At 44.2% G+C, this 71,096-nt stretch overlaps 4 protein-coding genes and 1 long non-coding RNA gene across 7 annotated transcripts; 3 read left to right on the forward strand and 2 right to left on the reverse strand.

The window, feature by feature from the left end:
* Window positions 1–15,056: 15,056 nt before the first annotated feature.
* On the reverse strand, window positions 15,057–20,301 carry LOC127301425 (uncharacterized). Of its 2 annotated transcripts, none has more exons than XR_007852057.1 (3): window positions 19,954–20,301; window positions 15,335–16,260; window positions 15,057–15,237 (listed from the first exon to the last, which is right to left on the reverse strand). It is a non-coding gene; the product is annotated as an uncharacterized lncRNA (long non-coding RNA). The 2 variants fall into 2 exon arrangements; XR_007852056.1 differs by having other exon boundaries at window positions 15,326–16,260.
* On the forward strand, window positions 15,888–18,634 carry LOC127301424 (protein DEEPER ROOTING 1). The gene is made up of 6 exons (XM_051331658.2): window positions 15,888–16,020; window positions 16,172–16,250; window positions 17,403–17,848; window positions 17,937–18,114; window positions 18,218–18,270; window positions 18,374–18,634. The coding sequence occupies exons 1-5, from the start codon at window positions 16,015–16,017 to the stop codon at window positions 18,235–18,237; spliced, it is 729 nt and encodes a 242-aa protein (XP_051187618.1). The 5' UTR covers window positions 15,888–16,014; the 3' UTR covers window positions 18,238–18,270; window positions 18,374–18,634.
* An 11,320-nt stretch (window positions 20,302–31,621) lies between the features above and the next one.
* Window positions 31,622–36,794, forward strand: LOC127301423 (uncharacterized). The gene is made up of 10 exons (XM_071820277.1): window positions 31,622–32,181; window positions 32,296–32,387; window positions 32,495–32,597; window positions 32,683–32,945; window positions 33,263–33,394; window positions 33,503–33,619; window positions 34,181–34,333; window positions 35,868–36,085; window positions 36,157–36,310; window positions 36,441–36,794. The coding sequence occupies exons 1-10, from the start codon at window positions 31,626–31,628 to the stop codon at window positions 36,657–36,659; spliced, it is 2,007 nt and encodes a 668-aa protein (XP_071676378.1). The 5' UTR covers window positions 31,622–31,625; the 3' UTR covers window positions 36,660–36,794.
* A 9,820-nt stretch (window positions 36,795–46,614) lies between these two features.
* On the forward strand, window positions 46,615–48,252 carry LOC127303966 (uncharacterized). The gene is made up of 2 exons (XM_051334681.1): window positions 46,615–47,767; window positions 48,224–48,252. The coding sequence occupies exons 1-2, from the start codon at window positions 46,615–46,617 to the stop codon at window positions 48,250–48,252; spliced, it is 1,182 nt and encodes a 393-aa protein (XP_051190641.1).
* Window positions 48,253–53,117: 4,865 nt separating this feature from the next.
* On the reverse strand, window positions 53,118–56,597 carry LOC127301422 (zinc finger BED domain-containing protein RICESLEEPER 2-like). Of its 2 annotated transcripts, none has more exons than XM_051331655.1 (5): window positions 56,130–56,597; window positions 55,132–55,860; window positions 53,769–55,033; window positions 53,619–53,683; window positions 53,118–53,532 (listed from the first exon to the last, which is right to left on the reverse strand). In XM_051331655.1, exons 2-5 carry the CDS (start codon window positions 55,854–55,856, stop codon window positions 53,500–53,502), a joined length of 2,088 nt encoding a protein of 695 aa, XP_051187615.1. In that variant the 5' UTR covers window positions 55,857–55,860; window positions 56,130–56,597; the 3' UTR covers window positions 53,118–53,499. The 2 variants fall into 2 exon arrangements, with proteins under 2 accessions (XP_051187615.1, XP_051187616.1); XM_051331656.1 differs by having other exon boundaries at window positions 56,116–56,597.
* Window positions 56,598–71,096: the final 14,499 nt, after the last annotated feature.

Raw genomic sequence — 71,096 nt, forward strand, 5'->3', positions numbered from 1 at the left:
TCTTTGAAGAATGGAATAACGACGAGTAAGATGTCCGAGCAGAGCAACCTAAACGTGTTATGATATGGCCTTGCAGTTACATGGGTTGTCTAGCAGGCTGGCCCAACTATAACTCTTTTGAAAATACCCATATATCTTTTACCATAGTTTATTTTTGCCAAAAAAAATACATGAGATATATTTATATAACTAGCGTTATTTTCATAGAATCCATGAACAAGATCACAGTGATCTAGTGTCAATTCGTAAACAATTAGTGAAAATACCCCCAATATCCTGCACCAGTCCCGGTCAGCGACTTCTTTGTTAGCCCCCAGTGCTAATGAGTCTCGACACTACAAGAACAATAGCAACACAACTACGCAAACGCCTCTTCTTTGAACACATGGCTTGGCATTTCGTTCCATTCATTGGTTTGCTGATTCAGGTTAGTGTTTTGTTGGAACTGGTGTGTTGTTTTAAAAGTTCGTGCACAATCATTGTACTGTGGGTTGATATAAAATGATAGTTTTTTTTCAGCGACTACGAAATTCCTTTGGGAGATTCAAATTAACAGGGTATTTCTAAAGAACGGGGCGAAGAATGCAATGTCTGATCCGAGCACTATTGAATCCTGAGTGACACTGTGGTAGCAAAGAAAAGAAATAAATCTAGATGGCAATATGGTTTTGCTAATTCTCACTCGACTAAGGATTAGTTTAATTCCTAGTGGACTCCCGGCGTTTCATGCTAGTGATGAGTTACAATATGATTTCAAATGATCATATATCATGCAAAATATCCATACAATTAGTAGTAAAAATTACTCACTGAATCCTGAACAATATTACGATTAAAAACACAAAAGATGTTCTAGATATGAAGATAGTTTGCATTGCTTTCAGATGTCCATGAAAAAGTCCATATAACATTTGTTCATGTATATTTTAAATGCCCTAACAAACATGAACACGTTTATAAATGCCACAGAGTTTTACCTTTTAATGAGACATGAGGAATACTATTATTTTATAAAATAACCACATAAAAGAATAAAAACATATACATAGAAAAGACGAAGAGACCAACTACAAAATCTCCGCTCCATGTCTTATTGGCTGGCCCAAACAACACTATACTCCATGAAATACAGTAGGAAACAAAAACACCACATTCTGATCCCAAAATGGGCCGGCCCATTTTGGTTTGTTTTAACTTATTTTCCATTTCTTTGTTGTTTCTCTCTTCCATGCATAATTACCCCTTTCACTTTTTTTTTCCATTTCCCCTTTTATTTGCTTATTTTCTCTTTCAGTGTTTTGATTAATTTTTTATATTGATTCATGTGTTTCACCGGCACATAATTTATTGATGTGATTATGCGGTAGTACATAACTTCTTGAACTGTCAGACCAATTACGTACCGAAAGCTTCGCGAACAATTTATCCGACATGCATCAACATTGTAGTTAGTGTTACTCCCGTCCCTCGTTTGTTTTCTAGTATCTTCATTTTATTCTCACAACAACCCATCAGGTATCCGCAATGTGGTATATAGGCAAGATGACCAATATACAAGTACACAAATACTTGTTTATATAAGCATCAGTCATTCTAAATGCTCTTGGTGGTGAACAATAATCCTTGAGGACCACCAACTAGGTCTCCACCCTAGCTCCTTTGAGAATTTGAGACACAAGTCAAGCTACTATACTTGCAAAGTTTTACTATGCTAGGCTAGCTCTCTATACGTTTAGCCACGGGACCATTAGTTTGTGAATGGCCGGCTTCCAGTACGTGTGCGACGTGCTCAGGTATAATATCAGACTTTCCCAAATCACGCATTCATGGTCCTCCTCCATGGATCGTTGACATCTTCACCTCCCTCGATCACAGATTCACAGGCTTCCCTTTCAGGGATAGGTCGAGGAGGAGCACGTGTGGGTTACTCGATCGAGAGTCTTCCTGTGAAAGTACAATCTAGCATTCCGTCTAGTATATGCATGCTAGCTTCTCGTGTTTGAGGCAGCGGGAAATAAGCCGGCGCTGCTCGATCGGCAAGACACACAATGTGCGCATCGATCCGGCCGGGAAGTTCCCTGTAGCCAAGGCCAGGCACATTTCATACATTATCGTATCGCCTCGCGCAACTAGCTGCACGGTCCTTTGGGATCGGAGCACACTACCGTTTGTGTGTACGAGGCTGTGAATTGATTGGCTCCTTTGCTTGCACTGGCAGTAGCATAGCGTTCCAGAGAGTACTGAACCGGTGCTTTTCTTTATTCTCGAGATTGCACCAGTAGAGCTCAGCGGAAAGATCGTGAAGGAGATACACACGTTCCTGGAAAGGAGGGAGATCTAAGTGCATGTGGTGCCGAAGCAGAGCGTGCAAAGCGAGCTAAATATACTCCCTCCGCTTTCATGAAAGATCTCTTAACTTTATCTATATTTGAATGTAGAATTATAGATACTAAATAATGTGTAGATAAAACCAAATTTAAAGAAAGTTAAACATGTTTCATGCGACGGAAGGGGTAGAAGGGCAGAAGTAGAGCCAAGGACGACTCTTTTTTTTTTTTTTGAAACGGAGGCAAAAGCTTTGCCTCGTTCATTCATTAAGAAGAAGGTGCCCGATTTTTAGGAGAAAATCGGGCCAAAACCAACAACAACAGTGCAAAGCACACCCAAGACCACACACCCCGCCACAAGGGCACACCCAGCCATCCTGGCTACCCACAAAAGCTAAGAAGCTCAAGCCGGCCTATGCCAAACAGATGACTCCTCGAAAAGAGACCCGCAGCTTCGCTTCTAGCAATGAGCCTCGGAGAGGAGATGCGCAGGACAAGCGTCGAATAGGACCTTCACCGGACCGCCCATCGAAGGTCATCGTACACCGCCCGAGGGTAGCTTCGACTTCACATCAAGAAGAGACCACCGTGAAGACATTCGAACACGCCGGAACGGAGCCAACTAACATGACCTTGCCGCAACCAGACCTTGGTCACCACCATCGTCGTTGCCTCTCAAGTCTCCACCCGGAAGACCCGCATCACCGGTTGACCTCCTGCCAACCCAGATGCCCAGTGTGTCGAGGCGCAGGAGGGCGCGAAGGAAATCATCAACTTCAAGACGACGCCCTCAAGAGGGGGCACGACGAAGGATCGACGCCGTCGTCCGATCCCGCGGGATCTAGGCTTTCGCCCGAAGATGTGAACCCGAGGCAGCGAAGGTCGTAGAGCTCCACGACCACCCTCCAAGAAGGACGGCGACATCCGCAGACGCCGCGCGGTCAGGCTTTCGCCCGGAGCAAACGAGCCACCACGGCCTCACGCGGCCGGACAGCGAGACGAAGACTGAAACCGCTGCCAGCCCGCACTCCGCAGACACACCTCATGCGCAGAAGCGGCGCCACTGCCGCACACAAGCCACCACCGCCACCACAACCAGACCAAGGAGCCCGCAAGCTCCGTTGCCACCACCCGCGCCACGCGGGGCTGAAGAGCCGAGCCGCACCATCGCTGCCTACCAAGCTCGCCGAGAAGAGCTCCGCAGGCGCCGCCAACCGCCACAGAGAGGGAGCTTCGACAGACGCCAACACAGGGGTCCAAGGCCCAGCCGTCGCCGCAGCAGCGCGAGCTCCCCGGTCCAGCCGCCATGCCGCCGTCGCGGCCACAGCGGACGCCAAACCAGCCGGAGCACACATCGGGCCGCCACTCCGCAGACCACCTCCGCAGCAACGTGCCGCGCCGCTGCCCACAGGGCAGCACACCGCGCACCCCGGCCACCCCCGTGCCGCACGCCGGCGCCCCAGCCAAGCCCGCACCGCACGCCGGCCGGGGGCCGCGCTCGTCGCCGCTCTACCGCCCACATGGCCCGAACGCCGCCGAATCCGCCGAGCCGCCGCCACAGCCCGCCTCACCACCAGATTGGGCGTGCTTGCCCCGGATCCGCCACCCCACGGCCCCGGAGCCGCCGCTCCGGCTGCCCTAACGCCGGCGAGCCGCCATTCCCGCCCCAGCCCGATCCGCGGCCGCTCGCGACGCGACGAAGAAGGAGCCACCCCCGGCACCATTTGGCAGCGGGGGGCCGCTGCCATCGCGGCGCGGAGGCCGGCAGCAGCGGCGGCGGAGGGTCGCCGGGGAAGAGAGGACGGGGGCGGCGCGGGATTTTCGCCCCCGGTGTCGCCTGGGGTGCGACACGTGGGGAAGTTATCTTTTCTCTCCGAGCCAAGGACGACTCTCATAACTATGAGAGGCGATGAGAAGAAAACTACCCTTACATTTTAGCGTTTTGGTATTCGGTTTTGTTATGTCTCAGTCAACTGAGATTTTCTTAAGTCTAAGTCACTTACAAAAAACTGTTTGGGTTGCACTTTTCTGTTAAAAAAGTGCAATTGCATTTTTCTGCCAGAAATGTGCAACTAGACCAAGTTGCACTTTTTTAAAACTGTAGTTGCACTTTTCTGAGTTGACTGAGACTTAAGAAAATCTCAGTCAACTGAGACATAGACACACCCTTTGGTATTTGTATGCCCAATTAATATTCGTTTAGTCATGTGCAATGACATAACGTACTTTGAAGATGACATGGAAACTTGAGAAAGAGAGATGGGATCCGCCCCCACCGGCTTTGCGATCACTCAGCTAGTTTTCTTTTAGATGATAACATACGGGGTGGTCTAAGATTGTGTGCATCGTTTCGATGGAAGGTCAGGAGACTATGCTCCCTTTCCGAAACATTGTAGGCGTGGTCTGTGTGGCCAACAGCGCGAACGAGTCCGTGTCAAGCAAACAGTGCAAGCTCTGATAGATCGATCTGTCGAGATATTCTTCCTCAGTCGCTACCTCACACCAGGAATCCTGTCCGTGATCCGCTGGACATACGCTAGCATAAGGCATCGACGGAAGCTTCTCCCGACAGACCGTCATCCGCAAACCGCGCACGCAATATTAGAGATATATTTGGTATATGTATGGTTAGGGATAGATTAGGTAGGGATAGATTTGTTTCTTGTCCTCTACTCCAAGTCGGTCCCTTGTATTCCTATATATACTCGACCATGAGGATCAATAATACATCCATCATATTTCGCATATCTCTCTCCCTCTCTATCCTTCTACATGGTATCAGAGCAGCACGCTCCTTGACCTAGCCGCCGCCTGCGCCGCCACCGGGGAGGTCAATCTCCATGGCCTACTCCGGGGGCCGCGCAACCCGTATGAGGGTTCGTCCGCCGATCAGTTGATTCGCTGCCCTCGAGCCCTTTTTTTTTACCAATCCGTAGATTGGTTTTCTTTTTACTCCGCCGGTCGCTCGACCGGCGTTTTCTTTTTGGTTTTACCGATCATAGATTGGGTTGAGTCGCCCATAGCCGTCGTCCTCTTGCGCCTCTACTCCGACAACGGCATCGACCTGCACCGGCCATCAACCGCACGGCACAGCCGCACGCGCCGCACACGGGGCGCCCCTAAGTGCGACGCCGCAGGCTGTCTCGCCCGCGCGGTCTCCATCGCTGGTCCATCTTTGCCTTCATCGCCCGGGACTACATCGACAACGCCGCCATCGACACCGATCTGCGCGTCGTCCACGCCATGGCACATGTAGCGCCGCCGTCGGTCTGATCAACCGACCCCGCGCACATCTACGCCAAGCAAGTCCCCGAGCACGCGCCTACCACCGATCGAGCAAAGGGTTGCCGCTGCGTCACCCCTTCGGGCCGCAGCGTCGCCGCCTTTGGTCCACGCCGCTAGCCGCTGCCGCGCCGGCCGCCTCGGTCACTAGGCCGGCTGCACCGCCTGCCGCGCCGGCTGCCCCGATCGCTCGGCCAGTGCACCGCTGCCGCGCCGGCTGCCCCGATCGCTAGGCCGGCTGCTCCGGCTGCCGCACCGGATGCACCTCCACGACCTCTTCCTCGACCCCTGCCGCACCCTCTGCTGCGGCCACAGCTACGCCGCCCCCTCGGGCCGTGCCGTTGCTGGACGCGGTCGCCTTCGTCGTCCCCCGCGCGTCGATGTCCGAGGCCACCACAGCGCCGCCCCTTCGGCGCGGGTCGCCTCCGTCCGCGCATGGTCTTCGTCACGCCGTTGGGTCTTCCTCGCCTACTTCGTGTACCGTCGCCGCGCCCCCACCCCAGGTCGTCGCTGGGCTCGCCAACCACTTCAGGTCGCGCTGGGCTCGCCGACCACCGCAACGCCCGTCTAGGCGTCCATCATGACCACCCCTGGTCACCGTTGGGTTAGCCGCCTTCTATGTCTCCAATCGTCTCGACTTCGTCGCCCGTGCCATCGCCTCGTCCCCGTCTACACCACCTGCTACTCTACTCTGAGAACCGCGGGCAGTGTCGGCATCTCTCCGTCGATCTGCGACCGCGACGCTTCCGGAGGCCTCCTCTGCTAGTCCCTCTGACACGGCGATAAGTTCATGATTGTCCCTGCCCCTCGCATGCCCGGTACTGGCAACACCGGAAGTGCCTTCGTCCCCGACACGTTCCCGAGTCTGGCAAACTCGCGCCGGACGTCTCGTCTTCATCGGCTTCGACAACGTCTTCTTCGGCATCGCCTCTACGACTGCCTCGACCGCGTCACCGACTTCTTCTATGTGTACTCGATTCTGGCAAAACCGAAGTATGCCTTCGTCCTCGACGTGCGCCTGGTTCTGGCAAAACTAGGGCAGCAACTCGTCCTCGACGGCTCGGACTGCATCGACTTCGGCATCGACAAACTCCATGACTGCATTGACGCGTCTCCGTCACTCTCCTCGCGCACTACGCGCTTGCGGCTACATCGACACCGGCACCCGCCCATGACATCGACCACGGCAATCCCTCGCGCGGCTCCCTCGACCAAGGTTGCAGCACCCACGCTCTCGGCTACCTCGACATCGGCATACAGGGCTACCACCTCGCCTGCGCCTCACCAGCTTCATCTACAGTCCAAGCATCCACGACGCAACTCCGTCCACGACGCTCCCGCTGTGACTGCGGGGGAGTGTCAGCCTTCTGGGGTCCACTTCGGTTTATCTCTAGTCTGACCGTCCGCGACGCTACTGTTGTTCACGTCACTACCGCTACGACTGCGGGGGAGTGTTAGAGATATATTTGGTATACGTACGGTTAGGGATAGATTAGGTAGGGATAGATTTGTTTCTTGTCCTCTATTTCAAGTCGGTCCCTTGTACTCCTATATATATACTCGCCTATGAAACTCAATAATACATCCATCATATTCAGCATATCTCTCTCCCTTTCTATCCTTCTACACGCAAGGCGGAACCGGAGAACGTCGAGCGGCCACGTCCAGAAGAGGTCTCTCCGACGAGCTGCCCATTGTCGAAGCTCACACGTACGCACGCAGATGAACAGGGGAGCGATAAGGGGGAGAACTGTACCGGATAAGGGTGGAGAACTGTATGGAACTGAACATAACCAGGACGATGATGCATGCGTCGCAGGTGAAGAGGGTCCGTCCGGCAGTTGCATGAGTGCTACTACTTCTGTACACGGCAGTGCTGAATCTTCCTGTTATACATACTGGTGGGCAAGTGAGCATCTGATCGGCGGACCAATAGCGCCCCAATAGATCTCAATAGATGCTATCGGCCATAATTTTGGTTTACACCGGCGCGTTTAATAATATGGCGGTATAATTTGAGTCTAATAAAACGCCGGCAACTTTATGTCTGCCTCTATGCACAAGGTGTTAGACGGACGCCCTATGCAGAAGGTGTTGGATGGGCACAATTTTCTTAAATGACCAGGAGGAGATTGGTCACCATCTTTAAAGAAAGCACCGGTTACCCGAGCTCATACGCATCAGACACCGTCGCTGTAAATGCACATCGGCCTCCTCCTATTTACTTACCTTCTCGACGGCATCCGTCTCCACGCTCGCCTCTGACGAATCGCCTCGTAGACACAATGTTGCGCCACCTCATCACCACCTACTCCATGCTGGGCCGCAACAGCTGCACGCGTCCAGCGCTGCATCCCGAGCCCGAGCAGGACAGCGACTCTGATGACTCTGAGTTCACCGAGTGGAACAACGCCATTCATGATGGACACGGAGCGCGAGGCAGCAAGGAAGATGCATAGTGGGCCACGAAGGAGGAGCCAACGGACTCGTAGCAGGCAGCGATTCAGGCCTCCTTCAGCACAACGGGACTAGAAGAACATCACCCTAGTCCTCGAGGTGACCAACGAGCTCCTCAAGCGCGTCGTCGAGATCTCCCGTGAACAGGCTCCGACGAAGGAGGCTGGTACCCTCCTCATGGCGTCGAGAGAAAGAGGATCCTCGAGCTTAACGCTCAAAGCCTCACCAAGGCTACTGCCTACTAAGCACCACGGGTCACCCGGAACAAGGACTGCTGCGAGTGACGGGCGGAGCTGAAGGGCCAGCATCAATGCGCCAAGCAAGATCGGAGAGGTGAGTGTGGGCGCAGCTCGCCAAGGGAAAGAACAACGACGAGGTTGGCCTATCGTGCCCCGACCGATGGCGAGTAGGCTAGGTTTTAGTTAAATTTTATCTGTTTTCATTCAACATTGTAATATATGTAAGTAAATTTGAATGAAAATCGCCATCTTCATTGTTTGAATTCTTCTAGGTCCCCCAAAATTATAGGGCGTGTAGTGTGGGAAGCCCGTCCCCGGATGGAGGGAGCAAGTGTCGATACATCCAATAGGTCTTCCGGTGATGCTACCAACACCTATTTAAGAGCGTCGGTGGAGATGCTCTTATGCCATATGCGCTTAGAGCAGATTTTCGAAACTTGGTCCAGCTTTGTTTTAAAGATCTCAGCCGTGAACAAGTTCACAATATACTGATATAGTCAGGGGAGTCTTGTGTACTGTATGTTAAGTTTAAATCAAACTGGCCTCTCAGCTCTCAGCAGGGTATATTCTCAAGTCTCAACCTTACCTACAAACATTGAAAATTAACTACTCCCTTGGATTAATAATGAGTGTCAGGGTTTTAGTTGAAATTTGGCAAATTCAAACTAAAATTCCAATAATTATTGTGGATAAGAGTAATAAGATTTTGGAATTTAAAATGTAGCATTCTTATTTTCTCGGTTTTAAAAGAACACATCAGACGATCATTATTTGAAGAAATTTTACATTAGTAGATTTCCACTTAACATTAATTATGTTTATGATTTATTTCAAGATTTTACAAAAAAAAATCTAGATGAAGATTTTACAAAAAATAATAATTAGATGAAGATTTTAGAAAACTTACGAACATGTCATTCGTTCGTCCCGTAATATTAAGATGTTATTACAATCAATATATTCCTAAATTCATTGCATTAACATCTTATGAAACAAGAGTGATATTTAATAAGATCTAAAAAAAAAAGTGCACCAAAACCTACCTTTATTTCGTTTTAATTTTTTAAGGTACGGATCCTAAAGGGAAGTCGTCGGTTGTCTAGACATTTCCAGGACGAGATTTGTGCTGCTCGCACGAGTTGTGTGAAAAGAACGCAGCAAGGAGTCCTCTTGGCCAGCTAGTGGAAGCGCGATTAAGGTCCCCAAACGTGATCATAAGCATCGGTGCTAGTGACCAGTGGCGGGATTGAACTAAGGATAAGCCCATGATCTGGGACAACACGGGTCGATTGGGCCGACGCTTAGTGCCTGCTGACGAGCTTTGAGCACGGCCACGATAGTCGAGTCTCCCTCAACACGATCCAACAGAGCTGTTCATTGTCGGATGTTTCTTGTACGCGTGCGTGCCTTTTGTCCAGTGCAAGGATGCAGATTATCCATCGAAGCGACGAACAGGAGAGCGATAAGGCCGGGAACTTCCCGTCCGTTTCATAATGCTCGTCATAAATTTATATGTATTTAGATATGTTTTGTGAGTAGGTACATCTAAATCTGCAATAGGAATTATGAAATGGAGGAATTATATCGAAGACGGTAGTGCGAGGCGGTGATGTGGACGCCGGCCGGTGAAGGTGCCCCATCGCGTTCCTGAGGCTGCTGCATGCCATCGGTTCTGCAGACATGTGTGCGGGCCGCCAGAAAATTCTCTCCGGCGAAGAATGTTCAAGCTGCCAGTTGCTTGAGCTATAGTACATTGTACGGATTGCCAGAAAACTCTCCTCCGGCCGGGGAAGAATCTTCAACGCTAGCTGCTATAACTAGTTTGTTGTACATACTTGCACCTTGGAACTTGAAATTTCTGAATCTTCTGCCCACATTTTTTTTTCTTCAAAACGATTCTGGCCACATTTAGCAACTGAGCGCATATGAATATGGATGATCCGTATCCAAATGTACCTATCGTACCAGCTGGGTAAAGAATGTATTGGGCCAAAAGAATGTAGTTTTCTAAGAGCAACTTTTGAATGGTTGACAAATCACATACGAGTGTAGACTTACAGACGAAGAAACACAGCAAGGGTCAGCATTGGTGAAAATAGACCAACTCTAATTTATACCCTCTACTTTCACATTTTTTTTACAAGAATTGCCTCACTTAGTAGAATCTAATCGAAATTACTCGACTTAGTGGAGGTTTTGTAAGTCGTTATCCCTTTTAAGATAAAAGGATAAATTCTTTTTCCTACGTCTGACCAAGGTTTTTTTTCTCGGTAGGCAAAAAATATCGGTGGGTACCGGTATTCCGGTATCTCGGAAATTTCGGAAATACCGGCTAAATACCGGCCGAGATTTGTCAAACCAACTCACTATTTTGTTCAAAATTTATTTAAAAAATTAAAATTTGACTAAATTATATAAATACCGGAATATTTCGTTCGGTATTTAATTTTCTCGATGGTAACCGGTAAAACCGGTTTTCGCCGAAATCTCGGAAATTCCGGCCGAGAAAAAAAAAACCCTGCGTCTGACCAGTCAGCGGAGGAGCCAACATCCAATCAGTGGCTGTACAGAGCACTCTAAAATTCATATTTACTTGAAAAAACGTGTTTATTTAATGTAAAATATGAGCCCTCCATAGATATTCAAAGCCTTTTGCCAAAATTAATAGGTGTACATTTGTATACCCATACACCGACATAGCTCCGCCCATGAGACCGGTTCACTTCCCCTAACCCAAACTAAGTGTTGCCAACTGGTTCAGGTCAGTGGAGGCGAAAGATAAGACAAGAGAGAAGCCCGCGGGGTGGCATTGCCACATCCACCTTGATGCCCCTGAAATGTACTAACAAAACTTTCAGTAAATGAGTAACCCAATTAAAAAGCTACTAAATAGGGTAACTCGTGTAAAAGAACTTGAAGTAGCAATAAGAATTGGAATTCACACAAACACACTTCTAAAACTTGGCAAAATAACTTAAAAATGAGAGTGATCGATACGGCGTAAGTTGTGAAACTTGAACCCCGTGACATTCTCATTGTCATGAAACTTTGCAAATTGTCACTTTATTTTATGAAAATTTGTCTTTGATAAGTTTCGAATATATGTGTGTGTGTGTTTTTAGAATTTTACTTAACTTACAGACGATGATTTTTGTTAGGTTTTAAAAAATGGGTGTGTCAGGAGATAGGCTCACTCACCTCTCACTAGTGGAAAAGAGGCCTTTCGTCCCAAGCAAATGTTCCCGTTTTGAACCAAACCGGAACCAATGGGGGGGATTGGTCCCGGTTCATCATGAAAACCCTTTAGTCCCGGTTCGTTTGGACCCTTTAGTCCCGGTTGGTAATCAATCCAGGACTAAAGGGTGGTCTATGGGGCAAAAGTCTTTAGTCCCCCTTCGTATTACGAACCGGGACTAAAGGTCGACCCTTTAGTCCCGGTTCGTAATACGAAGGGGGACTAGAGGGTTTTTTGCCTCCCCATGCACCTCCACCCCCCCCCCCCCCCCCGTGGATCGCCTTTTTTAACACTGTAAAATATAAAAGAAAATGATAGAAAATTCAAAAAATAAAATCTTTTCAGATTCTTGTATGTTATGCAACCTACTATTAGGAAAAATTAACAAATTTGAGTTTTCACTTTTTTTGCAAAAAAGGTTTAAAATACGACATCAAAAAAAAACGTGTAATATATCAAAATCATCGTGGGAAAAAGTTACATCCGAATTCACTTGGGTTTACCCGGTTAGCCAATTTTTAGATTCTCAAAATTCCAAATGAAAATATGAAAGCAGGAAGATTTTAGTTTTTTCCAGAAATTCGGAATTTTATATTTTTAATTTTTTAAAAATAATAATTACATCATGCATAAATATTACTATTACTTAACCATAAAGTTAGCCAATTTTTAGATTTTCAAATTTTCAAGTTTGGCAAAAAAATATTAAAAATAATAAATTTAAAAAACTATTATAATACAAATTAAAAATATTAAAATTAAAATACCATTACCACAACATGTTATTACGTCATTAGTTTTGTTTATTAAAATAATTATTTGGAATTCGAATAATAAATAAGTGTGACATCGACCAACATGTTAATAGGATTGATATGATACTAGTATCACAACATGCGCGCCAAGCACTTGGGAGCGGGATGGGAAAGGAAATTGGAAGTTAAGCGTGCTAGTGCTGGAGTAGTGGGAGGATGGGTGACCGAGCAGGAAGTTGGACCACGGGTAAGTAATTTGACTATTGATTAAGCGTAGTTAGAGATTAAGTGTAGTTAGAAACTAAACTAGTTAAATAACTGAAATACTAGAAATTCTGAAAAAATAGAAAAAAAAGAGGAGCGAAAAATAATTGGACATAACCAAATGGATTAAAAAAATAACGAAATAATCTTTAGTCCCGGATCGTGTTACAAACCGGGACTAAAAGTTATTTTTCCTCGACGTGCGCCAGCAGCCCACGTGACGGGACCATTAGTCCCGGTTTGTTTTACAACCGGGACTAAAAGGGGGAACCTTTAGTCCCGCCTAATTGGTCCCGGTTTGGAAACCGGGACTAAAGCCCCAGATGAACCGGGATTACAGGCCCGTTTTCCACTAGTGTCCGGTATGAACCCTCAAAGAGGATTTGATGTATTGGTCCAGAATTTTGCCACATGTGTGGGTAACATATTCTAATTAGGTTGGGATGGCTATGCTGGTGTCACATGAGAAGATTGGGGAGGGGGTAGGTGAAGTATGAACTTATACAATTTTCATGACCTCTCGGACCACCCCGGAGTAACCATCGATGTTGTAGCCACATAACCTCCATGGCATATCACAGAGTTGTCTTTACGGCCAAACAATGTCGTTGGAGGCAACCGCCACCCCAAATCACATTGCGGGAAAACACCTAAGTCATTAATGCTGACCCAAGCCGATTCTCAATCGCAATGTGAATGCTCTATATCCTAAAAAACGTAACATATAAGTCAACTTTCAACACAATGTAAGGGTTGATACGCCTCGCATCCACCAAGGCCCAAGGGTGACAGATCCCAAGACCGAGCTTATGTAGCTAGAGGGGGTAGTGCACCCCCTGTGTAAAATATGCCTAATAAAATCATTAATTGTGTGACTAAAATACCAATTAACCCTGAACATTTATAAGCACATATATATATAAGGATAAATCTAGAAAAAGTTTGAGGTGTGCCAAAAGGCTAAATTAAACATTGCCAGATTGCTGCCTTCGCCCCTGCTTTCACCGGCGGCGAGGAGAGATCTCAGGTTTAAAAAGAGCGAGTGCTTCGGGAGAAATGGTGGCGGGGGCAGAAACCGTGAAATGAGAGCCAGTATGTTGTAGAATAGAGTTGAGTGTTTCAGGGGAGGGACCTCCAATTTTTCCTTTTTGAGGATCACATCGTCATAACATAAACTAGCATACGTGCATAGCAGCCGAAATCAGTGAATGTATACAGTTAATTAGGATCTGGTATCCTCTTGAGCAGCATTTGGGGGTGTGATTAAGGCACTGAAACGTGATTAGCATTGGTGCTAGCGACCTCGTGCCTGAGCAAACCAAGAGGGCGCCTTTACTTAGCAGCACTGCGCTACACGCTAATTGCCTTGATTAAAGAATAAGTACGTTTGTTTCGGGCAAGTCGAAGACAACACGCGTCGGGTCCGACCAGGCGCGATGGGATGCGTTGCCGGCGGTCGTGACACTTGGTGCCCTTCATGGGTTGGGATTCGAACGGCTAAGGCGAATTTGGCTTAGTTTGCTCAACTTGGTGTAGTATATATCAGCTGCTTTTTAGTAGACGAACTGGTGTTCGGCTGTTCGCAAGGCATTTGGTTTCTTTTTCTTGCTGGCGCCAAACCTCCATGCTAAGGCTGCATTTGGTTTGTTGCAAAAATGCAAAAAGTCCATTTGGATCATGGGCACCAGTGCTCTCATTGTATTAAGAAATTTAAAAATTATATTTGTATATTTCAAAAAAATATGTAAAATTTTTTTAAAAGTAGCTAATGATGTATTCCACTAACGTATAAAATCTCAGTTACAAATATTTTATTTTCTGTGCTACACAAAAATGACAAAGTCTGAATTTTTGTGGAGATTTTAATCACTATACTCAGTTCCACATATTTGTTATTTTTGTGCAGCCCAAAATACACATTCTTTCCAGTTGAAAATTTACATGTTTGCGGGATACAATACTGACTACATCATGATTTATTTTTAGATTTTTCTAAGACTTAGAAATAAGATTCTTATTTACTTTTATGAAGAGGGATCACTGGTGCTCATGTGCATCAAATCTCTTCCCGCCAAAATGTACCTTTTCAATTTTTCGGCTATGACCAATACTTTCGGTTCTTGTTCGGATGATTCCAATTTTTGGCATATCAATGGCTTTCTTATCAGCTCTAGTTCATTTCTTTGGCTATAAACTTGGCAAACTCATGGGCACATAAAGTCTTGATCAAAATTTTGGCTAGTTAAATATTTGGCGGGGGCAAGCTTGGTCTTTAAATCAAACACAACCAAAGTGAGTGGAAACGCTATTACCTGTTTGCATTTTGCTTTTTTACTTGTTTTTTCAACTTTATTTTTTACTTGTTGAAGTTGGAGCTATACAGCTGCGCCCTCTGTTTCTAAAAAAATGCTGTTCCGAAGTCTCCTATGTCATCAATTGGTGTGCTTGGAATTTTCCGTACGTCTATGAGTGTGATCTTCTACTATACCAATTGGTGTACTTGCAAATTGCAGTCGTTGAAAAGTCTACACGGTGGGATCAAGCAAAATATTTGCTATTTTAGTTCATCACAGAGGTTACTATCTACGGCAAACTCGACTGTATATATGCTGAGGTTGAAAAACTTGGAATGCTCACGAGACGCTCAGGAAAACACCAGATTTGACAAAACACATGACCTGCAATGCAGAGTACTGGTACTAAGTACAAACAAATCAATTTATGATGTTTGAAAATGTATTTAACTGCACATAGTACACACAGTACCTTGATTACCTTCAATTCCAGCGGGGTCGCTCTGCAATTACGCATTTACGCTGGTTCGGTGACAGTTTTAGGATTTTAACTGCAGACACTTGAGTTACTTGCACTTTCTTCACGCGAGTACAAGTGACTTTACACTTGCCGCCCGGCAGATTGGACAGATCATTTCAATTGCCCCGGATGTAGACTGTAGATTTCTCTCGAGAAACACTATCTCATACTAAATCATATTGCAAACAGGGGAGATTCTTTGAGTTGGTAAACCCAAGTCAGGCTTGGCTGGCGCCATCTCATAATGCTCCTCCTAAAGGGGAATGTCGCCATCTCAAGAAAAAAAGGATTTGGAAGTGACATGCCAGATGAAGTATGTATAGGTAGCAGCACCTCATCTCAGCCACGCTCCAGAGCATTGGAACTTGAGCCGCCCCCTTCAAATCAGTCCAATGAGCAACTAGCTGCTACTAGTAGTGCCTCACTGCCACTCACTATGCGCCAGCAGTTCTTCCATCGACAGTAGCAGCCACCACCAACACCACGCTTCTACAAAGTCTCTCGCTCGCCTCGCTGCATCTCTCTCAGTCACCCGCTCATACCTCTTGCCATCTTTCTTTAGTATCTCTCTCAGTCTTGGTGCCTGCAGCAGGCTCACCCCGCTCACTACTCCAAACCCCCAGAGAATTCAGAACGGGAATATGAAGGTAATCTCATGCCCAACAGTATTATGATCTTTATGTTGGCCTTGAATTAAGGCGTTGGATCGATGGCGAGATTGATGATCATCTATGGAACCTCTGTTTGCGCTTGCGTGGTGCCGTACCTTATGGGATGGAACCTCTGTTTTTCTTGCAGATTTTCAGCTGGGTGGCGAACAAGATCGGCGGGAAGCAAGAAGCGAGCCGGTTCCCGGCCAGTTCATCCGGGCCTTCTCGTGAGTGTACCTGCGAACTTTCCATCATCAAGTTGTAGTTGTTGACCAGACAGTGTCTGTTCTAGATTCTAGAGGAAGATCGAAGACGATAACATTTGGTTTTCAAGTTGTTTGCATTTGTGCAGTAAAGTTCAAGTTATGAAGCCATCTTTGATTTCTCACCAAAATTAAGAAGTTATTCTGTTCACAACAAATCCATTTGCATCTTGAATAGGCGATCATCTCACTTGTTTTGTGATATACTACATGAAAATCGGTTTCAGGTTTCTTTTCTGATGATGCCAGTACGGTGTATGTTCGTCATGCATGCGAATCACTGATAATTTCCTGCATTCCATTCGTCTTTAGATCTAGTGATATGCCGAGGAAGCTACCTTTTCTGGGTAATCCCACAAACTGAGGAAAAAATGCAGTGCCATGACATTCTCACTGTTTTCAGTTTGCACTGTAGTGACATTCCGTGACTTGTCCCTTGCAAAAAAATTCTGCACAAACTCTACTGTTTGTTTAGTTTATCTTTCTCTATCTGGACAAAAATGAAGAGATTTGTGCAGCTGAGTCATACTCAAAGTCCAACTATTCGGCATGGATCAAACCCTTTGCTAACGCCAAGCAACTACTTTTTTTGTTTCTACATACTTTGATTTATTACGTTTTTTATTATACTTAAAGATGGCTTGCTTAATGTATATACCCAATTCTCCACCTCTGATCAAATATAGTGTCATTATTCTGGGACGGAACCCTGATTTCAGATTTTTTTTCAAAAGGGGGCAAACAACCCCAGCCCTCAGATGGTTTCCTCTAATGATCTTAAGTCAACTAATTCTATAAGAAATAGTACACCGTTATTCTGTCAAGAACACATAAAAAACGCTACTAATACTGAAGAATGGATGCATTCTTTAACTTTTATATATGTGATGAAGCGATCGCCGACATACGAAAACGGAAAGAGAACATCAGGATGTGGAGTAAGCATGGGCAAGCATATATCTAACTAGTGATAAGTTCATGAGAACCACAGGAGTTTAAGGATTTAAAATATAGTGGTCCATGCTCCATACACTCAGCTTATGCTAATATGATCTTAGGACCATACCTTTATGTCTGTTTGTGGAATCAGCACTTAATTTAGTTTATAATGTGCAGGTGCTAATGTGTCGGATTGTCGAAACGACGAGTTCAGCGATTGGCCCGAGTCATTGCTTGCTATTGGGACATTTGGAAATAAGCAGATAGAAGAAGTAGCACAAGAGCAGAACTCTTCCGAGGATGGGCAGTCCATGCAAGAAGCCGCCAAGTTTACAGAGGAGGAAGTAGACAAGATACAGAAAGAATTTGCAATGATACTAGCAAGCAAAGACCAAACAAAAACTTATGATTCCCAAGATGAGAACGTCAATGAAAAGCAGATGGACCGGTTGATGAACAAGAAAATAATCAGAAGCAAGTCAAACGAGTCACTGACGAAGAAAGGAAAAACACTTAAGCCAAGATCAGTTGCTGCACTCCTCAAACTACTCGTGTGTAAGGGTGGCTTTGCAACTGCGGTTCCAGACCCAAGGAACTCTTTCCCCCAATCAAGAATGGAGAAGGTACTCCTCTTACAACCTTATGTAATTTTTTATCTAACTACACATACTTTAGTTGCATTTTTTTATGTGATTTTGTTTTCCATTTCAGCTTCTCAAGGCAATACTGCAGACGAAAATACACCCACAAAATCCAGCACCACTCGTGCCTAGGAAGCACCTGGATTGGAAGCCAGATCAGAATGAAATCGACGAGCTCCTCGAGGATGCACTCAGTGATGTAGATGATGATGATGATGGCGCAAAATGGGTCAAAACTGATTCAGACTGTAAGTTCATACTTCAATACCAAACAGGCGATGTTATTGTGCACTGAGCATCTTGTCATGCACCTGTTCCTTGAATTAACTGAGTTATTTTCCTTCTTTTCAGTTATTGTGCTTGAAATGTAAAGATGGGTGAATACAATTGTTCTTTGAGGCCAGGTGTGCACTTTCCTTCTCAACTTCAGCAGAACTCGATAATAGTACTGATCCATCGCTTTGAGGGTTGTGCTGACAAATTTGATTGATTCTATTCAATGTGCAGGTTCCAAAGGTTTTGGCAAGCTAGGGGTCCACGGTGTTATGATATATATAGAAGTGTGGGATAAAGTCAGCAATGAAGCTACAGATTACGATGTAATGCCCCTCTGTTTCTGACAAATCATTTGTAATGTGGGTTACTTGGATTATGACAAGAAACTCCCAGGACAAGCCATACCTCATGTCTGTTTTTTCTCTAATTCTTGAGGCTGTATATTGCAACGTTTTTTACCATCCATATATGAAGAATGATGGGTGTTTTTAATTTCTAGTCCCAAAAGATCTCCATTATGATGCAGTTGTCGTTTATTACATACATCTCTATTTTTTGCGGATCGGCTTGCAAGTTGTGCTTCACATATCTGTATCGCGCAGCCTGGTAGCCTACTAGAGTCGCTAGAAGAAATCTGCTAACTTGCGACCCTCCACATTGGTCACTAGTTAAGGGCTATACTTTGATTTTGTAGGATTTTAAAAAATGCAATAATAATACAGACAAATATAGAACTGCGACCCTATAGGATCACCAAACAAAGAATTTGACACTGGTGTTTGAGCATAACAAAGAAAACCTAGGAAAAGGACCATCTTGGTATGACTTGAACCCTGATTTGGTAGTATTAAACACCAAAAGCTTTCGAAAGTGGTTTCGTATTTATAGCCTTCCACAAAAATGTAAAGAGAAATTTGTGGATGTACGGTATGCTTTCTAAATGATAGAATTTCCAACAGAAATGTAAATCTCCGGCTGCTACCTTTCACTACATTGCCGAGCTTGCATCAGAATGGGCAATGGCTGGCCGTTCCCTTTGCCAAGGTTTGACCAACAGACCAAGAGAACCAGATTGAAGGATCCTTGTTTCCTTGCAAATCCTGGCCAAAACCCAGACCCGCTGCTGTAATAGCTAGCTTTTCTTAGTTCTTCAACCCAGACCCACTACACAACGATGAGGTGTAGAATTGGCATATAGCTCGCATCAGGAGTGTCGGATTGAACAATTAAGGCCAAATTCTAGGTTTTCATTCGGCAACATGTATCAGCGGCCCACAACAATGCGCTCAGGCAAAAGCTCGCCGACGTCGGGTGCAGATAGCTAGATATAGGTTTTCACCATGGATAACAAGTACAATAGCTGCTGACTGATCCATTTGCCACCACCGTGAGATCGCTCCATGCTCCATGTACAGTTCCATTGCTTAAGGTTCAAATCGGACCTAACCTACCTTCCAAGGCCGTTTAAAATGATTTATTTGAAAAACCGAGGATGCCATCTTGATCTACTGAATTTTTATGAGGTTGTATACTCAACGAACTTCTTTGTTGGAATTTATGATCATATAGAACTCAAACAATCTCTACGGGAAAAAGCTCCAAGAATGAAATCATACGAATTGCTTGAAAATTCCTTGAACCAAAACGGCCTAATCCTTGGGCGTGATTTTCTCCTATGTATTCACTTCAACAATTAAGATTGAATCGCCACTCATGCGGCGTATAAAAACTCGATCTATACAGAAAAAATAAATAGGGTTTATGTAGGCGGCGTAGCAGTTGCTCTCGGTTGGGTGTGACAGGAAGCTCACCTGCCTGTGTAGCCGCGTTGCGTCCCAGATCTTCCAATCCCCCGATCGAGTCTCTTCCCTGGCGATCGAGATATCCCGGTTGGAGCTTCTGTACGGACGCACCTGCCGTCGGCAAGATTCTCCCCCAAGCTGTTGCCCGGCCATGTCGGGCGGTCGGGCAAGGAGAAATCCCGGTCAATGTCTGTCATGTCTGCCACAGGAGCTCCGATCGATGGCTATGGATGGACATGGCGGTGTGTTGCCCATGGTCAAATCCTGCACGGGCACACGGCGGGTAGCTGCACATGCGGCGGCCGCTATCACGTCTCTGCTGGGCATCGCTGGATTGGTGTTGCCCAGGCCACTACTGATAGGACTGACGAGTTGCCAAGGTCGGCACGACAGGGACTAGACTACCCGAATATGAGTTTATCCTTCTGAAGAGAGCAGACTATGAACATTTATTCCGTCATTTCAGAAAGCAGCCCGCAGGAGATTATTTCTACCGAATTTCTGCTATTGTACTACTGCGTTGTGTGATTTGATAGCAGTTTCCCCTTCTCAAAAAGATTTGTGAAAAGCCAGTTTTGAACCCGAGCTCATATGTTCCTGGTGAGGAAATAGCAGATCACACAAATTGTTGGTAGCTCGTTTGTTTGTTGTTGCAAGGAACACCACATTTTGCTTTACTTTTTTGCATAGAACACATAAAAGTAATTAAGCAGCTTGATGGTTAATCTGTTAGTCAGGCTTACTGTTACGCGGGCAATTTCTCTCGGTCTACCGCATCGTCAGTTTGGATCGGCCCAACTGCCATTTTTTCATTTTAGATTTCCCTTTTTATGTTTATTTTTTCTAATTCTTAAAATCAGAATATTTTTAAAAATTACATATTTTTAAAATCCAAACAGCTTTTGAACATAAATTTTGTAATAGTCAACTATTTTATAAAACACTATGAACTACACATGCATTTTATCAACACATACTACCTCCATCCCAAGGCTTATGTCACCCTTTCTCATTAGATGCATGGTGACAAAGTACCTCGGGCAGTCTTCGGGGTCGTCGTTGCCGATGATGAGGCGCTGCCATCCAAGGTACTCCAATACCTTCGCGGCATCCTCATCGTGGTCCTCCTCCTCCTTCACCTCCGACTTCGGGACCATGAGGGCCCTGTCACCGGAACCCACGCGTATCTGCTGCTGCCGCACCGGTTCACGGATTGTGATTCCATCGCCGCTGCCGCGTCTCCGATTTTGGGGCGGTGTCGTGTACTCCATCACCTCGCGCTTCGGCACGGTTTAAGCTTCCGTGACAATGCAATGGGACTTATTAAGTGGAAGAATCATAATCCGCGAACCAGCGCAGCAACAGTAGAGACGCGCGAGTTCCGGCGACAGGACCCTCCTCGTCCCGAAGCCGGAGGTGAAGGAGGAGGAGGAGGAGGAGGAGGAGGAGGAGGAGGAGGCCACGAAGGCCGTGAAGGTAGTGGAGTACCTTGGACAACAGCTGTTATGGGTATACTTTATGGGTATGCCAACGATATGGCCTACATCCGGCAAGCCCGGGTGGCCCACAGATGGTGGTGTGGCTTATGGCCCACCGGATAGCCCAGTTGCTGTTGGTAGAAGATAGATGAAGTCCAGCCAGGAACAGGAGCCGGATCCCAACCGACCTATACAAGTAGGAGGGTCCATGGAGGCCCATGAAGTATCCGGATCCATGACGGCAAACTAGATCTAGGTGGATTCTTGACGTGCAGGGCAATGTATATTCCGTAGTTAGTCATCTTGTATTCCACCTAGGACTCTCCGTAGAAACCCTAGATCCGGGCATCTTTATAAGCCGGATCCCGGGTGTCCTAGAGGAAGATCTCGAGCTAGTAGCGAGACAACCACAACTCATTATAACAACGCATAAGGCGCCCAGATAATTCCAGGCAAGCAGCAGTAGGCCCTGTCCTCGCGCAGGTGTTTCGAAGCTGGGTAAATCGCGTACCACCGCCCTGAGGACTCTCCGCCCTATGGTCCATACTTCCTCCCCCCTCCGTGAGGATCCCTCTTCCGAGGTACCTTCGAATAGGCAACGACAACAACGCCTCATCGACAGCAGCGACAACCCCGATGACTGTCTGAGGTACTTTGTCACCATCTAATGAGAAAGGGTGGCATAAGCCTTGGGATGGAGGTAGTATGTGTTGATAATATGCATGGGTAGTTCATAGTGTTTTATAAAATAGTTGACTATTACAAAAAAAATTGTTTAAAAAATTGGTTGGCTTTTAAAATGTGCAATTTTTAAAAATATTCTGATTTTGAAAATTACAAAAAAAAACATAAAAAAAGGAAAATCGGAAACGAAACGAAAAAATGGCAGCTGGGCCGGTCCAAACTGACGATGCGGCACACCGAGAAGAATTGCCCGCGTAACAATAAGCCTGACTGGCCATCAAGCTGCTTAATTACTTTTATGTGTTCTGTCCAAACAATTGAAGCAAAATGTGGTGTTTCTTGCAACAACAAACCATTGTTATGGTTTTTTGCAAAAAGAGCACAACAAGTGGTGTGATCTGCTATTTCCTCGTTTCTTGTTGAATTAAAAAAATCAAAAAGATTCACGATGAACATGTACAAGTGTTCTAACTAGTGGCGGAGCCAGGACATTAACATTGTGTAGCCATTTTAAAATTATGTAGTCAAATATATTTATTACTACATTTTTTTTACATAATTTCTACCTATGTTCTGAAAAATTGTGTAGTCAAATGACAACAACGTGGCTCCGCCACTGGTTCTAACTACACATAAAAAATCTCCAATAAAGGATATATGTAGTGGTCTGTGCAAAAAAAAGACAAATCGAGTGAGGTAAGCAATCAGCACCGTATTTTATCTTCTTGCACATACCATTACATATGCCTTTTCTCGAAAACTTTTAGTGTGTAGTTAGAACACTTCTTCATGTTCATTGTGCAAAATTTTCAGATTTTTTAAATTTTATTTGTTATTTTTTCAGAAAAAATTCAAACAGAAGTATATGAGCTCGGGTTCAGAAAACCCTCTCCCCATTAATTTGTCTAAATTTAGATATATCTTGATGTATATCTACATGTTTTTCATGGTGGGGGGAGTAGAACGAAAAAAATAAACCTCTGTGGCAAAGTTCGGAAAAAGATAAATCTTGAACAAAACTACTTCAAAATCTAACCATTTTGGGTGTAGCGTAGCGCCTCGCACTAGAGCAGCGCTATGACGCTGACAGCGTGGCACACTCATGCCCGACGGTCGATACGGTAGCGCCAAGCACCAGGATGCTACCCCTTATATGGTAGTGTTATTGTTCGAGGCCCTATACTCCCGAGTTCTAAGATCATATTAGTCTTCGGCTTGGCGAATTTCGCTAAATTTGATATAGGCGCTATAAAAAGGGTTAGATTTAAACATAGTAGTCTTATTAAAGGTTTAATCTTTGCTGAACTTTGCCAGAGAGGTTATTTTTATCGTGTTCCACACTTTTTTCTTAGGGAGTACGGTTGACTACTTACTTCTGCATACGTCTGGGTTTGTTCTTTTGCGAAATTTTCCTTCCTTTTCTTTTCAATAATTGATATTTCGATCTTGGTTGCAGAATTTCTGACGCACTCACAGTCACACGTAATCTAGAGTTGCAAACTCCGAGTGCGATGATGGGCTGTGCAACTGATAGAGGCCAGCCCACGCCACCGCCGAGCCTGCGTTGCGCTCAGGGCTCTAATTAGATCTCGCCAGCCCATGGCTTCGCTTAGTTTTATTAGAGCTGTCACGTTGGCAGGTTCAGGAAAATCCAGCCCAGCGCCATATCCTCGGCCTCGAAGAGTGGCAATTAAAAAGGGAGCTGCTATATGCCGACTGGTTTTCCTATATCCCACCCATTAGCGGGGGCAAATCCTATACACCGACCAGGTCGGCCGCTACCGCGCGCCGCACCCCCCCCCCTCCTCCCCCGCGCGGTATGGGCCGGCCTGGTCGCCCAGTTCGCCTCTTTTTTCTGTTTTCTGTTTCTCTTTCTTTTTTTTCTTTTCTTTCATTTTCCTTTTCTATTTTCCGTTCCTTTTTGTTTTGTTTTTTCTTTATATTTATTTTTGTTCAAATTTGAAAATATTTCAAATTCAGAAAAATTTCAAAATTTAAAACTGTTCAAAATATAAAAAATGTTCAAATTTTAAAAACGTTCAAATTTTAAAACCGTTTAAATACAAAAAAAATTCAAATTTGAAATCCGTTCAAATTTGAAAAATGTTCAAATTTGAAATCCGTTCAAATACAAAAAAGGTTCAAATTATAAAAGCGTTCAAATTTGAAATCCGTTCAAATATATAAAGCGTTCAAATTTAGAAAAATATTCAAATTCGAAATTTTTTCATAACTAAGAATGTTAATTTTTGGAAAAAATAAATTTTACAAATTTTAAATTTTTGCAAATTTAAACTATATCCATATCCGAAAATGTTCAAATTTCGAAAAAAATTAAATCAAAATCTGAACATTTGTAAAATTTCCAAAATTTCGAATCTGGACATATTTTGAAAATTTGTTCTCCGAAATATATTTTTTAAAAGTTAGATATTATTAAAAAAGAAAAATATTAACAAAAAAAGAAATAGCAAAAAAAAGAAAAAAAAAACGTACCTACTACTAATGGGCCGCGGCCCAACCAACCGGCCTGGTCGGTGGGGTGTGCGGTGGCCCGTACACACCGACTAGGTCGGTGTACAGCACTCGCACAAGAAAATTATAAATGGGCTTGGCCTATTTCGTGAGGAACCACTCGATTCGTTGACGCAGCCCTGTGTTCACACGCATGTATTCTGACGTTTCACGCTTGACGCTCTATTTTGAAATATTTTTAAAATTTTGATTCTGAATGAAAATTCGTTTAGATTTAGAAATTGTTCAAAATAAAAAAAAATTCAATTTCGAAAATTTCAAAAACAAAAGTGCTCACATTTGAAAATTGTTCAGATTCGAAATTTGCTTCAATTTGAAATTTGCTCAGATTCGAAATCTACTTAGAATCAAAATTTACTTAATTTTGAAAAAAAAATCGAACTTAAAATTTGCTCGAAATTAAAATTTGTTTAATAGAAGAAAAAGAAAAAACCTAAAAACAAAAGATACCTTGAAGAAAAAGACGTGAAAATCGGAGAAAAGTAGACTGAAAACCGAAAACCACAGCCAAAAAGAAAAAACCAGCCGGTCATCAGGTACTTGGGCCGGCCTATTTATGTTCGCGTGCGGGCGGGGCTTAGTACGTTCCGCTAATGGGCGGGATATAGGAAAACCCTATGCCGACCGGGTCGGCACGTACGGGGTGTCACACACCCCTCCGACCCGGCGGCTGTTAAATGGGTCATTGCCTAGGTAAACCTCTTTTTCTTTTTCTTATTCCTTATTCCTTTTTCTGTTACAGTTTTGTTTTAAAAACTAAGATTTTTCAGTTTCTTTTTATGTTTCCAAATTTTGTTCAAAATTTTCTATTTATAGATTTAAAAAATGTTTGATTTTAAATTTGTTCAAAATTCGAAAATCGTTCAAAATTTATTCAAATTTTAAAATCCGTACAAATTTAAAAATATTTCAAAATTCGTTCAAATTACGGAATTCGTTCAAATTTGGAAATTCATTCAAAATTCCAAATTTGTTTAAATTTCAAATTTCATTCAAAATTTTAAAGTTTGTTTAAATTTTGAATGCGAACATTTTTTCAATTTAATTTTTTTGTCAAAATTAAAAAAATTCCAATTTGAAAATTTTCGAAAATTATTTTTAAACAGAAAAATAAAACAAGAAAACAAAAAAAGAAACACTAAAAAAGAAAACAGAAGCGAAAAAATGAAACATAATAGAAAACAGAAAACAGAAAAGAAAAGGAAAAGCAAAAGGAGAAAATAAAATAAAAGGAAAAATACCTAACCGAGCCGGCCCACACCGGGTGTAGGGGTGTGCGGCGAGGTGCAGCTATTGGCATGTGTTTTTTGTGTTCACCCTAGGAACCGCGAATAAAAAAGGCTGCCTCCACCCTAGACGCGTGTCGGCATGTGTTTTTTGTGTCCACGCGGAGAAAGTCCATGTATCCAGATTTTTTTTTTTTTGAGAAAGCCTGCCTGCCTACGAATATTCTGAATGATAAACCCTTTGTTCTTCTGTAAAGGGACTTGCCTTTCGCATGATTTTAAACACATGAATACTAAAATAACAATTTGTAATATCAAGTACACACAGCTGATTATGTTCATATCAAAATTTCTTTGATAGCACCACCAATAACTTAATTCATTCCCTCCGGAAGTTTTCAATCAATAGGGGCTCTGTTGATCAAAGGAATATCATTCGGTTTTTGGAGGGTTTGAATACTTACAATTTTCCTCTTCGTAGATATATAGTTTGATTCATATGGTTGTAATCCCCAATGATTGTTTTCTAAGAATCGCTTTACACAGGAAATTTTCCATTCACTCATATCTCTTGCTTTTTTTGTTTGATTTTCACCTTTCCAACAAAAGCCCTGTAGTTTTCTAAGGATGTAGGATTCAAGATGTCATACTGCTTCCAATCCTGTTTTTCCCCATTATTGCGTTTTAAGAATTTTTCACTTGTATCATGGAGCTGGAGATCATGGTTTTGAATCATCCCCATTGCATAATGAAAAGTAAGAGAAAGGCTGCCTAGAAATACCCTTTCTCAGATCCCACAATGCGTAGGAGCTTTCAGCACTAGGTACGCCCTACTGTGTTTTAAGAATTCTGCGAATTAGAGAGGCCCTATCAATTGCCTTAGGACATACTCAAAATTACTTCTTAGGGAAAAGAATTGCTGGCTATGATGTGACATCCTTAGTTTAGTTATTTTGTTATATATTCAATCATACGAAACAAAGAAAAAACTTGCTCCCTTGGATTCACATCATTAGCAAAAATAAGAAATACGTAGAAATGCAATGCCATGTCCACTCAAAAAACTTTTATGCTTGTTGTTTGCATTAGATTTTGTTTGATTGCATATAAGAAAAACACAAGATTATTCCAAAGAGGTTTTGGAGAGGATCATATTTTTTTCAGTGAAACATAGTGAAAATACAATTCTTGTAGGACTCATCCATGCAAATTGAACGACATGGGTTACTGCATAGAAAAGAAAATTCAAGGGACTCCTTGGTACACTGTAGTTTCCAAGAAAGTTTGTAGGATTCCAACCCACAAATGATTTTTTTTCATGTGGGGTCCACTTGATTCGAAGGGGCGAGTCCTCTAGAATTCCTATGGGTTATTTTCTTACACAACAGTTCCGTCGGATTTTTAGAAGCCTCTTGCTAACTCTCCTATATGTATATGACAGTTATGATATATAAAAAATTGCACTATAGAAAATTTCTTGCATTTTTCATGTAGTGCAACCAATCAACTTCTTTTACAAATTTCCTCCGTGTTGTTTGTTTGTGTAGGATTTCACATGCCATGGTATTCCATTCTTGTGTTCTTCATATTCCTGCTCTTTTTAAATTCTAAAACTAAAGAGGCCCTAAGAGAACATTCTTTCCCGATACGACATCGTGATTAGTCCCGGATGCTTCCACACTTTCACTATTGCAAGAGTAACCGAACAACCATCACCATAACCAGGTTCATATCTTCAGAGACAACATAAAGTGCGAGATGGAGTAATTGACAGTACAGCACCATGGTTCTCAAGACAACACAAAGTGCTTTCCTGGACACACAACTATCACACTAGTGCTCGGAGTTCACATGGCCTGCACAGTTAACGGGGCGCATGAGGGGTGAACGATCATCATCACTCGATCGGCACTGCAAAGTTTATGGGGGAGTTTCGAGTCAAGAGAGTTTTGATGCAGCTTTAGAAGGCAGGCACTTGGTATTATCAGAGACTAGATCGCATGCAGATCGGGGGTAGATAGATAGAGACCTGTGCACGCTGACCACTAATCAAGTGGGGGGTTCAAGAAGAGAAGTGCCAAAGCAAGGAGCCAAAGGAGCTCAGCAGAGCTCATGGTCGACATATAAGCTACTACCTTTTCTTTCCCGTGGAAAGAATAGATGTACTGATGTACATGTGACTAGCTAACGCCGGGAACAAAAAATACCTTTGGCCGTGATGGGGATTCTGTTCTGGTAAGTTAGTGCCACGATCAGGCAAAATCATCTGGGAGCAGATCCGTCTAAACTGAACAACAAATATGGACAGTTTTCGGCAATGCATCTTTTTTTTCGAAATGGGGGAAATATCACCCCAGCTTCTGCATCCAAAGGATGTACACGGCTTTTTTTATTAGATTATTCACAAACCCTAACAAGAGCAATACAAAAGATCAAAACTCGAAGCCACCTCGCTAAACCTACCAAGGGATGAAGGGGGTGACAATTCACCAACTCATATCATCCAAAAACCAAATGCCTTCCCAGGCCGCCCAATAGCAGATGAGAAACACATCCAGTCAAGCAGACTCTCAGCATACGCCAACGCACACGCCGTAGAAGTTGCTACCGCCATCTTCCTCGACTCCATCTTCAAGAGAGATCATCGCATTGACCCTGCCAGGCCTGCCATCGATGCCGCCACGGCGCCAGACGACTCCACCATCCTGCGCGTATCCATCATACTGCATCCGTCTCGAGACACCACCGCACCATGCCATGGCGACTCGACAACGCCGACACAGCAAGAGCACACCGCTCCACCTCAGCACCACCGCCATCCGTTGTCTGCTCCAAAAACGATACCCCCAACAGGGAGAACGGCGTTGCGCGCCGCCATCGTTCGATCCGGGAGACCCGAGTCTGGGGTTTTCCCCGGAGCAGCCCAGACGAATGTAGCTGCAGGAACAATGCCTTCAACAACGATGCGACGAACAGGCACCGCCATCGTCCGCCATAACTGCAGTCAAGACCGGTTTTCACCGGCAGCCACGCCGCCGTCTGGGACTAACGCAGCTGCAGGAACAATGCCTTCAACAAGGATGCGACGAACAGGCGCCGCCATCGTCCGCCATGACTCCGGCAAGGCCGGTTTTCACCGGCAGCCACGACTCGCCGTTGGGGACTACATGCCGGATCGCGAGACCCGTCAAAATAGCCACGAAACTGGTCGATCCCCTCCGACGAAAGAGGAGACCGCCACCGCCCAAGCTTCCTCATGCTGCAGATCAGACCCAGGAGCACCGCCGACAACCAACAGGGATGCCAGAGATGCAGGTGCACACAACCCGACCAAGCCCAGATGGGCTCAGATCTGGCCCGCGTACCCGTAGCCATGGCCGTCCACCGCTGGAGATCACCGAGGAGTCCTGGCCGCCGCCGCCTGCAGCAGTGCCGTAGATGGCCGGAGCGGGCGCCGCCGCTGCGAACCAAGCCGGCGACCGAGGAGATCCGCCGCCGCCACCACGCCAAACGGGCTTTGCCCGGCGGCGCCTCCGGCAGCGGCGGCGGGCGGGGATGAGCACGGGGGAAGGGAGGACGGCCGCCGGGCTGGGGCACCCCGGTGCGGCGCGGTGCGCCGCCGCACAGGGGTGGGATGGGTTAGGTTACGGGGGGGTGGGATTGGTTCACCATAGCCGGTTCGGCAATGCATCTGTGTTCAAAGTATCTAGATCTTACAGGTCTCTTATGGGTACTGAGGACACTTCCCTGCTCTCAAATGGCTCTAGAAAGGTTCTTGTGAGCAGAAGCATAAGGTGTTTTTTCTTGCTCCTCATTCATAATAGACTGAACATATGGGCTACGCTGCAAAGGAAGAATTTCTTCGTGGAGGATTACACATGTATTATGTGTAATTGGGGTACCCTTGGAAGTTGGAAACAAGTACCCATATGTTTTTTCAGTGCCCTTTCGCCACCATTTGTTGGCAATGTTTGTGCCCTCCCTGGATTCTCCTACTTCTGTTCATATCAACGTTCAGGGGAGGTTTTTGACAGTCTGGAGACTGAGATTGGCCAGCCTTTCTTCATGGAACTAATTGTGGTGATTGCAAGCTCGATTCGGACGACATGAAACGATTTCATCTTCAAGGGTGTGCCTCTCATCAGCCTATATTGTTGCATGAAAAAGTTCTAGGATGAGTTGGCTGTATTGTTTCACAAGGCTAAGAAAAAATCATGTCATGGCATGTTAACTTTGGCGACTATATGTTCCCAACTTTAGGTTTTTCTTTCTGTCTTATGGCCTTGTTATTTTGTTTTGATTGCTAACCTCTAGCACTTAGCCTTGTAAATAACTTCTATGAAAATTTATAAAAAAAAATACACGGTGGGAAACTCATTTGATCAGCCTAAAGAAAACATGAATTTTGCACTGAAGAATACACACGGTGTCTGTCAGCCTTTGCAAACTGAACAGCAAATTAAGGTACGCACAGTATCAGCAGCTCCCAGCCATTTAAGTGCGAAAATGATAGCAGCAACCACCAATAATTCATGGTCGTTCGTTTGGTCATTTGCTCCTTTCACATGCCATCAAGGAGCCTCGTGATGAAGGAGGAGGTCCAGGTCTCGCATTCAATCTCCGATGGACAAAACGAGGAAAGTTTCGTTCCAGCTCGTGAACCGGTTGGCGCCACTTTCCAGTCAACCATGCAGTTGCGATGGTAGTGGTAGCATCTGGTATCCTTTAACTGCAAGCTTTCTTGAACCGGGGACCTTCCTCTGTGATCTGTGTACGTAGATCCTTGGATAGTCACGATGGACCAGCAGCAACCCGACGCCCCCGACACGGTGCACGTGATCTTGCTGTGTACAACTGAACCACAAGTAAATGTGCGTTCGAATGCATAGGTTAGCGAGCTCCAGTGTGCAGTGATGTATGAATTACGATCATGTACCATGTTATTTCGTTTTACCTACTGCCAATAGTGTTACACAACATATATTTATTTGAAAGTAGTTTCCTTTTTTTTAATTTTGCCAACTTAGATCATATCTTTGGATGTGCCGGGCATAAAACCGCGCACCGTTGCGGCCCTATAGTCACATTCCCTCCGACGAAGCCTAATAAATTGTCTCACACTCCTAGACCAATCTCTCTAGGCGGATCTGCTCGCCTAGAGGGAGGCGGACACCGCCTCATGCAAGGCTTAGTGGGTTGCCATGGTGAAGGAAACCTACTCGCCTAGAGGGAGGCGGACACCGCCTCATGCGAGGCTTAGTGGGTTGCCATGGTGAAGGAAACCTGCTGGGCACGCGCAATAGTGAACGCTGTGAAGGCGGGACGTCGACGTGCAGTTTATGTGTGCACACAAGTGGCGGAGGCAGATTGGCAAGCGCTCAAAGCTAGGGCCGAGAGGTGGGCCAAGACGAAGGATGTCGGCGAGGGTGGTCCCTCTCGTGGCTCGCGCGATGGCTAGACTTGGTTAGATTTGAATCTAGGTAATTTTTATTCAAGTTTGTAAAATATCTTAAACAAGAAACAAAATTTATGTTAAATATGAATTCATGTTTATTTTTTTAAGAAAAGGCTATTAGAGAATCAGGTAGAGAATCAGCAATGAACAATGCACGTATCCGCTCCAAAGTCGAGGCGCACACGGATGGTGACACCAGACAGCAGTGTTTAGTATCCCAATCACGACATGAATACACGATGCAACACGCTGTCTCCCTCTTCCAACTAATCCCCGCATAAACATTCGGCTCTACCACGCTGTATGTTCCACCCGTCTCGTCTCTGCCACCGAACCCTGATAGAAAAAAGAGCAGGTGAAGCGAGAGCGAGTCGGAACTCGGAACGGAGCCCTCCCCAACGGTCACCTCGCCGTCGTCGTCTCCAGATCGCGCTCCTCCGCCTCCGGGCCGAAGAAGTCCGGCCCCCCTCCCGCACGAGCGCCGGCAGCCGAGGCGGAGGAATCATCGCCATCACCATTAACTCCTGCTCTCCCCGCCCTCCAAAGCACCACCACCGGATCCAATCCTCCCGCTCCCGCTCCCCGAGACCCGCTCCCGCCCGCTCGCTTCCTCCGCTCCTCACGAAACCGCCGGGCCATGCGCCTGCCGCAGCGGCGATGGCGCGTAGCGGCGTGGAGGTGATCGCCAGCAGGGGCTGCTCCAGGCTGCTGCTCCCCGGGATGCAGCCCTCCGCCGCGTCCGCCGCCTCCTCCTCCTCCGTCTCCGCCTCGGTCTCCCGCGCCGCCGCCGCCGCCCGCCGCCCGGCCGGCGGCGGCCCCTTCGCCGGCCTCGTCGTCTGCGTCACCGGGCTGTCCAAAGGTGAACTCAATTCTCCTCGATTTGGCCCAGCCGCCCAGGGCTGGTTTGAAATCCTCCGTGTGCTGACAGATTCTGGTTCGTGGTTCGGGGATTTTTTTGTTTTGTTTTCTGCAGAGGCGAGGGGCCAGGTGAAGGAGGCGGCGGAGAGGCTGGGCGGCGAGTACAGCGGGAGCCTGCACCCCAAATGCACCCACCTCGTCGTGCAGATATCCTTGATTTCACAATTCACCATTCCATCAAAATCCATCCACTGTCATGTCCGTTCCTCAAAATTCAGGATACTCCCATAATTCCCTTCCTTAACGCCCCGCACAGCTTCGCCGGCCGCAAGTTCGAGCACGCGCTGAAGCACGGCCCCACCAACGGCCTCTTCGTTGTGACCCTGGGCTGGTTCGTCGACTGCGTGCGGAGGAACAGTAAGACAAGCCCCAATCCCCATCACCACTTCCTCCCCCTCTTCTCTTTTCGTCAGTTACTTATTTGATGGCGTTTCTGCTGCAGTGAGGCTGGACGAGTCCCTGTACAGCATCAGGAACATCGGGGAGAGCGGTCGGCCGCTCGGGGAGTTCAACCGGCTCGCTGGACCTCCTGTTAGCGAGAAGTCGTGCCTCCCGCCCATTGTGTTTCAGGACAAGGCGTGCTCGGACGCGACCCAGAAGCGTAGGCTCCAGGCTCATAGAGAAGAACCTGAACACGATGCGTTCGTTTTCGCGAACCACACGATCTACATTGACCCCGGGATATCTGGGGAGATGAAGAAGAAGGTATGGTCTCCATGTCGATTCCTGCTTCCTTTTCCATAATGGTTGGCACTTCGTCACAGTAAACCACAGGTTTCAGGAAGAATTTTTGTTTATCTTTTGGTTGCTTCTGTTGAAGGAGTGTCATATTACAGCACCAACTGGACAGGAGAATTTGTTAACCATTCTAAAGCGATCAGCTAAACGATGCAAAAACCATGTTCTCTGATTCTTTTTTATTGTCTCTGAACATTCACCCTTTCACTGGAACCATCTTCACACGACAATCTCATGTTAAATTGCATGAACTGTGTTTTACATAAAATGCGCCTTATCTGCAGATATCTGATGCTGCTTCTAAAGAAGGTGCAAAATTGTTGGACCACTGGTTTATCGGTTGCCATGCCACATATGTTGTCTGTGAAGATATTTCTGTCAAGAGATATGTTGGACACTCGGACAACATTGTAACAGTAAGCAATACTGAATTACTGCGATAGTATCTTCTCCCATGTTCCCATGGTAAATACTTACTTGGGACCATTGTTTTCGCTTAATACTTTCTGCTTCCAATGCTTCAGCCGCTTTGGATCTTGAAAACAGTCAAGGAAAAGAACTTGCAGCGTCTGGTCCATTTGTCTTCCGACCTAGCTAGACAGGTTGCCGTGGTTCTTGAAAATTTCCACACATCTCAAGAGGTATTATTTGCCATGTATACACTTGCAAACAAACTTGAATTTATTATTCTGCTATTCAAAATTCTCCTTTCAACAACTGGGAAAAGAGGTTCTTATATTTAGTTTCAACAAAACTAGGATCAGAATTTCTCACACCAACTATTTTACGCGTTTCCTACAGTCCTTTTTTTAGTTCAAAGCATACAAGAAAAACCAAGGCCGGGCGCAGTGGCAGAGTATCTCCACTTGTGTCCTGGAGGTCCTGGGTTCAATCAGCCTCCTTGCACAATAAAAAGCAAGGGAAAGGCTGCCTAAAATACCCTTGCACAAGATAATGTGGTCCATCTGGATGGGAATAGATGGATGTATTGATTTTTTTTTCTTTGCACACATTTTCAATTTACACTGACAAAAACAGCATATGGATAGCATTGGAGTTTCCAAAAAAATGCTTAATTTCTAAAACAGTTTGTTTTCTTATTATTTATCGTGCTTAATAATAGGTTTAGGTTTATTTTCCACATTTTGGCTCTTCATTGCTTAACTTCAAATTCGGTGACATTGGATCTTCTATTCTCTCAGAATAGAAAACTTGGGAGTGTTCCTTCTCTGAACTCAAACTCCAGCGGACTGCTTTCAAACCGAGAGGAGATAGATGAGACACATCAGGAGAGACAGAAATTTGTTGAAGTAGCAAAAAGGGATATTCGAGAGCGTCGTGTTCGTCGTATGCAGGTAAGGGCTGTTTTACCTATGCAAACCTTTTCATTATTGAACATAAATACCCAGAAAATTCATTGTTACATTTTCTTCCAGCAAAAAGGGATATTCTTTTCTTACTACTCTTGACATGATTTGAATATATGTGGAGCAGACCCGTTATATTCTTTAACATGTAAAATTTATGTTGGTAACTTCCATTAGCCCATATGCCCAGAATTACAACAGAACTACAAGCATCTGAAAAAACAGCATTCCGTGCCCAGTTTTATTACTGTTTCTTTGTCTAAGCTAGCAACTAATCTGCACACTGGGATCTTCTCACCAGCTCATTTCCTGCGCATTAACTATCTTATTTCTTGTGAGTTCTGAGTTCTGACTAGTGTGACTATTAGGGGATGCTGGTACCACCCTTGTTCGTTATGGGAAAAACACCAAGGACCCGTTCGGGAACACTCCGGCTCCCAGCTTCTCTAGCGGAGTGAGTGGAGCTTTACGAACGCGGCAGCTTCGCGGATCGGAAACGAGCGAGCGGAACAGCTTCTAGTGCAAAAATGCGGAGCGAGTATTCCTAGGATCCACAGAATAGGGAATAGCGGAGCAGCTGGTATTTACATCAAATGCCACCGATAAGTGATGGAATCGGTATTTGTCTGTCCTTCATCCTCTCCCTCGTCAATCCCGAACAGAAAGAATAGCAGCTGAGCCATAGAAGCTCTTCTCCGATTCAACCCATGCCACCGTCTGATTCACGCCCTCCGCCGCTGGAACGAATCCGCCGGAGACCGAATCGAAGTTCTAGCTGCTCGTACCACATCCTACCTGCCGCCAGGAGCTCGTGGCCCGCACGAATCGAGTTGGTGTCGCCAGCCAGGAGCTCAGCGTCGTCGTTAGGATCTTTGCCAACGCTGCCTCAAGGTCCCAGGCTGCCACAACGAGGCCCCTTCCGCCAATTCCATGCATCCACAGTGAAGCCCATCTACCTATAGTGCTTCCACCGGACTGTACAGGCTTTTAACCACCCAAACAGGCTCTATCTGCCTGGATTGGGATGGTAGCCCATCCTCTCACGGAGCGGAGCGCCCTGAACGCTGCAGGCTCCTCGTATATATCGGGCAGAGCTAGAATCTTTCAGCTGAGTGGAGCGAAGGGATGGCACGGAGTGGTGGGTTGCGAACAGGCCCTAACATGAGAGTATGTTAAAAATATGCTACGCGTTGGCGTACTCTCGAAAAAAAACATGAGAGTATGTTATAGAAAAACAGTCAGAAACAAAGAATTTGCTGATACCATTTATCATTTCATATTTTCATTTGATGTACTCCCTCTGTTCACTAATGTAAGACCATTTAGATATTTCAAAGTGGACTAGATACAGATTAAAATGAGTGACCAAAATGAGTGAATCTACAAAAAGCTAAAAGGTCTTACATTAGTGAACGGAGGGAGTAGTTAATGTTACTTTGTACTCCCAGTTCCATATGTTTTCATATTTGGTTCTTCTACATGAAACATTTTGATGAATATCTATATTATCGTTTTAAGCTAGTCATGTGAAGTGCCAATCCATCCGCTCACACCTGCCACACTTCTGGATTCAATCTGCTGGACAATATCTGAGCCAACTACATCGGCATCTATTTATACGGATTCGGCGTGGTCTGATGATGCCAATGAGCAGCAAAGCACCACTTATTTTGATGCAGATGGGGATGGAAAGGATCGAGACCAATCAGCTGATAATCTGTCCCGCCCGCTAAGAGAAAGGTAATAAATTCTTGGAATCAACCAAAAACCTTCTGAACCTTCTTCCTAATAGGTCCATTTTGTTCTTTCAGTGAGAGAAGTGAGGTAATATTTAAGAACCATTTCTTTACCATACTCTTCCCCCTGGATCGCTTTGGCGAGCTTGGACCTTCCTCGAGGAATTTCTTTAGCAATGGTGGCTTTACACGTGCAGAAATATTGGATCACATCTACAATTTCTACCAGGTATATTGTCGTAAACCAGTCCGGAAGTTATCGGAACACTGCAAGTTCAGAGTAGTGCATATTTTTAGTGTATAAATTTCTTCTTACACTATATCTGCTTCATCCAATAAAAGATGTCCTCTTTGTGCAGGAGAACATGTCAGTCGACGAGATAAATGTGGCCCTGCACACAGATTCACGGCACGCTGATCGACTCCGCTCCCTGTACGCAAGTGCTGAATCTGTAGAAAAGGGTTTTGTAGCATTCAAAAGAATTGATTTCTTGGGGAGCCGGAGAAGTTTTGAGGCACTAAAGCGCCTTAACAGAGAGAACAACAGCAATGTATATGAGCTTGTGATTAGGGCATGAGCGGCACCCATACTCGGTGCCATTTAGTCATATTTATTTGTTGATTACAGGTTAAAAATGGTGTATCATGTCCATGCATGGAGAATAAAATTGTAGAGAAATAACATGCAGCTTTACGAAAAGGGTTCTGTGGTAGGATTTTGTGCATTTCATCCTTGGAACCTCGCAACATCATACAAGTAAAACCATTGCCTCTGTTTCAAATTATAAGACGTTTTGAAAGGCTAAAACAGACATCCAAACGTCTATTTGAAATTACAAGACGTTTCTGGAACTTAAAATGTATATACACAAATTAGTGGGGAAATCCACTTTGGCTCATAGGAGCATATGAACCCATTGTGTGAATGTACATTTTGAAGTGTCAAAAAATTCTAAAATAAATTTTTGCATGTACATCTAGCCATTTTATGTTCGTACATAAGTTTTTAGAAAATAATAATTTTTTATGTGTCTCCTGTAAAATAGACAAATTTTTATGCTCCAACACGACTAAGTATAGTATATTTTTTTTGTCTTTTTTGTACGTGCCACATAAAATGTTGTTTTTCCGCAAAAATTTGTGTACGAACATAGAATATCATGATGTACAACAAAAAATTTATGTCAGAATTTTTTTACATTTTAACAATTGTTTTTTAATTATTTTGTATAATGGGAGCAAATGCTCCTATGAGCCAAAACGCCTCCTCTCAAACTAGTGGTGATATATTGTTAAATGCAGATTCTAGTTGACCATGAAATTTATAGTTCAGAATAGGGATCATAGATTGTGAAGTCTCGTCTGAGCTAGAACATATTATCAGAAGTGACATATCGGCTGCAGTGCACTATAATATCAGCTTATACAATAGGGACTCGCAAATAAATTTATGGTCAGCAACGATTGAACGTTACCTTGTCGCCGGGAAGAGACTATCGAGGGCTAAATTTGTGGAACCAATGCGTCTGCACGGACAGGCCGTGGACAGCGCGTGTCCGCCACGTGTGCCGCGGGCCTGCATAGAAGCGACCCAATGGCAGAAGGCTGATTGGCGGCAGCAACCAAGCCATCAAAGCTGCCGCTGCCTTGCCTAACCTTCTGGCATTGATGCCGAAGGCGCAGGAACAATGCGCGCGCATTGATGACCAGGGCTATTTCAACTGCCTCGAGCCTGTCGGCCAGTCTCACTCCCACGGCCCGTGCCATTGCCAGAGATCGGACTCCCCAATCGTCGGAGAAGAAGCTGCTGAAGTGGATAAAGAAGACTGCCAATGACCACAGGGCTGGGTCCTCTTTCGGCCGCGGGCGCCGCCAGGATTCTCTGCCTCGGTGCCCGCCCCCGCCTTCTGCTTCCACCCCCACAGTCGGCGTCGTTCGTCGGTCCACAAGCTGCGGTGGCGGCGCCTCCGCTTCCTCGTCCGCAGCAGTCGGGCCGCCGCAACAGGCGGTAGGTGCCGGTGCAGGAGGCACATCGGCGGTGGGCACAAGGCTGCCACCAGGATGTCTCCCTGCCACATAGGTGTCACCTGAACAGGGAGGCTCCTCATGCCACCTCCTCCTGCGGAGTGGCCGGCGCTGCGCGAGGAGATGCGCCGCCACATTGAGCGGCTTCTTCTAGCGCAGTGATACGAGCCAGTCTACCAGCGGGAGGACTTCTGGCGCGCTTTCCTTGCCTGGGAGCACGAGGCGCGCCGAACGATCCGTAGTAAGCAGGATTTCCAGCCCGGCGAGGCCACCCCAGACAGTGAGGACGAGGATGAGGAGGAAGACGGCGAGGACGACGACGAGATGGAGGACGTGGCCCTCCCGCCACTGTGAAGTGATGGCGTGTATTTCACACGTTCGTTGGGCAACCCCAAGAGGAAGGTATGATGCGCACAGCAGCAAGTTTTCCCTCAGAAAGAAACCAAGGTTTATCGAACCAGGAGGAGCCAAGAAGCACGTTGAAGGTTGATGGCGGCGGGATGTAGTGCGGCGCAACACCAGAGATTCCGGCGCCAACGTGGAACCTGCACAACACAACCAAAGTACTTTGCCCCAACGAAACAGTGAGGTTGTCAATCTCACCGGCTTGCTGTAACAAAGGATTAACCGTATTGTGTGGAAGATGATTGTTTGCAGAAAACAGTAGAACAAAGATTGCAAGAGATTGTATTTCAGTAAAGAGAATTGGACCGGGGTCCACAGTTCACTAGAGGTGTCTCTCCCATAAGACGAACAGCATGTTGGGTGAACAAATTACAGTTGGGCAATTGACAAATAAAGAGAGCATGACCATGCACATACATATCATGATGAGTATAGTGAGATTTAATTGGGCATTACGACAAAGTACATAGACCGTCATCCAACTGCATCTATGCCTAAAAAGTCCACCTTCAGGTTATCATCCGAACCCCCTCCAGTATTAAGTTGCTAACAACAGACAATTGCATTAAGTATTGCGCGTAATGTAACTAGTGACTACATCCTTGAACATAGCACTAATGTTTTATCCCTAGTGGCAACAAGACATCCATAACCTTAGTGGTTCTTGTCACTCCTCCAGTTCACGAGGCATGAACCCACTATCGAGCATAAATACTCCCTCTTGGAGTTACTAGCATCAACTTGGCCAGAGCATCTACTAATAACGGAGAGCATGCAAGATCATAAACAACACATAAGCATAGCTTTGATAATCAACATAACAAGTATTCTCTATTCATCGGATCCCAACAAACGCAACATATAGAATTACAGATAGATGATCTTGATCATGTTAGGCAGCTCACAAGATCCGACATTGATAGCACACTGGGGAGAAGACACCCATCTCGCTACTGCTATGGACCCAGAGTCCAGGGGTAGACTACTCACACAACACACCGCAGGCGACCATGGCGGCGTCGAGCCCTCCGGGGAGATGATTCCCCTCTCCGGCAGGGTGCCGGAGGCGATCTCTGGATCCCCGAGATGGGATCGGCGGCGGCGGCGTCTGGAAGGTTTTCCGTATCGTGGTTCTCACACTGGGGTTTCGTCACGGAGACTTTTTATAGGCGAAAGGGCAGGTCAAGAGGCGGCACGGGGCCCCACACCACAGGGCCGCGCGGCCAAGGGGGGGGCCGCGCCGCCCTAGGGTGTGGCCCCTCCGTGGCCCCTCTTCGTCTCTCCTTCGGACTTCTGGAAGCTTCGTGAGAAAATAGGCCCCTGGGTTTTGATTTCGTCCAATTCCGAGAATATTTCCTTACTAGGATTTCTGAAACCAAAAACAATGAAAACAAAGAATCGGCACTTCAGCATCTTGTTAATAGGTTAGTTCCAGAAAATGCACGAATATGACATAAAGTGTGCATAAAACATGTAGATAACATCAATAATGTGGCATGGAACATAAGAAATTATCGATACGTCGGAGACGTATCAGCATCCCCAAGCTTAGTTCTGCTCGTCCCGAGCAGGTAAAACGATAACACAGATAATTTCTGGAGTGACATGCCATCATAATCTTGATCATACTATTTGTAAAGCATATGTAGTGAATGCAGCGATCAAAACAATGTATATGACATGAGTAAACAAGTGAATCATAAAGCAAAGACTTTTCATGAATAGCACTTCAAGACAAGCATCAATAAGTCTTGCATAAGAGTTAACTCATAAAGCAATAATTCAAAGTAAAGGTATTGAAGCAACACAAAAGAAGATTAAGTTTCAGCGGTTGCTTTCAACTTGTAACATGTATATCTCATGGATATTGTCAACATAGAGTAATATAATAAGTGCAATAAGCAAGTATGTAGAAATCAATGCATAGTTCACACAAGTGTTTGCTTCTTGAGGTGGAGAGAGATAGGTGAACTGACTCAACATTGAAAGTAAAAGAATGGTCCTCCATAGAGGAAAAGCATCGATTGCTATATTTGTGCTAGAGCTTTGATTTTGAAAACATGAAACAATTTTGTCAACGGTAGTAATAAAGCTTATGTATCATGTAAATTATATCTTACAAGTTGCAAGCCTCATGCATAGTATACTAATAGTGCCCGCACCTTGTCCTAATTAGCTTGGACTACCGGATCATCACAATGCATTGTTTTTACCAAGTGTCACAAAGGGGTACCTCTATGCCGCATGTACAAAGGTCTAAGGAGAAAGCTCGCATTGGATTTCTCGCTATTGATTATTCTTCAACTTAGACATCCATACCGGGACAACATAGACAACAGATAATGGACTCCTCTTTTATGCATAAGCATATAACAACAATTAATAATTTTCTCATTTGAGATTTGAGGATTGTTGTCCAAAACTGAAACTTCCACCATGGAACATGGCTTTAGTTAGCGGCCCAATGTTCTTCTCTAACATATGCATGCTTAACCCTATGGTGGTAGATCTCTCTTACTTCAGACAAGACGAACATGCATAGCAACTCACATGAAATTCAACAAAGAGTAGTTGATGGCGTCCCCAGTAAACATGGTTATCGCACAACAAGCAACTTAATAAGAGATAAAGTGCATAATTACATATTCAATACCACAATAGTTTAAAGCTATTTGTCCCATGAGCTATATATTGCAAAGGTGAATGATGGAATTTTAAAGGTAGCACTCAAGCAATTTACTTTGGAATGGCGGAAAATACCATGTAGTAGGTAGGTATGGTGGACACAAATGGCATAGTGGTTGGCTCAAGTATTTTGGATGCATGAGAAGTATTCCCTCTCGATACAAGGTTTAGGCTAGCAAGGCTTATTTGAAACAAACACAAGGATGAACCGGTGCAGCAAAACTCACATAAAAGACATATTGAAAACATTATAAGACTCTACACCGTCTTCCTTGTTGTTCAAACTCAATACTAGAAATTATCTAGACCTTAGAGAAACCAAATATGCAAACCAAATTTCAGCATGCTCTATGTATTTCTTCATTAATGGGTGCAAAGCATATGATGCAAGAGCTTAATCATGAGCACAACAATTGCCAAGTATCACATTACCCAAGACATTTATAGCAATTACTACATGTATCATTTTCCAATTCCAACCATATAACAATTTAACGAAGGAGAAACTTCGCCATGAATACTATGAGTAGAAACCAAGGACATACTTGTCCATATGCTACAGCGGAGCGTGTCTCTCTCCCATAAAGTGAATGCTAGGATCCATTTTATTCAAACAAAACAAAAAAAAACAAACCGACGCTCCAAGAAAAAGCACATAAGATGTGATGGAATAAAAATATAGTTTAAGCGCAGGAACCTGATAATGTTGTCGATGAAGAAGGGGATGCCTTGGGCATCCCCAAGCTTAGACGCTTGAGTCTTCTTGATATATGCAGGGGTGAACCACCGGGTGCATCCCCAAGCTTAGAGCTTTCACTCTCCTTGATCATGTTGCATCATACTCCTCTCTTGATCCTTGAAAACTTCCTCCACACCAAACTCGAAACAACTCATTAGAGGGTTAGTGCACATTATAAATTGACATATTCAGAGGTGACACAATCATTCTTAACACTTCTGGACATTGCATAATGCTACTGGACATTAGTGGATCAAAGAAATTCATCCAACATAGCGAAAGAGGCAATGCGAAATAAAAAGCAGAATCTGTCAAAACAGAACAGTTCGTATTGACGAATTTTAAAATGGCACCAGACTTGCTCAAATGAAAATGCTCAAATTGAATGAAAGTTGCGTACATATCTGAGGATCATGCACGTAAATTGGCTTAATTTTCTGAGTTACCTACAGGGAGGTGGACCCAGATTCGTGACAGCAAAGAAATCTGGAACTGTGCAGTAATCCAAATCTAGTACTTACTTTTCTATCAACGGCTTAACTTGGCACAACAAAACACAAAACTAAGATAAGGAGAGGTTGCTACAGTAGTAAACAACTTCCAAGACACAAAATAAAAACAAAGTACTGTAGGTAAAAACATGGGTTGTCTCCCATAAGCGCTTTTCTTTAACGCCTTTCAGCTAGGCGCAGAAAGTGTGTATCAAGTATTATCAAGAGATGAAGTGTCAACATCATAATTTGTTCTCATGATAGAATCAAAAGGTACCTTCATTCTCTTTCTAGGGAAGTGTTCCATACCTTTCTTGAGAGGAAATTGATATTTTATATTACCTTCCTTCATATCAATGATAGCACCAACAGTTCGAAGAAAAGGTCTTCCCAATATAATGGGGCAAGATGCATTCTCAGCGGGGTGTGGAGTTTTCTCAACTAGGCATAGTATATTGGATACATAAGTTTCAGCATCTCCCTTTTCATTAGTCTTAGGCGTGCTACTCTCATCAAACAAATTTTCAGGAACTAGCCAAGCATAGTTATTTTCTAATGCATCATTCATAGCTAAGAGCTTACATGGTATTGGTGCTTTTATCTCCCCTCCATCATCAATATTATTAGTGTATCTTATTCTATCCATATCCATCTTTTCAAGGAGACTAACAAAATTAGTAGGAGAACCAAGCATATTAAACTTAGCAAACACCTTTCTAGCTTCTCTTGCTAGACCACCAAATTCTCTAAGAAGGGTTTCTAGTACAAAATCTTTCTTTTCCCCTTCTTCCATATCGCCAAGTGTGAAGAACATGTGTTGGATTATAGGATTAAGATTAACAAATTTAGTTTCCAACAGGCGAACTAAATGTGCAGCAGCAATTTCATAAGTAGGCGCAAGGTCTACCAAGTGTCTATCTTCAAAATTTTCAATAGTACTAACATGATTGAAAAATTCTTCTATATTATTTCTCCCAACTATAGACCCACGTCCTACCGGTATGTCTTTTGTGGTAAAATTAAAAGGAAACATGATGAAATAAGTAAAGTAAATGCAAGTAAACTAATTTTTTTGTGTTTTTGATATAGCAAACAAGATAGCAAGTAAAGTAAAACTAGCAACTAATTTTTTTGTATTTTGATTTAGTGCAGCAAACAAAGTAGTAAATAAAACTAAGCAAGACAAAAACAAAGTAAAGAGATTGAGAAGTGGAGACTCCCCTTGCAGCGTGTCTTGATCTCCACGGCAACGGCGCCGAGAAAATATGCTTGATGGCGTGTATTTCACACGTTCGTTGGGCAACCCCAAGAGGAAGGTATGATGCGCACAGCAGCAAGTTTCCCTCAGAAAGAAACCAAGGTTTATCGAACCAGGAGGAGCCAAGAAGCACGTTGAAGGTTGATGGCGGCGGGATGTAGTGCGGCGCAACACCAGAGATTCCGGCGCCAACGTGGAACCTGCACAACACAACCAAAGTACTTTGCCCCAACGAAACAGTGAGGTTGTCAATCTCACCGGCTTGCTGTAACAAAGGATTAACCGTATTGTGTGGAAGATGATTGTTTGCAGAAAACAGTAGAACAGTATTGCAGTAGATTGTATTTCAGTAAAGAGAATTGGACCCGGGTCCACAGTTCACTAGAGGTGTCTCTCCCATAAGACGAACAGCATGTTGGGTGAACAAATTACAGTTGGGCAATTGACAAATAAAGAGAGCATGACCATGCACATACATATCATGATGAGTATAGTGAGATTTAATTGGGCATTACGACAAAGTACATAGACCGTCATCCAACTGCATCTATGCCTAAAAAGTCCACCTTCAGGTTATCATCCGAACCCCTTCCAGTATTAAGTTGCTAACAACAGACAATTGCATTAAGTATTGCGCGTAATGTAACTAGTGACTACATCCTTGAACATAGCACTAATGTTTTATCCCTAGTGGCAACAGCACATCCATAACCTTAGTGGTTCTTGTCACTCCTCCAGATTCACGGAGGCATGAACCCACTATCGAGCATAAATACTCCCTCTTGGAGTTACTAGCATCAACTTGGCCAGAGCATCTACTAATAACGGAGAGCATGCAAGATCATAAACAACACATAAGCATAGCTTTGATAATCAACATAACAATTATTCTCTATTCATCGGATCCCAACAAACGCAACATATAGAATTACAGATAGATGATCTTGATCATGTTAGGCAGCTCACAAGATCCGACAATGATAGCACAATGGGGAGAAGACAACCATCTAGCTACTGCTATGGACCCATAGTCCAGGGGTAGACTACTCACACATCACACCGGAGGCGACCATGGCGGCGTAGAGTCCTCCGGGAGATGATTCCCCTCTCCGGCAGGGTGCCGGAGGCGATCTCCTGGATCCCCCGAGATGGGATCGGCGGCGGCGGCGTCTCTGGAAGGTTTTCCGTATCGTGGTTCTCAGTACTGGGGTTTTCGTCACGGAGACTTTTTATAGGCGAAAGGGCAGGTCAAGAGGCGGCACGGGGGCCCCACACCACAGGGCCGCGCGGCCAAGGGGGGGGGCCGCGCCGCCCTAGGGTGTGGCCCCTCCGTGGCCCCTCTTCGTCTCTCCTTCGGACTTCTGGAAGCTTCGTGAGAAAATAGGCCCCTGGGCTTTGATTTCGTCCAATTCCGAGAATATTTCCTTACTAGGATTTCTGAAACCAAAAACAGCAGAAAACAAAGAATCGGCACTTCGGCATCTTGTTAATAGGTTAGTTCCAGAAAATGCACGAATATGACATAAAGTGTGCATAAAACATGTAGATAACATCAATAATGTGGCATGGAACATAAGAAATTATCGATACGTCGGAGACGTATCATGAAGCTGGAGGCGCTCGTCCCCGACAACCACAAGGAGGAGGCGGCCACGGCCACCGCCTTGGAGTAGTCGAGGTCGACGAGGAGGCCAAGTGGTCTTGGCCTAGGCTGGAGGACGTCTTACAGCTCATGGCTATGGTGGCGGAGCACGTCGCATTGCTACCACCGCCACCACCACTGTCCTCGCACGCGCCACCGCAGGCCGCGTGGCACGGCAATATGGTGTCGCCCCCTCCGCAGTACTACGCACCGCCAACCACTCCACCACAGTACGTGCATCCGCCGCTGCAGTACGTGTCGCAGCCGCGGGAGGTCCCAGATTGGGCGCAACAACTGATGGCATCCTGGCCGTTCATTGACCTCGTCTCCAACGACAAAGAAGATGGCGGCGCTGGAAAACTAGGGTTTTCTTTTTTAAAAACTATGTAAATTATTTCTGAATGAACTATATTTCTATCGAATTTTCGGCTTTTAAAATCCTATTCAAAAATGTTTGACGAAGCATCGCTGGGCACACTGTTCTGGCCGGCCGGACCGCGAGACGCATTGGGCCGTTGAAGATGCCCTTAAACTTCATTGTAATTCCTCCGGTTTAAAATAATTGCCCAAAATAAAAAATATCTACACATTAAAACTAGAATATCTATTTTTTAACAATTATTTTAACGAGAAAACCAGGCATCGCCTAGTATCACCACTAGCTTGTTTTATGCACAAATAAGTAGCATTGTTAGTATCACACCTAACAAACGAAATGCAAAAGCTAGAAAAATCTCTCCTGAATCACTTGGCATACTGGCATCAGTTTTCCGATCGATTTTCACCTTTAGCATTGCATATATTAACTACTTCTTCCGATCTATATTACTACCTCTGTTCGGTTTTAATTGACGCATGGACATATATATGACAGATGGACTAGATGTGGTTCTGAGCAAAGTCAATTAAATACGAACGAATGGAGTACTTATGTAGATATATTTTGTTCATATTAGCGACAAGCAATATAAATTGAAGTGAGTGGCTGAATGTACCCTATCCCTAGCAAGGACAGCTCCATCTCTAATTGCTAGTGCATCCATTATAGGAGCTAGCAACATCGGAAATGCTGAATCGCTAGCAACATGCTCAAACCTTGGCTCTGGTACCAGACCGATACCTCCTGCCACACGTCTTCAGCTCCGGTTCTTTTTCTTTTTTGCAAACTTAAGCGATCCCGTTGGAAAACGTCCGTCTCTTATATAGTACCAAGCTCCACCTGATATTAATTCTTCGCGTTATTATACCCTAGGTAGCGTCAGAAAAAGCTTCTCCAGCCCTAGCCGTGATGAGCCGCCGCCTTTCCTCGCCGGTGCCGGTGCCCCCGCTGGAAAACCATGACATCCTGGAGGAGATCCTCCTCCGCCTCCCCCCGCAGCCTTCCTCCCTCCCCCGAGCCTCCCTCGTAAGCAAGAGCTGGCGAAGCATCATCTCCGACCCTCGATTCCTCGGCCGCTTCCGCAAGCACCACCAGAAACAGCCTTTGCTCGGCTTCTTCTCAGGGCATTTTAACAAAACACCCATCTTCACTCCGGCCCTTGACTCGCCTGACCGCATCCCTGCCGCCCGCTTCACCGTGCCGCACGGTCCTGGCCCCCATGAGTACTGGCGCTTCATGGGATGCCGCCACGGCCTCGCCGTCCTGATCAATGACTATCAGCGCGAGGTCATCGTGTGGGATCCTCTCACCGGGCAGCAGCGCCGCGTGCCTTTTCCGCTAGGCTCCCACAACAACGAAAGGGGGAGTGTGTGGCATTGGCGCGCCACGGTGCTGTGCGCTGACACCAAAGATGGGCATGTTCATGGTGATTGCATCTCAAGCCCGTTTAAATTGGTGTTGGTGCGCAATGGATACATGGAATCGTTCATGCAATCGTTCGCCTGCCTCTATGAATCGGTGTCTGGTGTATGGGGAAATATTGTCTCAACAGTGAACACTCATGAGATTCATCCAATATGTCCCAACATCCTTGTCGGGAATGCGCTTTACTGGCCGCTTTGGGCAGGTGATAGCCTCGTGTTTGATACTAAAAAACAAACCCTTGGTGTGATCCAGAAACCGGCAGACGCTCGTAGTATTACCGGCTTCCGGTCCTTTCAGCTCTTGCGGACAAGTGATGATAGTGGCCTTGGCCTTGCAGTGATATCGAACTTGTGCATCCTGTTATGGAAGAGACAATCACAATGCGATGGTGTTGCCGGATGGGTCCTGCTGCAGAAATCCATTCAACTAGAGGGCCTTTTCCCACCGGGAGAACCTTACATCTACAAGGGGGTGAGGGTGGCAGGGTATGATGAAGACTCAAATGTGATTGTTCTCTCTACATATGTTGGAGACTTCATGTTCCAACTTGACTTGACACGGTTTAGAACTATTTCTGAAAGAGGAGATTGCTGGAGCAACAAGATCCATTATCCGTACAGAAATTTCTATAAAGCAGGTAATTTTACCTCGTGTGTCACAAGATTAACTACAATTACCATTGGTGTATGTTTGCTGTATTAACTTTAGTGTGATTAAGGATCGTCTATATATATAATTAGTTCATTTCTTATCAGCCTGGTGATCTAATGGCAGATTGTCAATATAATTATGTATTGATATACTATCTGTGAAAGAACATAGTAAAACTATCGAATTTGTGAAATATATAATCGATTAGCACATTTAGAAACTTAAAAATAGTTATGTATTTCCAATAAATACATGTGATCTAGCTTGATACTGGCCATTTTTTAAAAACGCATTTATTTTTCTTTCTATTAAAAATAACCAATGTTTAAAATAGCCAGCTACAGGATATAGCCGCGGCCTCCCAAAACAGCTATAACCCGGCTATAGCCTGGCTATAGCCGGCTATTTAAGGACTTTGATACCTTTTAGCGGGCTAATGCAGTTAGCCGCACCATGCGGGAAAGGCTATAGCCCGGCTATAGCCGGCTATTTTAAACTATGAAAATAACACGAACTCTTCAAATTCGAAATGTACTATGTAATGCTTATTTTCTCAGTAATATTGTTCGATCTGTATTCATATCTTTTATGGACCCATTGGGAATATTTGGTACATATTATCACCTAAATAATTCTAGAAGAATGCATTTTCTCTGAAAATCTAAGCAAGTAAGCAATCTTAACATGCCTTAGTAAATGATTATCATAATACTTTTGCACCTATCAATGGATGTTGCTTCTCTTTGACTCAAGGGAAAATTTTCTTCATGACACCGTTATTTTTCATCATTTTCTAAAACACATTGTCCGGTTGTGTCTTTTCCAGGTGCCATTACAATTTTGTGACACATTTGCCAGAACACACCACTGTCCAAAAATGGAAAATTTTGCACCTTTGGCTTGTATGACCATGCTATGACTGGTTTTGAAGACAAATTGTAAAATTCTCCATTTTTAGTCAGGTGGTGTGTTCTGATAAATGTGTCACAAAATTGTAATGATACCTGGCAAAGACACAAACGGATGGTGTGTTTTGGCAACGCCGGAAAATAACGGTGTCTTGTAGCAAATTTTTCCTTGACTCAACTTATCTTTGAATTTTTGTTGGTTTTATTAAACATATTCTGCATGTAGGGAGGCGAGTTGGGTGGAAATGGTTGGAGCCGAACTCATGAGATCTGTTAATGTGCTCTCCTGATTATATAAGTGAGGTGATTTTATCTTTTCACGATGTGTATCTTTCTACATTGGTTTCTTTATTTATAAGATGATGCAAACAAAAAAAGTTTCTTGTGTATAAATTTTGTTAGTTCATAAATTGTCTAGTTATTCCATTTCTAAAAAAAACATGCATTTTATTTTCGCAACGTGCCTTTGCGTAAATACTGGACGTCCTTGCTTTGCACTCTGTGAGTGTATCATGTGCATCTGATACTGAAAATAAATCACGGATGACTTGATAATCTAGGAAATCAGTATCGGTCTCAGATGGAGGCATTGATTCACTGATTTTGTAGGTTGTAAAGCGATGATGTGTAATTGTGTGCAAAATAAATTCAGAACATGTGAACAACGGAGGTTGAAAATGAACTGTATACCAAGTGTTCTCCTCTTGCCGGGTTGATGTTAATTTTGTCTAATAAATAATGCGGACATGCATGATTCGTGTTTGGAACGTATGATATCGAGAAAAATCAGTTTATGTTTGTTGTTGCAATCATGCAAATTTCTGTGATACATATTATTTAATCCGCTTTTTATCGACTGAATATTATTCTTTGTGTCTTTTCGATATGGTTTGTGCATTTTAACTTTGGATTTTTGCAGCTGATACCCATGCCTTAAATTAGGTCATGCTTTCAGTTGTCACTGCTGTTTAACTGGTGCTGACTACCTAACTGCAATTTTTTTCTTCACCCAAGTGCTAGTATGTACATGATCAAATTCTAAGTGAAGCCTACTGTCATTACCATGTAGAAAATACTTTGTGGTAGTTTGCATATCCAGTAGAATAAATGATATTGGAATAAGTGAGGTCAATGCCCTGATGATTTTGTTTTTGTCTAGAAAACAATGTTTATTGGTTTGCTTTTACAATTTAGTCAAAAATCTAGTGCTTTTATTTTGCTTATTACCGAATTCCTATCATTATGGACAAGAGAGAATATATAACAGCAAAAAACAGCTTTGCAGAAAATTGAGAGGAAAAACTATATGTTATGTGTTTATAGTTTCAGTGCCTGTTGTCAACCTCTTCATCCAGCGCTTTGACTTGAGTGCCCTGTAATATTTGATTTTTGTTGTACAACTCAATTGTTTTGATCTTTTCATGGTTAATTATCCCCATCTTGATTCTTGGTCAACAGAGACACCGCATGAAGATGAGGAAGGTCTTGGGTTGAAGAAGAGTTAGCATTCCTGCACCTGGATGTGCAGTAGCAAAAGGCACGGTCTGGGAGATGCAAGTGTAGCATCAGTTACTGTATTTTGGGACGCTGACAAGATTACTCTATTGGGATGTTAGATTTAGATGGATCAGGTGGAGGTGGTCCTATATATGCTATCCTTACTGTTTACGAGAATCCATGTACTTTTATGTTTGGGAAACCTTCTACCAACCTACATGTGTTGCAGCTCAAGTGCTCAACACATATTGCTGTCTGCCTGCTGACTATTTGAAAGACCTCTACATATGTTTGTGTTGCATCCTCCAACGTTCCACTGTGTGCTACTACTACATATCTTGTATTCTTTCAAATTTCTTGTCCATTTACAAACCCTTTACCGATTATGATTATGTGGAATCAGTGGACGCACTCAAGCAACTACTGAAGCCATGATCAAGAGATGTAACGCCGGCGTGGTACTCATAGTGAAGATCTGAAGTACTGAAGTCTGAGAGTTGTGTGTTGGTCTTCGCTGTGATGTTTTGATGAGCTAAAAACTCTGTAACCTGTTAATTTAACTTCAGTGAAAGCATGGCCAAGTGTTCCCTGTCTAAAATTACTTCAGTGTGCAGCTGTATTGCTGGGTTCTTAATTTGAGAAAACATACTGACAAGAAATTTTACTTTGTGCAATGATCCGATCCGACACCTGCCTGTCATGATGCCTGTTTAAGCATGTTTCCTCCCTGTTAAAGCTGCAAGCATTGCCATCGTCTTCTGCAGCTCAACGTGACCGATGAAACCTCAGTGGCGGTGATCTGCGGCGGTTAGAATCTTCTTATTCTTTAACTTTTCTTCAAGACACTTCTAAACGAACTGCTGAGCCAAGCTTGTTACTGAGCTGAATTCCTAAGACACTTTTGCTGATATCCAAGTTTAATGCTTTGAATTGGTTAACTATTAATGAGTGACGACAATGACCGGTGATGGGTGGTCTAGGTGTGAAGATCTTCGTCGGCACGGGTCCTGCATATCCCTTCTCCGGAGCTCGTCATCAAAATCGGAGCTGCCAGTTTTCTACTTGAAGGATCGAGTGTTTGGCATGGACCAACATGGGCTTCACGAGGCTGCCACCGCGAGGACCTCTCACGTGGGTGATTGTTCGATGGAAGTTAGAGTGGTTGGCTGTGGAGGAGTGATGAGGACATTGGTGGGCAACCTCAACGATGGACCTTGTTTTGGTGGTGTGTGTGCGGTTTTGTGTTGGTAGCCAGGCTGGCAGGGTGTTCCCTCACGGGAGTCGTTTCTTAACAGCTGGCGAGGGTAGTTGTGATGAGGTTTTGCCCGGTTTTTCGCTAATAAACTAAACAGTGTTCTTCTTAATTAATGAAATAAGACGAAACTCTTACCTCCGAGTTTAAAAAAATGTTTAGTAGACATCCAGATGATGACATTATTAGCGGGACTTTCTGCATGGTTCGGAAAACAAGAAGTATTAGCAGCGCTTTACGTAGAGTCTACACACGTAAAATTGTAAGAGTTTAAAGGCCAGGCACGGTAGAAAGATGGACATACCTATCTCACAATATTATACTTGCTCTGACGACCCATTGTAAGTGTTACAATTTTAGTTTAAATTTAACTAAAAATAAATTAAAACCATGACACTTGTTGTGGATCGAGGGGCTTGATGTGATTGAGGGGTATCTTTCTTATTGGATTTTGCTTCTAACATCAAGCTCACCATACATGTCCAAACTTCTCGACAAACTCATCAAGCTCACCATACGGCCTTGAAAATAACCATTTTTTAGAAAGTAATACTACAAATTAATAAGGCCTTGAAAATAGTTCGTTCAAACAACTTTTTGACAAAGAAATATATTAATATCGTGAAGATACCAATTGCATCTAGCCTCTACAACAACGAAGTGATGCACACAGTCCTGCTAAAAAGGGAAGAAAAATAAAAGATCCCGCTACGATGATCAAAAGATCGTAGAAAAAATACATTCAACAGGTCATTGTCAGACACAAACAATAAAGGCGGAACCTTAGATTTTCACTATAAAAAGATAAGACTTTGTACTCCTCCTGTACTTTCGGCCCCGCTTCTCGATGCGTTGCTGCAAGACAAGAAATACCAAGCAAAGTCCTCTTCGCCACAAAGGCTCAGTCCGCCATTACTAGACTTCATACCTCAGCCTCCATAACATTCTCCATCATTGTCTTTTTCATGAAAATCGAAAACCGGCATGTCCCATGATGGTAACATATAGCGAAGCTTCACTTCGCTCCCTCTTGAAGCCGCACGGCCAGAAATATGGTTGCGTACGATTTTATCCCATCCGATCCAGCAATCTGCATGCACCATGCGTCTAAAGGAGATCACCGGCGGGTTGGCATCTTGAAGAACACCGTCTTAGCGCGAGAAGAACATAAAGACCGCCTTCTTTATTTGCACAGATCGAAGGCCCACGCTCCCATCAGCTCATAATAGGAGATCGGAGATCGCAACAGGCACCCGCCACCTACACCACGCGAAGGTGAGGGTCTGAACCGTAGTATTCAAGCAATTGACATATATATTTCGGATGGCCAGGCTAAGATTTTAATAATTACAGAAAACATTTCGAAACTGGATATGGATGATTTTCCGTGCCACGAATTGTAAGCAAGGATGGCAATGGGCCGGGTATGGCCCGGGTAGAGCAATATCATACCCATACCCGTCAAGTCAATGGGTACAAAATTCTGTCGATACCCGTGCCCGCGGGTCTAAAACTTTACCCATACCCGCAGGTTACCCGTACCCAACGGGTACCCGGCGGTTAGATCAAATAGCAACACAATTTATTGAGAACTTTAAATTCATCTACTGATCGACATGATATTTGACCAAAAAATCAATAATTTCAACTCAATAACAGATATATGACTAAGATAAGAATATGAAAATCATCAAAACTTAGAAATCACTCATATTAATAACTCGACAAAAATAAATGAGTCACATAAGAAATTGACACTTCAAATACTTGAGTCACATAAGAAATTGACACCTCAAATACTTGATACGTCACTCAGACAAAAGTAGATACGAATAGTAGTGGCTCTGCCGAGTCACATGAACCACACAATTCCATAGCAAATGGAGTGATTATCACTTGACAACTAAAAAATAGCAACCTTCCATAGCACCCATCAATCAACACTCGATTAGCACACAGCGCCCGGCAAGTAGCACAAACAACAGCTTGTAGACAGCAAGGATGGCAAACAGCAACCATCGCCACCAAGACACCAACACATCACAAACAGCAGCCGTATCTTCACTCTTCGGTTATGATTGAAGTAGATTCATCCTTCACATTAACAAGATGACATGAGACATGAGTAAACTATTCATCTATAATCTAGAAAATTAAGATCAAAGCATTTAGTAATTTACCATCTCTTCTTCTTCATCCTCAAGAACACTCTGAAATGTAGCAAAGAGTGTAGAATCCCAACCACCTGATGAAATAACCAACATTAGTATGTAAATGGAAAGTTATTTGCAAAGTAAAGAAACAAGTACAAGTGAAAAGCATATTATTACCTAAGAGATCTGCAAGAGACCAAGCTTGCATGCACATTAGAGCTTCAGCCACATGAGGAGTAAGTCTACTATGATGTGCACTTAGTACTCTTCCACTAGTGCTGAATGCACATTCAGATTCTACAGATGTTATGGGAATAGGCAATATATCACGAGCCAGTTTTTGCAAGGTAGGAAACCTTGTGCCGCTAACCTTCCACCAATTGATGATATCCAATTTTTGTGTTCTAGCCAGACTAGCTTCTTCTAAATACATGTCCAATTCTGTATGGATGGATGAAGATGGGACAGCTGGGCGACTAGACAAATATAGATCATACAGTTCCATGGCTTCATCTTCTTCTCCAGCTGGCTCAACAACAGAAGCATCCCATGTATCCTCCCCTTCAACTTCATCTTTATATTGCTTCACCAATTGAATCAATAACTTCTTCACCTTCTCTATTTCTGTGGCTGCATGCTCTCTTCCATAGAGGGGACCATAGAGAGCATTGAGAATATGGAGTTTATACCTTGGATCAAGAACCGTTGCAACGGACATAAGACCATGGATATCTGACCAATACTTCTCAAACCTATCCTTCATTTGCGCATACATTTTTTGTATAAGCTCACTGTCACTCTTACCCCATTTCCTTATGGCCAAGCGAATGGTAATCATTTTAGGGAAAAAAAGATTTGCTGTGACATACTTGGTGCCTGAGAATAACTCGGTGATATCAAAGAAGAGCTTCAACCTGTCACATATTTCTCTTGCAAACTTCCAATCATCTTTAGTTGGGCAACACTTAAATTTCTTTTCACGTGCCTTTAATTTTTCAAATATCTCTATGTATTGCAGTGCAATGCTAATCATGATATAAGTTGAATTCCATCTAGTCTTACAATCAAGAGTTAACCTTTTGTTATACTCTATGTTCAAAGTTTTTGCCATCTTTTCACACTTCTCATGACTTTTAGGTGTGGCTGACCAAAATGCAACACTATCCCGCAACCTCTCTATACCTTGCTCTAAGACGCTCATTCCATCTTTTACAATTAAGTTTAATATGTGAGCAGCACAACGCATATGCAGTAATTGACCATCCAACATGAGAGAGCTAGTATCCAACTTATCTGGCAATATAACCATAGCCTTGTCATTTGATGTGCAGTTGTCCAAAGTGACGGTGGAGATCTTCCTCTCAAGGTGCCATTCAACAAGACACTCATACAAGGCTTCACATATAACCTCAGCTGAATGTGGACATGGCACATAAGCAAACCTATTTAACACAATAAAACAACAAATGTCATGAGTATTGCATAATCATAGTATGGTAATTGCTAAAAATTACTACTGTCCTATGTATAAATTTTATACCTCATAAGAAAACTCTTTAGATTCCAAGAATCATCTATATAGTGTGTGGTAACAGCCATATAACCTCTCTTTTGATAGCCCGCTGTCCACAAATCTGTAGTGATAACCACTCTATGTTTGAATGTTGCAAAAAAATTCACCATCTTCCCCTTTTGAGCTTTATGCATAGCCACAATATCATTCCTAATAGTATTTCTGCACACCATCTTAAACAGCGGCTGCAAAGAAGAACAGAATATACGAAAACCACTATGATCCACAATAGATAAAGGATACTCATGTTCACATATCATCAATGCAAGATCTTTCCTAGCCTTCTCTTGGTCAAAAATGACATTTTCCATATTCACTTTGCCACCTTCACCTTTTGTCAACCTTAATTTTTGTTGCTTGGGGCCAATAGGTGCATGCCTAGCAGGACAAGAATCCAAATGGGAACACAAGTGAGTTGTGCCAGCTCTAGGTCCTGAAGTAAATTTTTTGTGACAATAATTGCAGTAGGCTTTATATTCTCCATTTTCAAATTTCTCTTCCATCTCATCCCATACTGCCGATGTTCGCTTCCTCTTACAACCAGCCCTGTTAGATGTGGCTTGAGATGTTGGAGTAGCAACTTCAGACGTTGGAGTAGCAGCTTGAGATGTCAGAGTAGCTTGAGGTATTGGTGTTGAGTTCCCATTCCCTGCACCATCCACAGCGGAGCCTTCTCCACCTTGAGAAGCCATTGATCTGTACATGATACAAAGCAAAAAAAAGTTTGTAAATTGCCAAACTCCATTGCAGAAATTTATTTGTACATGATACAGAACAAATAACTAAATTGTAGGGTAAGGTACCCTTCAACTAAATTTAGTTTCTAAACTAAATTGCCAATCTTGATTCGAGCACATGCATCACAGCTTCACCAAGTTACTAACTATCTAACAATTGAAAAGAAAATCAGTCATTTACTCAATCAGAGAGACAACAGAGAGGCGTACGTACTAGTTATCACTTACCACCAGAACAGTGCGCCCGAGATCTTCTTCCTGGTGGAGTTCTGGTCGTCGTAGTGGTGGTCCAGCCCTAGGTGTCCCCTCTGGCCGGCTGGGGATAAGAAAAAGAGGAGGGCCAGACCTCCGGCTCGGCTACAGATCAAGGAGGGGAGTCGGAGCGCTCCACTCTTCACGGCGGCAGCAGCTCAACTCGATGCTCCACTCTTCACGGCGGCTCCACTCTTGACGGTGTCCCCTTTGGCCGGCTGGGGAGAAGAAACAGAGGAGGGCCCAGACCTTCGGCTCGGCGGCTCCAATCTTCACGGCGGCAGCAGCTCAGGCCGATGCTGCTCAAGGATGGGGAAATTGGGGACTGGAGGAGATCGCGATGGTGAAATAGGGATGGAAGGGCGGGCGCGGGGCGCCTCGGCGCGACGACGCCTGGGATTTCGCTCGGCCTCCATAAGTGCTGAGGGAAACGAGGGGATTAGAATTGATGCGTTTAGTATCTTCGAGGCTTTGACTAGGTGCTGCATTAGTAGAGTTTTACGGGTCCACATGTCAGATATAAACGGGCAGGGTATGGGTATACTCGCGGGTACAGAGATATACCCATGCCCTACCCGTGACTTGACGGGCCGGGTACGGGTCTTACCCATGGGTACAAAAATGTGCCCATACCCTACCCATACGGGTACGGTACCCGCGGATACCCGTGCCCGCGGTTAAAATTGCCATCCTTGATTGTAAGGCTAGTCATAGTGGTAAGTATCATGTAGTAGTATCATGCATATGATATTTGTGTATGATACTATCTCTATAGTGCTTAGTATCATGAAGTAGTATCATAGTCATGCTATATTTATTGTTTTTTAGAATCTCAATGCAAATTTGTGCTCAAGATTTGTTTGGCATTAACTTTTCTCGTGACATGCGCTATGATACAGTATCTACCTATGTTACTCTAATCTCCTCTCTCCTCTTTAATTAGCTGCCACATCAGCATTTTTATGGGACCAATGTGCATGATACTAGCACTATGGCTAGCCTGATAATATTGGAGGGTGTATTTGAATATAAGAAAAACCGGAAAATAAGGGTGTCCCTATAAAATTTTAATTGGACCCGTAGCAGAGGGGCGATTTACACAGAAATAACCCTTTGTTGCAACTATAGCATAGACTGACCCTCCGGCGAAACTATTTCACCCATCTAACCCTTTTGTGTGGCGCCCCTCTCATGGGCGCCACACATGCCAGTGTGGCGCCCTTCCTGCCGGCGCCACACACCCATCTGACGTGGCGCCCTCGACGCTGAGTTGGTGCGCCGATCCGACATGGCAGCATGTGTGGCGCCCCTCCCATCGGCGCCACACATGCATTTGTAATTGCCCAAAACATACTGTAAGCCAAATCGTCCGGGACTTAGCCGTTTGGCGACCCTGTTTGTGTGGCGCCGATGCCACGGACGCCACACTGCACAGTGTGGAGCCGATGCCACGGGCGCCACACATCCACTTAAGTGTGGCGCCCGCGCCCACGCCCGCCCCTGATACGTCTCCAACGTATCCATAATTTCTGATGTTCCATGCTTGTTTTATGACAATACTTACATGTTTTGCTTGCACTTTATAATATTTTTATGCGTTTTCCGGAACTAACCTATTAACAAGATGCCACAGTGCCAGTTCTCGTTTCACTGTTTTTGGTTCCAGAAAGGCTGTTCGGGCAATATTCTCGGAATTGGACGAAATCAACGCCAAACATCCTATTTTTCCCGGAAGCATCCAGAACACCGAAGGAGAGTCGGAGGAGAGCCAGGGGGCCACCAGGAGGGTGGGCCGCGCGGGCCAGCCCCTGGCCACGCCCCCTATGGGGAGGCCACCCTGTCGACCCTCCTGCGCCGCCTCTTCGCCTATATAACCCCTTTCGACCTAAAAACGCAGTACCTTTTGACGAAACTCCAGAAAGACTCCAGGGGCGCCGCCGCCATCGCGAAACTCCAATTCGGGGGACAGAAGTCTCTGTTCCGGCACCCTGCCGGGACGGGGAAGTGCCCCCGGAAGCCATCTCCATCGACGCCACCGCCTCCATCATGCTCAGTGAGTAGTTCCCCCATGGACTACGGGTTCTAGCAGTAGCTAGTTGGTATACTCTCCTCCATGTACTTCAATACAATGATCTCATGAGCTGCCTTACATGATTGAGATTCATCTGATGTAATTGGTGTTGTGTTTGTTGGGATCCGATGGATGATACATTATGATTAGTCTATCTATAAAGTTTGTGAAGTTATTGTTGCTGCAATCTTGTTGTGTTTAATGCTTGTCACTAGGGTCCGAGTGGCATGATTTTAGATTTGAGCTTTATAATTATTGCTTAGATTGTATCTACAAGTTGTATGCACATGTCACTGTCCGGAACCAAAGGCCCCGAAGTGACAGAAATCGGGACAACCGGAGGGGATGGCGGTGATGTGAAGATCACATGTTTTCACGGAGTGTTAATGCTTTGCTCCGGTGCTCTATTAAAAGGAGTACCTTAATATCCAGTAGATTCCCTTGAGGTCTTGCCACCTACTGGTAGGACAAAAGATGTTGTGCAAGTTTCTCATTGCGAGCACGTACGACTATATACGGAAAACATGCCTACATGATTAATGAATTGATGTTCTTTCTTAATACTTTGAATCATATCAATTGCCCAACTGTAATTTGTTCACCCAACACTTGTCACTTATTGGAGAGTTACCACTAGTGTAGATCGCTGGGAACCCCGGTCCATCTTTCATCATCATATACTCGTTCTACATGTCATTGGAAGTAGTATCAACTATCTTCTGGTGTCATTGCCTCTGTGTTACTATTACTGCTGCTGTGTTACTGTTACTATTGCTCTCATATTACTGCTACTTTCACATCACCCCTGTTACTAGTGCTTTTCCAGGTGCAGCTGAATTGACAACTCAGTTGTTAAGGCTTATAAGTATTCTTTACCTCCCCTTGTGTCGAATCAATAAATTTGGGTTTTACTTCCCTCGAAGACTATCGCGATCCCCTATACTTGTGGGTTATCAAGACTGTTTTCTGGCGCCGTTGCCGGGGAGGCATAGCTCTACTCATAAGTTCACCTGGGGAGTACACTCTACCTCTCTCTCTGTTTTTATTTTGTTTTATTTTGTTTTGCTTAGTTTACTTTTGTTTAGTTTATTTGTGCTTAGTTTATTTCTGTCTAGTATTATTTTTCTTAGTTTACTTTTGTCTAGTTTGTTTTTGTCTTGTTTTATTTTTCTCATATACCCAAAAATCCATAAAAATTTGAAAAACCTAAAAATTAAAAACTGCTGTTATGGGAGAACCTACAACTTATTTGGAGCTTATAGAATGTTATAATAATTATAGAGAATCAAGAACTGGTAAAGTAATGAGTGCTATGATAGAAAAATTGAATACAATGGCTAAAATCTTGCTTAAACGCCATGATATAAACTGTTGCTCTCAACAGGATACTAAACATCTTAAATTTTAATGTGGCTTTAGTGAAGAATTTTTAATTAAGAACTATAATCGGAATTGCTATATTCATTATGGGTTCGAAGAGGTAGAACAATTTGTCTTATTTATGGGAGCCTCTGAGATAGAATCCTTCATGGTTAAGAATTATGAAACTTGTGCTGTTTGTAAGGACCTTAAAGATTATGTCTCTTCTATCCTTAATTCTTACATAGAATGTTACAGTGATAATCCTTATATCGTTGATTATAAAGAGAGACTCATTAATGCACAAGAATGCACTCACAATTTGCAGGAACCTATGGAAGAAGAAACTGATGAACCTGAAAGCTCATTGGATGAAAAAGAGGAGGAAATTGATGAACCTGAAAGCTCATTAGATGAAAAAGAAGAGGAGAGCGACGAACAAAAGGAGGACGAATGGATTAGCTACCCATGCCAACCTTCTAATGAGAGTAACTCTTTATCTCTTACATTATTTGATTGTCCTCCATGCTTACCGAAAGAGGTTGAATGTTATGTTCCTGTGGATTCTCTTGAAATAGTACCTATGAGTAAAACTTGTGAGAATAATTATGCTACTGTTATTTATGATAATCCATGCTACTTTGATAAATCTTATGATAATGCTTTGTTTGTGCCTGATGTCGAAATGCATGGTACTAAAGAATTTTGCTTAGCAAATGTTTATGATAAATCTCTAGATGATGGTCCTATGTTACTTGATAATATTAATTGTACTACTAATGAAAATGGGATTGGAGAAGTCTTGACATTATCTATGAGTCCCATATCTCTTGATATTGATCAATCATCATGTTATATTATTGATAAAAGTGGATTTGGAAGATTTAATCCCACTATTTTTGAACTTGATAAAAATTATGTCTTTGGAAATCATGAAAATTATGCTGCATGTGATAGTTATATTGTTGAGTTTGTTCATGAAGCTACTGAAAATTATTATGAGAGAGGGAAATATGGTTGTAGAAATTTGCATGGTACTAAAACACCTCTCTATGTGCCTAAAATTTTGAAGCTACACTTGTTCTATCTTCCTATGCTTGATACTTTGCTTTTCATGAACTTGTTTATTTACAAGATTCCTATGCATATGAAGCATGTTAGGTTTAAATGTGTTTTGAATTTGCCTCTTGATGCTCTCTTTTGCTTCAAATACTATTTCTTGCGAGTGCATCATTAAAACTGTTGAGCCCATCTTAATGGCTATAAAGAAAGAACTTCTTGGGAGATAACCCATGTGTTTATCTTGCTACTGTTTTGTGGTGTTTTGGAAGTTGTTACTACTGTAGCAACCTCTCCTTATCTTTATTTTATTGCAATGTTGTGCCAAGTGAAGCCTCTAATCGAAGGTTGATACTAGATTTGGATTTCTGCGCAGAAACAGATTTCTATCTGTCACGAATCTGGGCTGTTTTCTCTGTAGATAACTCAGAGAAATATGCCAATTTACGTGTGTGTTCCTCAGATATGTACGCAATTTTCATTAGTTTTGAGTTTTCTGATTTGAGCAATGGAAGTATTTCTTTAAAATTCGTCTTTACTGGCTGTTCTGTTTTGGCAGATTCTGTCTCTGTTTTTTTGCATTGTCTCTTGTGGACTTTAAGCAAGGCTTTCTACACGTGGAGAGCTGTAGCTAATGTTTTATTGAGTTCTTGCAATGTGTCACTACAGGACCAAGGTGGATTCAAATTTTTTGAGTACTAACCCCTCTAATGAAGTTTATGAGAAGTTTGGTGTGAAGGAAGTTTTCAAGGGTCAAGAGAGGAGGATGATATATGATCAAGAAGAGTGAAAAGTCTAAGCTTGGGGATGCCCCCGTGGTTTATCCCTGCATATTTCAAGAAGACTCAAGCGTCTAAGCTTGGGGATGCCCAAGGCATCCCCTTCTTCATCAACTTATCAGGTTTCTTCTATTGAAACTATATTTTTATTCGGTCACATCATATGTGCTTTACTTAGAGCGTTTGTGTGTTCTTATTTTTGTTTGTGTTTGAATAAATTCGGATCCTAGCAATCCTTGTTTGGGAGAGAGACACGCTCTGCTTTTTCATATGAACACTTGTTCTTCGTTTTACTTTTAATGTTCAATGATAAAAGTTGGAAGCTACAATACTTATGGTTATTTGGTTGGAAACAGAAAATGCCTCATATTGTCTTGAATAATTTGACACTTGGCAATTGTTTTGAGCTCTCAAGTAGATCATGATTAAGTTTTTTTTCATGTAGTTTAAACCTATTAGTGGAGAACTACCGTAGAGCTTGTTAAAATTGGTTTGCATGATTGGTCTCTCTTAAGGTCTAGATATTTTCGGGTAAAAGTGTTTGAGCAACAAGGAAGACAGTGTAGAGTATTATAATGCTTGCAATATGTTCTTATGTAAGTTTTGCTGTACTGGTTCATACTTGTGTTTGTTTCAAATAGCCTTGCTAGCCTAAGCCTTGTATCGAGAGGGATTACTTCTCATGCATCCAAAATCCTTGAGCCAACCACTATGCCATTTGTGTCCACCATACCTACCTACTATGTGGTATTTCCTGCCATTCCACAGTAAATTGCTTGAGTGCTACCTTTAAACAATTCAAATTGCTTCTCAATTTGTGTTAATGTTTTATAGCTCATGAGGAAGTATGTGGTGTTTTATCTTTCAATCTTGTTGGGCAACTTTCACCAATGGACTAGTGGCTTCATCCGCTTATCCAATAATTTTGCAAAAAGAGCTGGCAATGGGATTCCCAGTCCCAAATTAATTAACAAAAATAGACACTCCTCCATGGTATGTGATTGTTGGACGGCACCCGAAGGATTCGGTTAGCCATGGCTTGAGAAAGCAAAGGTGGGGAGGAGTGTCATCATAATAAAACTAAAATAAAAAGGCACTCTTTCATGGTATGAGATTGTTGGCAGGCACCCGAGGATTCGGTTAGCCATGGTTTGTGAAAGAAAGGTTGGAAGGAGTGCCACCCAAAAATAAAATAAAATGGGAGCCGCTCTTTGAAGGTTTGTCTGGCAAAGGGGGTTAGAGTGCCCACTACCATTCGTTGACAACAACAAGCGCCTCTCAAAACTTTACTTTTATGCTCTCTTTATGTTTTCGAAACCAAAGCTCTAGCACAAATATAGCAATCGATGCTTCCCTCTGCGAAGGGCCTTTCTTCTACTTTATGTTGAGTCAGTTTACCTACTTCCTTCCATCTTAGAAGCAAACACTTGTGTTAACTGTGCATTGATTCTTACATACTTTCTTATTTGCATTCATCATATTACTTTATGTTGACAATTATCCATGAGATATGCATGTTGAAAGTTGAAAGCAACCGCTGAAACTTATATCTTCCTTTGTGTTGCTTCGATGCCATTACTTTGAATCTATTGCTTTATGAGTTAACTCTTGTGCAAGACTTTTGATGCTTGTCTTGAAAGTACTATCCATGAAAAGTTTTGCTATATGTTATCTATTTGTTAGCAACTATAGATCATTGCCTTGAGTCACTTCATTCATTTCATATGCTTTGTAATAGTATGATCAAGGTTATGTAAGTAGCATGTCACTACAGAAATTATTCTTTTTATCGTTTACCTGCTCGGGACGAGCAGGAACTAAGCTTGGGGATGCTGATACGTCTCCAACGTATCCATAATTTCTGATGTTCCATGCTTGTTTTATGACTGACAAGGTATTAACTTGTCAATGCCTACAGGTTGTAGACTAGGGTTTAGTTGGAAGTAGAGGGCAAGTAGATCTCGAAGGTTTCAGCCGAAAAGTACTCGACGATTATGAAAACTAGGGTTTGAGAGACAATGATTTGATGCTTTCTTCGTCCCTCGACTCCCCCTTATATAGGAGGCGGAGCCGAGGGATTCGTGTTGTACAAGTTACAGAGTCCGGGAAGGTTTCTTACTCATCCCGCAAGATTACAAATAACACTTCCTATTACAACTCTAGCTTTCCTTAATAATATCTTGGGCTTCCGAATCTTCTTATTCTTCGGGTAGTGGGCCTTCAGTAAACCCCGGGTACTATCTTCGGCAGGCCCATTTGGGATGCCTATGTCAGTAGCCCCCGAGATTTTGCTTGAATCGTAGAGTCAGGGAAAATCTCCACTGTTTATTTTTATTTGACAACTTTAACTTTTCTATATTTCTTCGCATAAACTTCTATATTGTACAGGGATAATGGTAGTTGGGGCTAGTTCGTCTGACGGATCAGGTACCAGTTAACTGCTCTAGTGGCAATCCGCAAAAACCTACTTCAAGATCACGTCCCTGGACATGATCTCGGGAACTGGTGTAAACTTCGACAGGTGCCGCTTAAGGTCTTACCATTCTGTCGAGTCCCAGTAAAATTTATCGGGTACCTAACGCGTCCGTTAGGATTTTTCTTCGTATCTGTTGATACGGAGAAAAGTAGCAAACCGACGTCAGAGACGGCGCCACGCCACACAGAACGGATCTGGGGTCTTACCTTCGCAAATTTCCGGCATTCAGAAATTGATCGCAACTTTGGCGTTCTGAGAATATATTGTCGAGTGCTTATTCGGCTGTTGGAATGGCACATTTTATTGAGTCAAAGATGACTTAAATTGTTCTCCCGATGGGAGTATATGCAGAGTTATTTATAACTCGAAATATACTCTTTTGCTCTTCTATCTTTCTTCTTTTCATTCTTTCTTTCTTTTTTCTAATTTCATCGGGCACGCGAACAGCGTTCCCGATGGGAGTAGCCCCCGAGGCTACAGCCAAGGACTTGTGCTTGGTTGTAGGCTCCACGCCTTATGCCGCTATATTTTTGTTCTCTCCCGAAGTTTTACAATTGCTCGGGTGCGCGAACAGCGCTCCCGATGGGAGTAGCCCCCGAGGCTATAAACAAATATTTGTATTTGATCATAGGCTCACGCCATTTCTATTTTGTCTTTCTTTTTTCTTTTTTCCAAAGTAGCCCCCGAGCAAATCGCGAGAAGTCTTCTCCCGCTGCCTTGCGGGCCCAATTGATCCACTATCTTGACACGTCGTGCAAGTGGGGGACACACGTCCTCCGCTTTTTCTGGCGCACGTACCGTAACTTCTCCAATGTTAAAATACTTTTTTACCCCCGCTTCCACGTGGTTATCATCTGCCACGCATTTTTTCCATCCAACGGTCCGCCGCTTCGCCGCACCTCTATATAAGATCTCCTTCTTCCTCCTCGAGCACTTCCGCTCACGCCGCACCTCTGCTCTCCTCTGCAAAACCTCCTCCTGCGCTCCTCAATCCCCTAAGCTCGTCTTCTCGAAGCTGCATTCCTGCGCCATTGTTGATGCCACCGCGTCGTTTGACCAGGCACATCACGCCGGAATCATCAATGGCCGCCGTGGATCTGGGAACCGCGGAGTGGGAAAGGTCCAAGATTTCCACCCAGGACATCAATCTGCTGAAGAAACTGGGGATCAACAAGAAACCCAACACGCTGAGCTTCCCTAGCGAGGAAAGCTACCCAACCCCTCCAATGGGGTATCGGGTAAGTTTTGTCGACCACCTCATCCGCGGTCTTTCCGCCCCCATTCATCCTTTTCTCCGCGGACTGCTCTTTATTTACGGTCTGCAACTTCACCACCTCACGCCCAATTACATCCTTCATATCTCCATTTTCATCACCCTCTGCGAGGCCTTCCTTGGCGTCCAGCCTAACTGGGCGCTATGGAAGCGCATTTTCTTTTGTCGCCGTAATGGCTCTCCCAACATCGCCTATAATATAGGTGGCGTTGTTATTTCTGTTCGCCCCACCGTCGATTACTTCGACGTCAAACTTCCTGACTCCGTTCAAGGGTGGCGCAAGAAGTGGTTGTACATTCAGGAGGAGAACCATGGATGTGCTGAAGACAACATCCCTCCTTTCGATGGCGCCGAAAAAATTCTTCGCCGCCGCTCCTGGGACGCAGAGGCTACCGAAGAAGAAAAGATGTCGACAGAGGCCTTGATGACTCGCATCCATGAGTTGCAAAATACTCGCGGCAAAGAGTTGTCAGGTATCCAAATCACGGCATATTTTCTTAGGACTAGAGTGCAGCCGCTTCAGGCTCGCAAATACCCTCTCTGGAAATATGCTGGCGACAAGGACGCAGATCGGTTGTCAGCGGATTTAGAGGTCAAGGATTTAGAAAAGCTTGTCCGAAAAATCTCGTCTCTCAGCAAAAAAGATCCTGTCCCTTCTTCTTGCCGTGTAAAACCATTCAGCGCCGCCAATCCACTTCCCAAGGTGACCTTTGTCGATTGATTTGTTATTGCTTTGCTATCTTTTTTGTAACTCCTTGTCTGATATCTTCTCCTATTTTTTTTTTTACAGAACCATCCAAATCTTGTCTCGCTTCCTCCTCTTCCTAAAGGTGGAGAAGTCGAGGAAAGGGTCGTTGTCACTGATGACAACCAAGAGGCCCCCTCTTTTGTGAATGAACCCGTGGATTCTCTAAAATCTGCGGGATCTTCTGAAAAGGATGCTGCCTCCGAAGGCACTGCGTCAGCGCAATCTCCTCCTCCTGCTGTTTCTCCAAGGAACAAAAGGAAGAGGAATGATGTCGATGATTCCGGCACCTCCAAAGCCGAAGAAGTTGGTCCTTCACGTCAGAAGGCAACTTATGATCCATATCTTGAATCCCTCATCAGCTCGTAAGTCACTTTTATTTCCCCTTATTTCTGTACTCGAAGATTTTTGTCTTATCTTGCTTTTTATGCTGTCGACTTTTAATCGCAGTGATGATGAGGAAGAAGTACCAACTCTTGATGTGGCTGCTCGAACGAGCACGTCACATACTTTAATTGTTTCGGAGACGCTAGTTGAGGGAGAAGAATCCTCGCCTCCTCAACAAAACGTTGGCGCCACCACTCCTCCTTCAAGCCCTCTTGTCCCTTCACCAAAAAGGACAAGGGTTGAAACAATCCCGGAGCCTACCCTCCAATTGGGTAGCTCCTCCAATTCTCTCTTGGATGATGTAAGTTTTTCGTTTTCTTGTCATTATCTATATTTCCTCTGTTTGCTTTTTCATGCCTTCATATTTTCCCATACCAACGTTTTCTCTCTTTGTTCTTCTTTGATAGCCTATGATCAAAGAGCTTGTTCGCATCGGTGCCCAATTCATTGGGTACCGCGAGTATGCCAGCAAGACTGAAGGTAATAACTTTTTGCTGACCCTTGTTTATAGCTCCTTGCTCCTGTTTTGTCGCAATTTTAACGATTCTTTTCTATTTTGGCAGAAAAACTTGCAGAAGCCAACAAGCTTGTCGACACTCTTGCTCAGAAACTGGAGCAAAGTGAAATGGCTCGCAAGAAAGCTGAACTTGACGATGGCCAAGCTAAAGCAGAGGCTGAGAAGGCCAAGGCAAAAGCTGCTAGTGTCGATGATCTGCAAAAGAGGCTTGATGATGCCGAAACTGCTTTAAATGAGCACAAGGCCGCGCAGGCTACTCGTGAACAGGCGATCATTAAGCGCTTGAACACGCAAAATCGACGCTTCCTTGGTAACTTTGTCGATCCCTTCTATCTTTCTTAGGCTTGCTTTTCCTTGCTTGCTGTCGACCAACATATATTTTCTGCGGCAGGTAAAACAAACCAAGAATTTGATCTAGAAAATCCCGCCGATGATCCTCTCCTTGACGCACTCTCTTATCTGGAGTTTCATGGAACCGAAGTTCGCGAAGGCATGGCGCATGCTGACGCAGGATTATCGAGTCTGTTCCCCTACTTCTTCCCGAAGAAAGAGGAGCCCAAGACTTTTCTTGCCCTTGCCAAGAACTTCAATCCACCGGAGGATCTTGGACTGAAGATGCGCCAGAAGAACATGAAGATTGCTGTCGAGAGCACCGTTGCCTTGGTCGCTGACAGCCAACAAACTGTTGACTGGATGAAAGTTGGCGACACCGAGCAGATAGAACAAACAAAATGGCGGTCGTTGATCAAGTCGGCGAAGCCCAACACGAAGAAAATCCTGGCCTATCTCGGGATCAAGCCATCTGCAACTCCTAGCTCATCAAGGCCGGAGGTCTAGTTGAATGCCTCTTCTTTTGCTTTCTCTGTTTCTTTTGTTATTGTCGCCATATTAGCTTTGGCGACAATTATCTTAGTAGTCCTTTTGGAGAACTCCTTTTGTAATATCTATGTAATTTTCCTGGAAATTAATGAAATTCTCCCTTGCACTATTATTGATCCTGAGACTTTCTTTTCCAGATAATATTTGATAACTACTCGACCAATCCTTGCTCTGCTGATACTTCGCCTGCTTCTTCTTTCTCGAAGAAAGCCCTTACCGGAGATTTTTCAAGTGAATACTTGTCGCAAGATTTGCAAGAACTTCGCCAACAACTCCAATCCATGAAGAAACAAACTCTTGCGATGATGGAACAATCTCGACAAGCGTCCGAGAGAGAGAAAATTGTTCTTCAACAGGCAAAAGAAGCCATTGCTGCAAAGGACGCTGCTGTTGCTGAGGCTACCGAAACTTCTTCTCGCGAAAATTATATGCTTCAACTGATGACTGACGCTAGCTTGGACATGACAGGTATGTTTCCTGTTTATAACCATGCTGGATGTTGTTCTTGTTGTTTTTCGTTTCCTTGATAATGTGTTTGCTGTGCCAGGCTCATTTTTGGATACTGCTGCCGAAGACCAACGTGTTGAAGCTCGAGCCAATGTTTTGCTTAGACTGGCTGCACAACATGGGTCTAACTTTTGGGTTACTCCTGAGCACACCCGCCAAATTGTCAGATTCCAAGATCGCGCGGCTCAGGTCCGTGACTTCCTCGACTTCTGTACGAAGACTTTATTTTTAGTTTATGGAACCATGTTCCCTCGGAACAAGATGCCAGAGACCCTTCCAGCTTTAATGGAAAAATTTCGGGATGCTCCTCGAATCCATGGCTTTGTGTGGGCTGAACTCTCTGCTGGCGCAAGGTTTGATATGATGATGATAAAAATTTGCTATCCAAAATTGCCCATGGATCAAATTGTTCCCACGTGCCTGGCTAAAATGTCGAAGAAGAAAAGAAATATGGGCAAGATTGATGATTTGGTGACTCCTATCGCCGAAGATATGATGGATGAGCTTCTTCGGATGGATGCTGAGTTCTTCGTGAAGGGAAGCTATGCTGAGCATAGTACTCGTCCTTCTACTGAGCGTATAACCATAGACCATGTGCTAGGTTTTCATTGAGGATTTTTGTTTCTTTTCTTGCTGTAGCTCCATCATTGATATATCTTTGTGTATTTGTACACATAATCTATATTGTAAAGCTGTCAACTCTGTATTATTTCTATTTTTGATCGCTGAGCCCCCGAGCCTTTGGCTGGAGTTTATACTGTTTTGCTATCTCAAAGACTTTTTCCTCTTGTCATAAGAAGATATAGTTATTTTTCCCTCGGTGGGTTACAAGCCCCCGAGTGTCTTGGTGTCGAAGTTCTATATTTTTGTTGCGAGGTTTTCAGACCAAAGCAATGAGATTTTGATGAGTATACTATATTTATAATTTGTTAGCTTCCGATGTTATATTTGGCGAGGCATTATTGTACCAAGGCGAAATATTTCGGTAAGTCTAGTTTATCTATATTGTATGTATTTTGTAACTTGAAGGCGTTGAGCCCCCGAGCGTGTCGAAGAATAAGAAGTATATCTCCACTATCTTTATTATATTGCAGCACCGCGAGCCCGCCTCATTATAAACCTTTCCGGCCCCACTCGGTGCCCCGAAAAGGAAAAGAGTGCGTCTGAAAACTCGCGGGCGTTTCAGTACATTGTATTTTTACAAAGGAGGGCTATATTTCGACTCTAGGCGTAGAAACGCCTGAGCTGCGCCACGTTCCAGGGGTTTTTCTCGGGAGCCCCCGTCTTCTTGTCCTTGATCCTGTATGCTCCTCCGTCGATGACTTCCGTGACGACGTAGGGGCCTAGCCATGGTGATTCGAGCTTTTCAGTACTTTTTTGATTTAACCGTAAGACCAAATCTCCGACCTGGAAAGATCTTGGCCTTAACCGTCGACTGTGGTAGTTTTTGAGGTCCTGCTGGTACTTGGTGACTCGTGAAAGTACTTCGTCCCGAGCTTCATCGAGTGCGTCCATATCATCCTCCCGAGCTTTTCGTGATGTTTCTTCGTCATACTCTGCTACTCTTGGAGAATCATGCTCTATTTCAATTGGTAATACTGCTTCGGCTCCGTGGACGAGAAAAAACGGAGTTTCTTGTGTCGCCGTATTTGGTGTTGTTCGGATGCTCCACAAAACACTTGGCAATTCCTCTGGCCATGTATGTCGAGCTTTTTCAAGCGGTCCAAGCAGGCGCTTTTTCAGGCCGTTGCAGATGTGACCATTGGCTTTCTCGACTTGGCCATTGGTTTGCGGGTGCCCAACTGACGCAAAGTGCAATTTAATGCCTACTTCTGTGCAGTACTCCTTGAATTCCTTGGATGTAAAGTTTGTGCCGTTATCTGTGACAATGCTATGAGGCACTCCAAACCGAAAAACGAGGCCTTTCACAAACTTTATTACCGACGCTGCATCTGGTGAATTTATTGGCTTTGCTTCTACCCACTTGGTGAATTTGTCGACAGCGACCAACAGGTACTCATATCCTCCTGGCGAAGCTTTGTGCAACTTGCCCACCATATCAAGTCCCCATTGGGCAAAGGGCCACGACAATGGTATTGGCATCAGTTCTGCCGCCGGAGAGTGAGGTTTTGCGGCAAATCTTTGGCACGCGTCACAGGTTCGTACTATTTCCTTGGCATCCTCAATTGCTGTCAACCAATAGAATCCTGCCCGAAAAACCTTGGCTGCAATAGCTCGACTACTTGCGTGGTGGCCACATATTCCTTCGTGTACATCTTTCAAAATTATTCTCCCTTCTTCGGGTGTGACGCACCTTTGCAAGACGCCTGAAATACTTCGCTTGTATAACTCCCCTTTGACCACTGTGAAAGCTTTGGATCGTCGAATAACTCGCCTTGCCTCAACTGGATCGTCGGGTATTTCTTTCCTGAGGATATATGATATGTATGCTTGCATCCAAGGAACTTCTACCATCATCACAAGCTCTTGGTCCTCTTCGTCCTCCATGGTTTCTTTGAGGGGCGCCGAAGTTTTTTCTTCCTTTGCTTTTTTCTGCACCTTTTTCAGCTTCGTGGATCTCTCCGCTATTTCTTCCCAAAATACACCTGGCGGGATTGGAAGGCACTGCGACCCGATGTTTGCGAGAACGTCGGCTTCATCATTACTCAATCTACTGATGTGATTTACATCGCATCCATCAAACAGCTTCTCAAGCTCATTGTACACCTCCTTGTATGCTATCATGCTATCATTGACTGCATCACATTGGTTCATGACTTGCTGAGCCACCAATTGTGAGTCGCCAAAGATTTTTAGTCGAGTTGCACCGCAAGCTTTCGCCATCTTCATCCCGTGTATGAGGGCTTCGTACTCTGCTTCATTGTTGGATG

Source organism: Lolium perenne, chromosome 5 (assembly GCF_019359855.2).
Source record: "Lolium perenne isolate Kyuss_39 chromosome 5, Kyuss_2.0, whole genome shotgun sequence".
Classification (NCBI taxonomy): Eukaryota; Viridiplantae; Streptophyta; class Magnoliopsida; order Poales; family Poaceae; genus Lolium; species Lolium perenne.

Excerpts from the sequence above, each read along its gene's own strand:
- LOC127301424 (XM_051331658.2), top strand. Across the intron at positions 17,849-17,936 it reads CCCAATCAAGAATGGAGAAG|CTTCTCAAGGCAATACTGCA; the intron begins GTACTCCTCTTA and ends TTTCCATTTCAG. Across the intron at positions 18,115-18,217 it reads GGTCAAAACTGATTCAGACT|TTATTGTGCTTGAAATGTAA; the intron begins GTAAGTTCATAC and ends CCTTCTTTTCAG.
- LOC127301423 (XM_071820277.1), top strand. The coding sequence starts at position 31,626 with ATGTTCCACCCGTCTCGTCTCTGCCACCGAACCCTGATAGAAAAAAGA. Across the intron at positions 32,946-33,262 it reads CTGGGGAGATGAAGAAGAAG|ATATCTGATGCTGCTTCTAA; the intron begins GTATGGTCTCCA and ends CCTTATCTGCAG. Across the intron at positions 34,334-35,867 it reads GTCGTGTTCGTCGTATGCAG|TCATGTGAAGTGCCAATCCA; the intron begins GTAAGGGCTGTT and ends GTTTTAAGCTAG.
- LOC127303966 (XM_051334681.1), top strand. The coding sequence starts at position 46,615 with ATGAGCCGCCGCCTTTCCTCGCCGGTGCCGGTGCCCCCGCTGGAAAAC. Across the intron at positions 47,768-48,223 it reads CAGAAATTTCTATAAAGCAG|TTAGCCGCACCATGCGGGAA; the intron begins GTAATTTTACCT and ends GGGCTAATGCAG.
- LOC127301422 (XM_051331655.1), bottom strand. The coding sequence starts at position 55,856 with ATGGCTTCTCAAGGTGGAGAAGGCTCCGCTGTGGATGGTGCAGGGAAT. Across the intron at positions 55,034-55,131 it reads CTAAAGAGTTTTCTTATGAG|GTTTGCTTATGTGCCATGTC; the intron begins GTATAAAATTTA and ends TGTGTTAAATAG. Across the intron at positions 53,533-53,618 it reads AGGATGAAGAAGAAGAGATG|GATGAATCTACTTCAATCAT; the intron begins GTAAATTACTAA and ends GTTAATGTGAAG.